This window comes from Castanea sativa, chromosome 4 (genome assembly GCF_040712315.1).
Source record: "Castanea sativa cultivar Marrone di Chiusa Pesio chromosome 4, ASM4071231v1".
Taxonomy (NCBI): Eukaryota; Viridiplantae; Streptophyta; class Magnoliopsida; order Fagales; family Fagaceae; genus Castanea; species Castanea sativa.
The window spans coordinates 9,811,329-9,883,417 of NC_134016.1; the positions used below are offsets into that span (position 1 = coordinate 9,811,329).

Sequence of the window (72,089 nt, forward strand, 5' to 3'; positions counted from 1 at the left end):
TCTCCTCGGTCCTTGTCCTCGGCTCTCACTATAAGCATTCTCCCTCTTAAAGTTTAATCTTTCGTTCCTCTGTAATGGGAAGATTCAAGTGTCTAGTTGATACCGCCGCTAGGATGGAAGGCTTTAGGGCTAAGTACCGTATTCCCAGCGACGTAGGTCTAGAATATTGTCCGGCGGAAGCCGTGGCCAATTCTAGGAAAGAGGGAGAGGTTATCATCCCAATAATAGCCTTTATAGAGGGTAGGATGACCCTCCCAATGAAACCTGTAACTAGGGAGTACCTTCGCAACCACCGGTTGTGTCCCGATCAGTGCCTCCCAAACGTTTTTAGAGTTTTGGGTAGCGTCGATGCTCTAAACGAGCAAATGGGTCTAAACCTCTCCTGGCATGATGTCGTTTTTCTGTACGAGTCCCATAAACTCTCCAATGTAGGTTACTACATTAAATCCCGTTCTAGTGTTATTAGGTTAATCTCCTGTCTGCCCAAATCCAACAAAGGCATGAAGGACGACCACCTGATCGTCTCTGGGAACTGGCACGACGGCCTCCACTGCCCAGTTGAGTGGGGGGACCCAGGTGCGATGCCATAGGATTAATCTCCCCACAACACAACTTCCTCTAACACACACAAAAATGAGTATTCATAATTACTTAAACTTATTACATATCTGTGTGAATCTGACCAGGCTTGTTTGTTTTGACGTCTTTTTTGCAGATAAGCAACACGTGCGCCCTTGTTTGAGTCACTGTAACATCGCAGACCTAAACCGAGTACTTCGCTCCGAGGTGTTCGTTAACGAAGACTTACAACTCAGGGCTGCTCATCTCATTCTGGGGTACACTCCCATATCCTCGGACTTCCAGGAGATAGAGAATGCCATAATTGCGGGTGACCGAAGACGAAGGAGAATAAACGTAGCCCGGCCCCACTTTTTGGACGACCGCGAGCTCCCTGACGCCCCCCACACCGTTTTGTACAACCAACCCATAGCGGCAATTCCCCTCGCCGTGCACTCTCAGGCAACTATTATTCCAGAAGAGCAAGTGTCTTCTTTGCATACACTAGACGAGGAGATTGATCAATTCCATTTTGAAGACACCGAGAGACCTCGAGGGAATCAGTTCATCGTACTTTCCGACGAGGAGGAAGAAGCCACCGAGGCCTCTGGAATTGCAGGGTTTGTAGTTGCCCTACCCGAGGACGAATCCGAGGAAGATATAGGCAGGATGAAGGGTCTCCTAACCAATAGAGCTGCGAAGGTTATGGAGAAAAAGACGGGGACGTCCCAAGTTCCCCCATCTTTGCCACCTCCCCCTCCTCCAGCTGAGCCAAAACTTCCAACCAAGGATCCCAAGAAGAAGAGAAAGGGGGATATTGAGGGGACGATCAGTAAGGACCCCAAGAAACCACGACAACAACTCCCACCGGTTCAGCAGCAGAAGCTGGACAAAGGCAAGGGTAGGGCCCGCTCAGTCGAAAGTGGGGAAATCAGGGACGAGGCCGAAGTGCGCCGAGCACCAACCATCTGGTCCCCCGACTTAAGACTGGACGGCGCACCCATCTCCTGCCAATCCAGTATAAGGGCGGTTCAACAAGGCCATGCTCACCACTTGGCCGAAGTGTTGGAGCGCCCTCTTCTGTTGCCCAAGGACATGGAGACCTTGGAAAAAATGAGCCAGCCACAACTATTCCTCTCTTTAAAAAGGGATTTAACGCTGGTAAGTTTACCCCTTTTTAGGAAAATTCCACTTTTAACGATATTCATAAGTTTGTTTACTATTCCTGATTCCATCACACTTTGTTACAGGCCATTCAGGAGGTCTTTGTAGCCGAGAAATTTATAGAAGATACTCGGAAGAAGGCCAGGACTGAGCTGGAGATTAGGCTGGAGACAGAGAAGACCTTGGGCACAGCTCTTGCTGAGAATGAAAAGCTTACCTCGGAGGTGGCTGAGCTGAGGAGAGAGAAAAATGGGGTCGAGTCAAACTTGAAGATTATGAAGACCCAGATAGATGATGAGCTGATGAGCTCGCCCGAGTCCAACGGGAACGCTCGGATTTGGAAAAAGAACTTGCGCTGATGAAGGAAGAAGCCAGCTCATTCCAACTCTCTTTACAAGCTGCCAAGCAGGCGAGTTTCGAGGAAGGGGTAGCAACCACCGAGGAGCAGCTGATAGAGGACTTCGCGACTTTGTGTCGAGAGTACTGTTAGAAAGTCTGGGGGGAAGCTTTAAACGTAGCAGGAGTTCCTCTATCCTCGGATCTGAGGAAGTCCGAGAACGTTTGGCTTCCCCTGGAGATACAGGAGATTGAAGAGGCTCCTGCTGCTACTCCTACCCCTGAGACAACTCTTCCTGCTCTTCCTCCCATGGTCCCGAAGCCAATTCCAGATCCTACAGAACCTTCGGGTTCCAATAAAGACAAGGAAGGAGGCGGAGGTGCCGAAAAGGGCCTTAGCCAAGCCATGGAATCCAATGTCCCTCCAACGAAAGTAGCAGACAAAGGACAAAAGGTTCTGTCTCCTTTTGAGTTGGAGCTGAAAGAGACAGAGGGAACCAGCAGTTCTCAGCAAAATCCTCCTCCAAAAGCTCAGGACCTAGCTTAGGGCTTCTCTTTCTCCATGTTCAGCCTTTATATGTAATGCATGTCCAAATGATTAATGAAGAACAACTTTATTTGACGTTCACCCGTGTTGCATCTGTTTTTACTTTATTCTTTTTATACTTGTCGCAAAAGTTTCCCATTAATACATAGCCAAAGTTTCTCAGAGTAAACAAATCTAACTTCAAGGATTGCACAAACATAACTTCCACATAATCACGCGCATGTTATTAAAGATTTAACAGAAGGTGACATGGTTGAGATATTTAAACAATGCCTTGATTAAAAAGAAGAAAAGACCTCATATAACGATCAAACCCTTGTAATGTATAGCACCGTTTCTAGTAGGATGTAAGGTCCGAGGACCATTCCTTACACAAATTTGCTTATCACTTAAAGATATAAAACTTAAGATCCGAGTTAATAAACAGTAACGCATTAACACCCAGACATAATAAGGAGTTAACTTTGATCAAAGTCGTGGTCCGAAGATAAGACTTAACCAATTTTCCGTTTGATTCTTAAAAATTGTAACTTCAAATGTTAAATTTCCCAAAGCAGGAGGTCCGAAGACCTGGCATAAATAAGATTCTGTTTAACAAATGACAAGACATCAATTTCCACAAGGGTTGTGATCCGAGGACCGCACTTAACCAAGTTTCTGTTTGATTCTTAAAAATGATAACCTCAAATGTTAATTTTCTCAAAGCAGGAGGTCCGAGGACCCGGCCTAACTAAGGTTCTGTTTAACAAATGACAAGACATCAATTTCCACAAGGTTTGTGGTCCGAGGACTGCACTTAACCAAGTTTCTGTTTGATTCTTAAAAATGATAACCTCAAATGTTAATTTTTCCAAAGCAGGAGGCCCGAGGACCCGGCCTAACTAAGGTTCTGTTTAACAAATGACAAGACATCAATTTCCACAAGGTTTGTGGTCCGAGGACTGCACTTAACCAAGTTTCTGTTTGATTCTTAAATATGATAACCTCAAATGTTAATTTTTTCAAAGCAAGAGGTCCGAGGACCTGGCCTAACTAAGGTTCTGTTTAACAAATGACAAGACATCAATTTCCACAAGGTTTGTGGTCCGAGGACTGCACTTAACCAAGTTTCTGTTTGATTCTTAAAAATGATAACCTCAAATGTTAATTTTCCCAAAGCAGGAGGTCCGAGGACCCGGCCTAACTAAGGTTCTGTTTAACAAATGACAAGACATCAATTTTCACAAGGTTTGTGGTCCGAGGACTGCACTTAACCAAGTTTCTGTTTGATTCTTTTAGAATAATAGCTTCAAGCGTTAGAGATACTCATAACTTTGAAATGTTAGCTGACAAAAGTGAATTTCATTAATAATAATACCTTCTAAGATTATTTACATTCCATGGGCGTGGTACAATTTTCTCATCTAGATCAGCTAGCTGATATGACCCTATGCCTGCCACTGAAACAATGTGATAGGGGCCCTCCCAGTCGGGTCCTAACTTACCCCAAGCTAGGTTTTTAGAGGTGCCCACAACCTTTCTTAATACAAGATCACCAGGTGCAAGTGGCCTTAGCTTCACGTGAGCATCATATCCTCGTTTTAGCTTCTGTTGATAATAAGTCATTTGGACCATAGCTGTCTCACGCCGTTCCTCAAGTAAATCAAGATCTTTCTCCAGGAGTCCCTTGTTATTCTCTGGGCTAAAAGAACTCGTCTTTAGAGTAGGAAAACCAGATTCCAGAGGTATCACCGCCTCGGCTCCATAAGTCATAGAGAATGGCGTTTCTCCAGTGGACCTGCGCAGTGTGGTCCTATATGTCCACAGAACATGAGGGAGCTCTTCTACCCATCTACCTTTCGCATCGTCTAACCTCTTCTTGAGCCCGTTGACTATGACCTTGTTAACGGCCTCGGCTTGTCCATTTCCCTGAGGATAAGCTGGGGTAGAGTAGCTATTTATGATACCCATGTCACCACAATATTGCCTCAAGGCCTTGCTGTCAAATTGAACGCCATTGTTTGAGACAAGTGTATGTGGTATACCGAATCTAGTGACAATATTTTTCCAGATAAATTTCTTGGAATCAATATCGCGGATGTTGGCTAAGGGCTCAGCTTCAACCCATTTAGTGAAGTAATCTGTTCCCACAAGAAGTCATCTTTTGTTTCCTGCAGCTCTCGGAAACGGCCCCACTATGTCCAATCCCCATTGGGCAAAGGGCCAGGGACTGGAGAGAGGGTTAAGAACCCCTCCAGGTTGATGAATATTAGGGGCGAATCTCTGGCATTGATCGCATTTTCTGGCATAGTCCTAAGCCTCCCTCTGCATATTGGGCCACCAATAACCCTGAGTCAGGGCTCTATGGGCTAAAGACCTTCCCCCAGTGTGGCTCCCACAAATTCCCTCATGCAGTTCCTCCAGTAATGCTTCTGTTAACTCAGGGTGCACACACAACAAGTACGGTCCTGAAAAGGATCGTTTGTATAGCTTCTGGTCCTCGGACAACCAGAAACGTGGCGTCTTTCGACGTATCTTTCCTGCTTCAACCTTATCCTCGGGAAGAATGTCATTCTTAAGAAAAGACACGATCGAGTCCATCCAGCTAGGACCAGGCCTTATTAGATGGATGCGAGGCGCGTTAGCAATTACAAGAGAAGGTTCTACCAAATCCTCAACGAGGATAACCCTAGGTAAACCTTGAGCCGAGGACGTTGCCAGCGTAGCCAAAGAATCTGCATGAGTGTTTCCACTCCTAGAGATGTGAGCTAAGGCAAAAGAGTCGAATTCAGCCTGCTGACGTTTGACCTGGGCCAAATATTCCTGTATTCTGGGGTCTCTAGCCTCCATGGTCCCCATGACTTGGCCGACCACTAACTGAGAGTCCGAGAACACATGGATTTCCTTGCCACCCATCTTACGTACCATCTGCATGCCTACCAAGACTGCTTCATACTCGACCTCATTGTTAGTAGCCGAGAAGGCCAATCTTAAAGATTTTTCGAAGACAATTCCTTCAGGGGACATCAGAACAAGTCCAATACCAGACCCTCTCTGATTAGCAGCCCCATCCACATATACTTTCCAAGCCGAGGGCACTGCGGCCGTGATCATTCCAATTGATTTTTCATCCATGTGTGCTTCTTTTAGAGTTTCTTCTAACAATGGTTCAGTAAACTCCGCCACCAAGTCAGCGAGGACCTGACCCTTCACCGAGGTGCGAGGCTTATATTTAACATCAAAGGCTCCCAAAATGGTTCCCCATTTTGCCACCCTGCCAAAATAATCAGCACTGCGTAACACCGCCTTGAGAGGCAATTGGGTCAAAACAACCACAGTATGAGATTGGAAATAATGAGGAAGTTTGCGCGTGGCGTGGACTACGGCCAGAAGTGCTTTTTCCAAGGGCAGATAGCGCACATCGGCCTCATTCAAGGACTTACTAACGTAGTAGATCGGTCTTTGCACCCCGCTTTCATTCCTTATAAGGACTAGGCTCACCGCGTGGACAGCCACTGCCAGATAAGCGAACAAACCTCGTCCACCTCGGGGCGAGACAAAATGGGTGGCCGAGAAAGATAGTGCTTAAGCTGCTGGAAAGCTAACACGCAGTCCTCGGTCCATTGAAACCCTTTCCACTTATTCAACAATTGAAAGAAAGGGCGGCATCGGTCAGCTGACCGAGAGATAAACCTATTCAATGCAGCAATCATTCCAGTCAGTTTTTGGATCTCTTTTGGGTTCCGAGGCGGCTGCAAATCCTGAATAGCCTTGACCTGCACTAGGTTCACCTCTATGCCTCTGTGAGTAATCATGTACCCCAAAAACTTCCCAGACCCCACGCCAAAAGAGCACTTTGAGGCGTTAAGGCGCAGCCTATACTTTATTAGCATCTGGAAGGTGTCGGCCAGATCTTTCATGTGTGAAGGTACTGTTTTACTCTTCACCACCATATCATCCACGTATACTTCAATGGTTTTCTCCAGTTGCTGTTCAAACATTCGGGTCATCATTCTTTGGTAAGTAGCCCCAGCATTCTTTAACCCAAATGGCATGACCTTATAATGATAGTTCCCAGTCGGAGTAATGAAAGCAGTCTTCTCCTGATCCTCTAACGCCAAGGGAATTTGGTGGTAACCCTGGAAGGCGTCCAAGAAACTCATCCGAGGATGTCCGACAGTAGCATCTACCAGTTGATCAATACGTGGCATTGGGAACGAATCTTTAGGACAGGCCTTATTCAGATCAGTAAAGTCCACACATACTCTCCATTTGCCATTCTTCTTTTTAACAACAACAGTATGAGCCAACCATTCAGGGTAGAAAACTTCTTTGATAGCCCCCGCCCTTTTGAGCTTAAGAACCTCTTCCTTCACAGCCTCAGAATGTTCTCTGGAGGATCGCCGAGGTGGCTGCCTCCTCGGAACAATGGCAGGATTGACATTTAAACGATGACAAATGAAGCTCGGATCTAGGCCTGGAGCCTCATAGGGGTCCCACGCAAAGACATCTATATTATTCTTCAGAAATTCCAACAACTCCATCTTCTCTTGGTGTGGCAAACGTATACCAACTTGGAAGAACCTCTCTGGATCATCTGCTATTACAAACTTCTCTAATTCCTCACAAACAACCTCATCTCCTGTCATCGCTCCAGGTGCCTCCGGAGCTGTTAATTGCTATGACTCCTGGATGGGCAAAGTTGATGACTCAATTTCTGACTAACGAAGCACCGCGGCCGATATGCATTGCCAGGCCACTACCTGGCTGCCGAGGATTTCCTCAACATGCTCCCCCGAGGGGAATTTAACCTTAACGTGCAAGGTAGAGGAGACAGCTTCCAGAGCGTGCAGCCATGGCCTGGCGAGGATGGTTGTATATGGAGAGTACGCGTCAACCACAATGAAATCCACCTCAACCGTTTCTGTGCCGGATTGAACGGGTAAACGTATCTGTCCCTTCGGCACAACGGCTCTCCCTTCGAAGCTTATAAGTGGGGAGTCATAAGGAGTTAGATCTTCCAACTCCAACCTTAGCCCCTTAAATAAATCAGGGTACATGATATCTGCACCGCTGCCCTGATCTATCATCACCCTCCTCACATCATAGTTCCCTATCCTGAGGGTGACCACAAGAGCATCGTCATGGGGCTGGATAGTTCCTACCTTATCCTCCTCGAAGAAACCTAAGACGGGCAAAGTGCCCCTCAACCTCTTCGGCCTGCAGCCCACATCCTCGGCCTGAGGATGGGAAACCGTCATCACTCTAGTGGGACCTAAGCCGGTCCTACCAGGTGCAGCGAAGATAACATTAATTGTTCCCAATGATGGCCGAGATGAATTGTTCCTCTGGTTGTTTGAGCCAACCTGACTGACCTGCCCAGTGGGCTGACACAAGTGCTACTTCAACTTTCCCTCACTGACGAGTTGTTCCAGATGGTTCCATAGGATCCGACAGTTCTCGGTAGTGTGGCCCACATCCTGATGGTACTGACAAAAGAGGTTTTGGTTTCTTTTCGCAGGGTCCCCTGCCATCTTACTGGGCCATCTGAAGAAGGGCTCTTTACGAACTTTCTCCAGTAACTGATGCACTGGTTCTTGGAACACAGTATTTACAGCCTGAGGTGCTGCCGAGCCGGATTGCCCGAAGTAATCCCTCCTCGGCTTGTTTTTGTGATATCTGTCCGACTTGAAATCCCTTCTCTCCTGCGGGATAACCTTCTCATTTCCCTTCCCCTGCTACTGGTCTTCCTCTACCCTTTTGTACTCATCAATACGATCCATAAGGCGACGTACGCTGCGGACGGGCTTTTTCGTCAAAGACTTTCTTAGGTCGTGGTCAGTAGGAAGACCTACTTTAAAGGTATTAAGCGCCACCTCATCAAAATCACCATCTATTTCGTTAAACATTTCCCAGTATCGGTCGGAGTATGCTTTCAGCGTCTCCCCTTCCTTCATGGCCATGGATAGCAGCGAGTCCAATGGCCGAGGGACTCTACTACACGTAATGAACCGCGAAGCGAATGCCCTAGTTAGCTCCCCGAATGAGCCTACAGACCCCGATTTGAGACCGTTAAACCATCTCATAGCCACAGGTCCCAAACTGGAAGGGAAAACTTTACACATCAGAGTCTCATTGTGAGAGTGCACTGCCATCCTCTGGTTGAAGTGACTCACGTGCTCCACCAGATCAGTCCGGCCATTATAGATGGTAAAGGTGGGCTGGGTGAACCTCCTAGGAAGCCTCCCCCTCTCAATCCTCCGTGAAAACGGAGACTTAGAGAGTTGGTGCAACGCCCTACTCATAGTATCGTTGCCTAAGCCCCTAGAACGAAGCTTCTTATGTCTGCGGGTTGGCTGGTCGTCCTCCTCACCGGAGGACGTTGCACTGGTGGGGGAGCGCGACCTCGAGCTGTAGCCACCTCCCCTATCCTTCTCCGAGGAAGAATTAGACGAGGACGGTGAAAACTTACGTTTAGCGCGACGCAACTTTCTCTTCAAACGATTGATTTCCTTCTGCATGGATTTAGAACCCTCCTCGTGGGTGGTGCTACCCCCGCCATGAGTATGGCTAGCGTCGGGGTATTCTGTATGGACACTCCCTTCACGATCCCTTCGACGTTCAAGACGTTCAAAATGATCTTCCGGTTGTGATCCCTGTGACTCTGCATGGTGAGAGCCTAAGTCTGCCATAATATTCCTACCTCTTCTAGACTAGATTCCCACAGACGGCGCCAATTGTAAGTGCACAATTACACCTGGCCCCAAGAACAGTTACGGGCTCAGGCCCAATGAGCCTTAAACAATATGAATTTGTAGAGTGTGGGCTTGAAACCCAGGTTAGAAGTGTGTGAGGATTAAATGACAAGCCAAAGATTGCAAACACTCAAAAACAACTGGGAATATTGTAAATCAACCTCCTCGGATGTAAGCCAAGAGTTGTTCTTATATTATATCTTCCTCTTTTTTCTTTTCTTTTTAGATTACAAAGTAGTCCGTCCCCATTTTCAGTTCTAGGTTGCTCCTTAAATACTCTTCTTTTTGATACTTTGTACACGTGTTGCCCCGACTCCCCCTTAGCCTAGATATTTCTTTTCTCAGTGCCTTTGAATAGTAACCAGAAGTTTCCCTTCCACTGTTCAGGTGTCACTTCCCCATTAATGCGGCCAGGGTGGTAGGTGCAGGGTCTTTAATGCGGATGTGGCAGCCTTTATCCTTGGTATTTCTCTAGCATCGATGTTTCTAGGACATTCAAGGGTTCACCCCCTTTTACCATTGGTCTTCACCGTGTCATTCCCTAACCTTTACAATGAAGTCCCGGAATCTCCGATTTCCGTCCGAGGGGAAAAATCATCCCCGGCTGTACTCTCGGATCCTCGGCGTATAGGCCGACCCATAGTACTAACAAGTTCTAAACCCAGGAGCAAGTCGGCCTTCCTTAGCATGGCCCAAATGCCCATATACCCATCAGGGTCTTTTTACTCCCCACAAACCTAATAAACGAATTTTATTAAAAAAACTAAAAAGAAATGTTGGAATTATTTTTGAAAAATATTAAAGATATATATTACAAATTTTATCACAAAAAGTTTATAAACTAATATGACAAAAATATAATTGGTGACACTTAAACAACATAATAAATTAATGTTAGATTTACTTTTTTGTGATCAATGACGCATAGAAAATTTTGTAATATTTCTAGCATTACTTTTTTTTGTGATTTTTTTTGCTGAATATTTCTTCTTCTTCCTTTGTGATTGTGTCATTCCATTTGTAAGATTTATACATTTATATAGCAAAATTTATAGAATCCATAATATCACTCCCCTCTTTTCCATGAACTGGTTGTTTTACTTATACATGAATATATTGGTCCATACATGTCTTTTCGTTGCCTCTCTCTCCTTATATTCTTCTTTTTCAATTATAAGGATTTGAAAGTCACATTGCGCAGAACAGGTACGACCAAAATTGGAGTAAAAAAGGGGCTGAGAGTCCACGTGTCATGATTGGCTCCCTGTTTCCTCTTTCCATTTCTCAATTATTAGAGCAATCAGGATTATCACTCGCAAATAATGCACGAAAAGTTGATTCCACTTATAATTGTGTTGTCTATTTTTTGTTGTGTTGCTCCCCCAATTTAAAGTTCTTATACAACAATAGTTCAATGTCTACGTCTACGTACAGAAAAACAGAAAAATTTTACAACTATTAGAATGGTAGGTTGTGAATGATAGACAAGAAAATAGTGTCAATAGTGAACTTGTATAAAAATCAATAATAACTTATTGCATTAATATTTGATTTAATGAAATTTGTTACGTGTGTAACATTGTTTCTTATAATTTAGAGGATGTTTGGTAGAGTAGTTTGAGGTAGAATTTTTGTAGTTTGAGATGAGATTTTTGTAATTTTTTGAAATACGGGTAAAAAAGTGTGTAAAAATGTATGTAATATTGTTTAAAATGTAAACATATGAGTTTGAACTTAGAAACCAAATAGGTTAGTGTTGCATTTTTTTATTATCACAATCATTGAAAATTGTGTGATACTTTTGATTGTAGTTGTTGCTTTCTTACAATAATAAAACCAAATATATTCTAAAACCACCATGCTTACCCCCAAGAAGTACTATGCCATTTCCCGTTCTCCAACTTTTACCTTTCAGAGTGCTATATCATGGTTTTTAAGTTAAGGCATGATTACCCACGTGAGACATGTCTAGAAAAGAGAGTTGAGCGTTGTGTCACCTAGCTCTCCATCCAAAGTTCAAGATGGTGCATAGAGTTATTGAACATTAGAATCTCTCTATGCATTACGAAGTCACTTATTAGATGATTAGCAAAACTATAAACTAACACATAATTATGCTCTCCTTTGCAAGCTAAGGCATTGGCCTTTCTATGGGGCTTACAAGTTGTTGAGGAGAACTAGATGTAGGTTGTCATAGAAGGTGATGCTAAAGTCTATGTTGACGGTCTAAATAGAGTGAGAGAGTCAGTTGGCTGGTTCATTAACACTATTATTTATAATTCACTTGAACTTTGTTGATGCCACTTTTTTGACAAATGGCCCAATAACAAAAGAAGCCAACAATAGAGAAGATGAGAAGGGGAATGAGGGGCAAAACAGTAAAGAGACAAGGAAACAAGCCCAGCAGGTCAAAGCAGCAAGATTGATGGCTAGCAGACCCATGAAAATAAAAAGAGGCAAAGAAAGAATAAATGAGCCGAGGAAGGCCAAGAAATAAAGTAGTAAGCCCATAGAAATAATGAGAAATAAAAAAAAATAAAAAATAAAAGTAAATGGGTCAAGGAAGCCTAGGGAATGAATTAGTAAACTCAATGGGCTGGCTTAAGGGCCAATAAGCCCAAGAGGGTAATAAGAGATAAAAATGTAGTAAATGAGCCAAGGAAGTCCAAAGAATTTAGCAGAAAAACCATGGGAGTAAAAGAGGTGAATAATAAGTGTTAAGGAAGTCCAAGGAATGAAGTGGTAAAATGGGCTGGCATGACAGGAATGTTAGCCAACAAGCCCAAAAAAGGTAAAAATGTGGAAAGTGGGCCGAGGAAGCCCTGAGCAAAAGATTGATGGAGGAACGGGCTAACGCAACAGAAGCATCAACCCATAAGCCTACAAGGTAATAAGAAATAAAAAAGAAAGGTAAAACTGTGGCAAACACAATGAATTGACATGGTAGGATCAGCGGCCAAAGGGCCCATGATCAAAGAGGAGGAAAGCATGGGCTCGCCAAAAAGATGAAGGCTTTGCCCAAGCAATACCTAGTTCAAGAAGGGATAAAAAGAAGAGATATGAGCCCAAAATCCTATGCATCCTTCACGCCACAAAAGATAAACATCAACTAGCATGTATAGCAGAATCAAACAAAACATAAAGGCAATAGAAATGGTGTGAAAGCCAAAAAGAAACAAATTCAGATAGAGTGGAGCATGCATAAAAGGTCAAGGCACCACCTACTTGTACCCAGCCAATACATGGGAGGTGGGTCACGAGTCAAGGCATTCAGAGGGTGTGATTTGGTGGTAGAGAGAAAATGGGGTCTATTCTAGAGTTCCCACTCAAGCTTCTTTGGGGGAAATGTTCTGCTGAAATGACATTTCACCCAAAAAAGGTAAGTATAGGTTGGGACCACTTGATACATGCCATAGAGATAGGTGAAGAGATAGTTTAATCCTTATCCATGGGGGTGAAACAAGAACGGAAAGAAGTAAGAAACAAGACACTCTAAGCAGAGGCAATGACTAGACAATCAACAAGCTAATGGGTAGTTAGAGGAATGCCCATAAGGAGCCAAAAACAATTGAAGGACAAAAGAGGTAAATCACACAATGACAGATGGTATATAAGGGGGTAGCCATGAATAGTAGAAATGGGAGGAAAGCAGAAAAGAGAACAAAGGGAAGATAGAAAGAAAAGAGAAAAACAGAAAACAAAAGTATACGCAGAAAAATTAGAGAGAAAAGAAAAAAAGACTGAAAAGAAAACCAAAGAGGGAAAATGAATGGTAAAAATAAAGGCATGCATCAATAGGCCACATTTTCTCTCCCTCTTGACAGACCCACTCTTTGAGGATGGAGAATCAAAACTCAATTAGGTGATTCGTCTATTGTAAGTTATTTGACTTTCCCGTTGTAGCGTTATTTCTATCTATTGTATTACTCTGTTGTAATTCTGTTAACTATTTTTTTTGGGCGTTATTTTTATTTATTCCCTTTAGTATTGTAGTTATCCTATTGTATTGTATTTCTGTCATAACATTTATAACAGTTGTTCCTACCGTAGTCATGCCATACACTCAATCCATAGCATTCATGCCAGGGCGCGTCTCCCCTGGGTTGGCTTAACTTGTGCACAAGCTAGCCTGAAGCATAGTCCTAGTAAGGCCAATCCCAACTCTCTTACCTCAAACTAACAGGTCGTAGCACAGTAGGAGGGATCGAGGCCCAGCACTGCAAAAGGGCCACCACAAACTTAAACTTTTTTTTTTTTCTCTAGTTGTAAGTTTAGTTGAGTTAGAAGAAAGCTAAATTTTGTAGCCCACGCTATTACCAAGCTTGTTGTTATGCTTAAAAGTCATTTTGTTGTAATAAGCATGAAGTTCCTTAAAGTCATCAAGGATGCTTGCAAGGTTGATCGCATTATTGTAAGAGCTTCTATTTGATTTAATGAATTGCAGGTTATAAAAAAATAATAATAAAAAAAAACACATCATCATTTTATATAGACCAAAATCCATCAATTTAAATAAATTTATTTGTTAGAGAGTAAAATCAATCACTTTATATTTTATAGAAACTGGTAGTGATCACATTAAATTTATTAGAAACTAAAAAAAAATGATTATTTTTTTAGGGCGTTTAACTTTTACTTATTTGCTAAAAGATTTTTTTTTTTAATTTTGTCTCAATTGGCAAATAATCTAAATTTTAGTGTTTTTAAGAAATAAACTAGCCTTTAGTCATACATTTTTAGTGTGCATTTGAGATTAGATTATATGTCAACTTTTTTTTTTTTTTTTTCACGGTGGGCCCTATAAAAAGGAGTTGTTTTCTTGGTAACTTATTTTCCATCTAGTTTTGTTTGTGGTTCCACTATTATGTTTTCGATAATAAAAAAAAAAAGTGTCAATACAATAAAGTGAATGCAGATCTCACAATTCTCTCAAATTACTTATTGGAGTCCCAGTCATTTTTTTTTTTGTTAAGAAGATTCCTAAATAAACATTTAATATTACTAAAAATTATATCTTTTACTAAAGACCGTACAAATAAGTTATTGAAAATTAACTACGGCCAAAAACGATAATTATATAATATATATATATATATATATATATATATAGGATGAATTTTATAACTAAAATTTTACTGCTGAGGTGAAGTGTGAATTTTTTTTGGGAGAAAAGAAAATGAAAAAAAAAAAAAAAAAAAAGGCCACGTGGCATTCCTGAGGAACAGCGTTGCAGTCCTTATTTATTTTACAGTCTTTTTAACTGGAAAGCAAAAGTTGATACTCTTTGAAGCCAAATCACATTCACACCCAAAAACATACAAAGCAAAGCAAAAACCTCAAAATTTCCAGTAAGTCTAATTTCTCCACTACTTTTTAAAACACATCTTTTACTCTCTTAAAATTCTACTATTTACAAAACTGTTCCTTCCTATTTATTTTTTTTAATTGAAGTGATTTAGAATTCTGAGATTTAATGTTAGCCGTTGATCACAACTCACTTCATAGGCTGTGTTTCTCTGCGGTTTGTAATTCTGATTTGGGTACTTAGCCAAAATGATGAATAGGGTTTTTCTCACTTTTTTTTGGGTAGTGTCTGAGAAGTACTAAATTCAACAATGGCAGAAAAATGAAATTTGTTAGCAGAAAACAAATGGGTTTTGTCAAATTATGAATATGGATCTAATGAGACTTTATTTTTTGTATATATTTTGTTTGAGATTTTTGGGTCTTACTTGAATTTTTTTATTGTAATTTTTCTAATTTAGTTGGAAGTTTGTCAATGGTCTATTTGATTGTTAAGAAAATGAAGGGACAGTGAACAAAAGTGAAACGAAAAGCATGACCTTAATGGGTGTGTTTGGTTCCATATTCAGATGTGAAAATAGGTTTGGAGGAGAATTTATTTGTCTAAAGGCAAAGGGTGTAGGCTTACCTGTGAATTGGACTATTGGAGGATAGTTTTTTCTCCAATCCAACAAGGAGTTTTGGGAGTGTGGCAATTGTTGTCGTTTAACTAAGCTTTATGAGGTAAATGGATATGGTGATTTGTTACATAGAGGGATGCTTTTTTGAGGGATGTAGTGGCATGTAAGTACGGTATTGATTGGGGGGATGGGTGTTCAAAGGTGGTCTGAGGATGATATGGAGTCTGTTTATGTTCGTTCGGGTTGGAATTATTTTGCTAGGTTTGTGTCTTTTTCAGCCAATGCTTGTTTTTGGCTTGATTGTGGTGTAGGGATGGGGTTCTAAAGGATGTGTTTCTCAACTCTGTTTAGCATTGCTCAGGATAAGGGGATTACTAATGCGGAATATTTGAGTTGGAGAGATAGTTCCGTGGTTTGGGATGTTACTTTTATGAGATTCTCATATGATTTGGGAATTGAAAGGGATGCTCACTTTTATGGAACTTCTCTACTCAATAAGAATGAAGAGGAATGTGGAAGATAAGTTGTATAAGCGGCCTACTAAGAGTAGTTTGTTTGAGGTTAAGTCTTTTATAGAGTTCTTACCGATGGAGGTTTCTAGACTTTTCCCTGGAAGAGTACATGGAGCGTCAAAATTCCACTCAAGGCTGCCTTTTTTACTTGGCTGCTGTTGTGGGTAGGATCCTCACCATGGATGATCTTTGCCGTCATAAGGTTTGTGTGATTGAGTGGTGTTATATGCGTAAGAAGGTTTGGGAGATTGTCTAACATTTGTTTATCCACTGTGATTACGCTAGTGAGCTGTGGTCCCTTGTTTCCTATCTCTTCAGGGTATAGTTTCAATGGGTTATGCCTCAAGGATCCTTGATGTGTTGGCCTTCTAGAAGGGATGGTTCACTAGAAGGGGTTTTGGTGATGCATGGTGTGTGGTACCTTTGTGCCTGATGTGGTTGATTAGGAAGAAGTGTAACTGTAAAGCATTTGAAGGTGTTGAGAGGCCTTTGACGTAGTTGAAATTGTTTTTTTAAGGACTTTGTATTAGTGGATTGCTGTGTTACCAACCCATTCCTTATTTACTTTCTTTGCATTCATTGATAGCTGTCCTTTTTCTTGATTTTGTTGCTCTCTTAGACTACATTTCTTGTGTGCTGAGGATCTTGTTAAATAAAATTTTCTTATTCATCAAAAAAAGGTTGGAAGCTCGTTGTGGAAAACATTTTGTAAAAAAAGAAGTGAAAAGAATTATTATTTTTTCATTCAAGAGAGATCATAAAATTGACATATGCTATAATATGTTTGTTGTTTTTCATGGCATTTGAAAAGATCATAACATGCTGGGCCAAAATTCCAAACTAGAAAGGATGAAAAGAACTACATAAAACATAAAACTCATCTTATATGTATGCTACTTTGGACTTAACAAACACTCAATATCTGCATTGACTATACGTCTCTGTGTATTAATTTTTTCTTTGGATCAATTTCTACAAACTTATTGCTAGATTAATTGAGATTTATGAGTTCCATCATTTGATCTGGTTCATCATTTTCTCAAGCTATTGTATAGTTGTATGTCATAGGTTCTTTGCATAAGTAGAAAAGTTTGTTAGGGTTGAGGGCATGGTTGGCAGGTGCCTTAATTTATGGTGTTAACCTGCTTTGTGGTGCAACAGTGGATGATGGAAATGGGAGATTAGAAACTTCTGCTGCAGGAGAACAATGCACATGTGATGTTGACACAAATCAAGAACCATATGTGGGTATGGATTTTGAATCAGAAGAAGCTGCCAGAGCATTCTATAATATGTATGCCAAACGAGAAGGATTTTTAACACGAGTATTATCATCCCGGAAGTCTGAGCGTGATAGGTCAATCATCTCCCGTGGACTTGGATGTAGAGGGGAGTCTGTTAACCGAAAGAAAGATGGGCAACGAGAGGTTTGCACGGCAATGATTCTGTTGAAGAGAGAGAAGTCAGGGAGATGGGTGGTTAGGAAATTTGTGAGGGATCACAATCATCCATTGGTGGTTCAATTGCAAAAGAGTCGTCGAATAATTGTAAGCTTGTCTTGCTTTAAAATAATTGCACCTGTTTACCCTTTGTATTGGATTTTACTAGGCAGAAAATATTGCTCCTGTCATTTTTCTTGGATAATTCCGAAATTGTATTTAGCATAAGATTATTTAGTCCTTGTAAAGCTTATTTGAACTTACAAATCTAATTTTGATCCGTACATGACATGGAAACTTGTCATTAATTTCATTCTTGAGAATGTTATGGCTCTATCTTTTAACCTGCAAGTAAATCCCAAATTGTGGACTTGTAACACAATTGGCTAGGGATTATGACTTACGAAGTGGAGGTTATTGGTTCAATCTCCCCTTCCCCTCCTCCTCCGCTGAGACCAAAACTTACTTAAATTATATTTATTATAAATCAAAAACCTGTTCCTCTAATTTTTCTTACGTAATTCCAAAATTGTATTAAGCATATGATTATTTAGTCCTTTTAATGCTTTTTTTTGGATAAGTTAGTCCTTTTAAAGCTTATTTGAACTTATAAATCTGATTTTGATCTGTAGCATGACATGGAAACTCTTGTCATTAATTTCATTCTTGAAAATGTTATGGCTCTATCTTTAACCCGCAAACAAATCGAAAGTTGTAGACTTGTGGCACAATTAGCTAGGGATTATGACTTATGAAGCGGAGGTTATTGGTTCAATATTCCCTTCCCCTCCTCCTCCCCTAAGGCTAAAACTTAAATATTAATAATTAAAAATGATTGACTAGCAGGGAATCATGTTTTTATCATAGGAACAATAGTATATGAGAGAGAATTTGGGATCTTAATTGGGGTTTCATACTGTTTTTGTTAGAGACTAATTTCTTAAAATGAAAGAAGTTGCGATCCTTATTTTTATTCAGGAGAACTATTAGTCCACAGTTATTTCTTTGATTTCTGGTGCCCTTTAAGGTCATATGACTCAAAAAGATGTTGCCTGCTGTTGCCACTGTTTTGCATGAGGGAATATAATATTTTCACCTTCTTGGTAAACACCAAATGTCCTACAAAATTTTGAGAAGCCCATAGTTGTATCATGACTTGCAATAGAGGTTGAACCTTGGTGCAATGGCAAGTGCCTTCCACCAAAAGTGACACATCACGGGTTTGAGTGTTAAGAATCAACTTCTGCAAAAAAACAAAAGAGGGGTGGGGAGGGTGTCTAAGGCAGCCTACTAGCCACCTCTCCCAGACCCTACAAAAAATGGGAGCTTTGTGCATTAGGTATGACTTTTATGATTGACAACATCTTTTATAATATGTGTTATTGGTCAAAAATTGAATCTAGGAAACATGTTGCCTTGAATGTCTATGGTAACTGCCATAAAGCAAATCTCATAGTCCAATGGCTCTTCAATAGGGTTTCCTTAGAGTTATCAAGAATTGTCATTTTTGGCTATTCCAAACCCCCCCCCCCCCTCCCCACCCTTCCCCCTCTGCCTTTCTCTTCTTCCTCCCCTTCTTTTCAGCAACACAAAAAGGCAAATACACCATTTATGTGAGGTTGATTTGAAGTGTTCGCAACTGAATTTTATGTTTTTTTTTAAAAGAAAGATACACTTTTATATGCAGCAATGTGATGCAATATGCAAAATTTAATTTAACCTATATTTATCCTGACCACTTATGGGTCTGTTCCATTTACATTCTTTTCATTATGTAGGAATGTATTTTCTGTCCCATTTGGGGGCATTTGATCATCTTTACCTTCTATGGCAACCTTTTTTTCAGATACATGCTGATGTCAATGAAAACTGTTATGTTCTTAATTATATTCATTAATAATTTTCAACCATATCTTCATGAAATAGGTAAGTTTCACATTTTTTTTAATATTATACATGCTGACGTCAATGAAAACATGCACAACTGAAAGTCTGAAGAGATACGTGGCCCTTCCACAAAAGACCCAGCTCATTGCTTTTGTCTTATCTTTGCTTTTCTTTTCTTTTCTCAAAATATTTCAAGTATCTATGATCAACCTTGCTTAAAACCAATGACTGTGATGTATTTATCAAAAAAAAAAAAAAAAAACCAATGACTTTGATGTGTGATTTTTCATTTAATTTAGGAGAATATCTTCTACTTGCATGGTTAATATGATATGTCCTGTACCTTTTTTTTTCCTTGTACCATCTCATCTCACTAATATGTTTTTATTATTATTTTCTATTTTCTAGGATGAGAAGGATAGGAAAATTCAGGAATTAACCGCAGAACTGCGAGTTAAGAAGCGATTAAGTGCAGCATATCGAGAACAGCTACTTAAACTAATGAAAGATGTTGAAGACCATAATGAGCACCTAAGAACAAAAGTAGAATTAGTTTTTGACAATTTAAGGGAGTTTGAAGCTAAAAGGAAAGAAGTTTCTGACCATAAATAACTTCAGCATATAGTGTGAGTACCATCTCTCAGATTGTTTGTTGTATTTTCACTTATGTGGCGTCAGTTTGGTTTGCATCAAGATTATTATGTTTCCCAAATTATAAAAATGGTTGTATGTATTGGTAAAGAATCCATTTATAAAGAGTTACTAGATTTTGTGTTGGTCATCAACCTACTGCTACTCCCTTCTTTTCCCACAGGCTTGGAACAGGATGTGTAGAAAATATAGGACACAAAGCACTAACACAGGTGAAATTTCGTCCATTATGCTCTACAGTTGAAAATGTTGAACTATTAAGAAGTTTCATAAAATGAGCGTAGCTTGAGAAAATCCAGATGGATGTGTGAAACAGTAGGAAGGATAAGTCAAGGAATCATTTCTATAAAGGTAGGGATGACTTCTACTGAGGAAAGGGAGAGCTGTTTAAGATGGTTTGAGCATGTACATTGCAGACCAAACTAATAAATTAGTAGAATAGAAAATTTTAATTCAAGTTGATGGAGTTAAAAGTGGTAGAGAGATGTATGAAGTGACATGGGCAGAAGTAATGAAGAATGATATGTTAAATAGGGAAGTGAAAGAGTATGACTTTGGATAGAATAAAATGATGAAAAAGAATGGCTGTTTGGTTGATGAGAATCGATAATGTCAACTCCAATCTAATTTGGATTGAGGCTTGATTGTAATTGAGCATTGAAAAATAGGAGTCATCACCAAAAGTGATGGCTTTGGATCAGTTCTAGACATTTGATATGTCACTGCATCATTCAATCACCATCTTTCACAATGATGGCTGCTTTTTCCTATCATGGTTCCTTTCATATGATGGAATTTGACCAAATAAATTGCTAAATTTAAAGGGAGGTAGAGGGATTTTTTTTTCTTCTGCATTTTAGAAGGGGCTTGGTCTGAGCCATACATTGTCCATGAAATATTACCATTATATATCACCTGGCATGTAATTAGAAAATGGAGTAGTTTACACTTTACCCCCCTAAACTATGATCCCTTTTACTTTTACCACCCTAAACTATACTCCTTTTTACAATTATCCCCTAAACTATGAGAATGCACGTTATACCCCCTTAAATTATGACCCATTTTACACTTACCTCATAAACTATAAGAATGCATACTTACTTCCCTAAACTATAACCCATGGGATAGTATGTAAAGTGTTACGCAAGTAGTAGTTTAGGGGGATAAAGTGTGCATTCTCTTAGTTTAAGGGGTTATGTGTAAAGGGGCTATAATTTAAGGGGGATAAAGTGTAAGTTCCCCTAGAAATGATCTAGTTTATATGATATTTGCAGTTAAGATGTATTTTCCTAAATGTTTAGTTGACTTCTCTCAAAGAGTTGGGAATAAATTGCCTTCATTTATTTTAGGTAACGGAAAAGTATTACGCTTGTTAGTTTACTTCACTTTGTTATGTCTTTCCCTTTTTTCTCCTTTGCTCTTTTGGTTATTTTTTCCTACTTTCACTGAAAAAACTTGGCAATTGGTCTTCTGTGTGCCATACAACTTATCTGTTCCTTTTTAGGACTGGTATGAGTAGAACATCATGACCTTAGTGTCATGAAAGTAACCTTGAGTCAGTCATCATGTGTCTTCATTTCTCTATCTGATCAAATTTCTAACTTGTCATATGGATGTGCAGGAGTCACCAGCATAGAGCTGCATAGCTAATTGTATTTATGTACTAAGCAAGCATCTACAGGGCTCCTATGGAGATAGTGGCAGAATTTTTGTTGACATAAGAGCTCACAGTGGTGTTTCTAGATTGTTTATTTTAAAGTAGTAAAAGGTAGCTAATTGTAAGCCTTTGTAGTTATGCATAGGCGTATTTGTAAAGAGACCTATACAGCGGCAAATTTCATCAATCTTGTTAACATGTAGAAATGGAATTGATTATTACAGTAATATACATATATAAATGTATGGTGATAGAAGTAAAAGGCCTTGACAGGATATGGTAGTCGTGGTTGGAAAAGAATATATCTCTTTTGACTTTGCTGCTTTTATGGTTAAAGTTACTCTCTGCTTGGTTCACTTGTGCTTTGTTAAGTGGTGGATTGCATTATCAGTTATCTCAGAATTTTTTTTTGTGGTTAAAAGGAAACTTCTTTAAACTTGGCCAAAATGGCTAAATTAGTCACAATAAGCCCACAAAAGCTCTCCCCATTTACATCAGAATACACAAAGGATGAAATCTAATCAGATGGGGAGATATCAAAAACAACAAAATCCTCTTGCATTACACATCGTTGCTTAGCCAGTGCATCCGCGACTCTGTTGGCTTCGCGAAACACATACTGCACTTTGCAGTGAGGAAATCAGCCCATAAGGGACCTGCAATCAGCTAGCAAAGAGAAATAGAAAGCATTAGAGCAGGTTTTGGATTGAATTAGCTCTACAACTACCTTTGCATCTAACTCAATTTCTAGGTTTTGCACCCCAATTTGATTTGCTAGCAATAGCCCATCCCTTAGCGCCCAAAACTCAGCTATGATGCTGGTTGTGAACCTGATTGATCTAGCAAAACCTCTTATCAACTTGGTGATAAGAGGGACTGTGGGAAAGGCTCATTGACATTTTTTATTTGATTGTTGGCTTTTCATTTAGGACCCTAATATCAATCAATAATGATGATTGTGGGGGAGATGGACCTAGGAGTGCATATTTATATACATATTGGGCATGAGGCCCAGGCCGAGGACATTAAGCAGTTCGAGGATGGGTAAACATCTTACTAAGGGTTTGCGTAAGTTTATAGAGAAGCAAAGTTTGATTGTGATCATCCAAGAAGCTGGTCCAGAAAGGAATATCTCCTCGGATCAGCTAGGTAGAGGTCGAAATGAATTATTTGTTATCCAGAGGCAATGTCCCATAAGACTCTATTAATAAGGATGTGCAACACAAGCGTATAGGACAAAGGAAAATCATGAAATATCTAAAGAAAAAGCTGATGTCACTGCATTAAATGCTCTGCAGCTAATTCTCTAGCCGCATTAATGAGAAAGTGATGTCTGAGTAGCAGTGTTCAGCCTTATAGCTATCTTTAAAAGTTTCAGGAATGTGCTGATGGGACAAGTATCCTGACCAGCAATCTAATGGAGGATAAAGAGAGGAAAAAGGGAAGTATAAAAGGAAGAGAAAAGCCCCAAGAGAGAGGGATCGAGAGAGAAAGAGAGAAAACACTGTAGACTAAATATTTTTGTAATCCGTCTTTAAGAAGAAAGAAATATAAGAACCAGTTCCTTGGCTTGAGTCTGAGGACAATTTTTCATCATACAAACTAGTCCATCAATATCGTATTGTGATCTCGGGTCACTATCATTGTTAGCTAAGCTAATAAGAAACTAGATTTCGAATCCACTCTCTACAAATTTATTGTAATGGGCTCTTTGGGCTTATACCCTTCCTATTATTAGGCTTAGGTACAAATTGTGACCTCATAATGATCATATGACCACCATGCACCCTTGGTGCAAGATCACGCTACAAGTATAAGTGCTTGTAGGGTGTGAGGGGGTAAAAGTCGTAGTTCAAGTCTCTAAAAGGGAGCTTCATACATATATACACTTAAATTAGATTAAAGTAAAATTCTATCTCAAAAAAAAAAAATGATGATCAACATATGAAGATAATCCAATTATCCGAACTTTTAATTTGGGATTAATTGTTAATATCTTGGATTGAATTCAAAGCTTGCCGCGAGACTGGCTTGTGGGTCACCTTCCCATGCTCAGGTGATGGTGGTGACGTAGAGGGAAGAGAAAAATAGGCAAAGAAGAGTTAGAATGTTACAAAGATTGACGTAACTCTTTTTTTTTTTTTTTTTTTTTTTTAACCTTTAGATGATTTTTTAGATGACACGCACCTTTAGATAAAAGATTGAAATCCAAATAAAGAAATTAATCAGATTTGCCTCATGTCATCACCGGGAGATCTTATTTATTTCTTTATTTGGATGAAGATTTGCCGCATGTCATCCAAATAAAGATTGAATCAAAGCTTGCAATGAGACTTGCAGCATGTAATTTTTTAACAAGTCTGGCCCTCTCCCATTGACATAAATCTTAGGTATAGATCTTTAGGTGTATTACATTAGATTTTTTGGTTTAATTCAAACACATAATTACACTAATTAATAAAGCAAAAACAATTTTTTTTAAGGATAATTAAATTCAATATGATTGAATTTAAGAAATTTTTTTCTTTTTTTTTTTTCAAAAATAGAAAAGAAATATATTTAAGTTTTACCCTTATCCTAAATATAAGTATACTTTATTTAGTTTATTTTTCAAACAAAATAAATAATGAAAATAATTATCCCATGATCCTATAAGGATATGGTGATAAATGAACTAAACCATTTATGAAGTTAGAATTAGGCGTAAGTTTGGTCATGTTATTCAGGATAGCCTAGTCTTAGCTGGGCGTCTAGGCAACTCGATTGCCCATTTTCTTGCTAGACGGTCTAAGTCTAGTAATGAATTACAGGTTTGAATTGAGTCCATACCTAATGATTTAGACCCCTTTGTAACAAGGGACGCTTTGTAACTCCTTTTCTTGAATAAATTTTGGTCGTACGGTTTGGATTCTCAACAAAAAAAAAAAAAGGTTTGGGAGAAATGTTTGTTTATGGTTGTTTAATTAGCAGAGGAGTCAAACTCAAGCTCAAGCTCAAGTTTAAGCTCAATTAGTAAGTCAGCTAAGCTCAAATATTATGACGTGTTCATGAAGAAACTCATGAGTATAAAATTGAATCTAAATATATATAATATTACTTAGATATAATATCGTGAATATGAAATTGGATCTAAATATATATAATATTTAATATTGGATCGTGTAAATTGATAAATAAGTTCCTAAGATATTAAATTAGAATTGGTAATTTATTTATCATATAAATAGTTTATTTTGTAGTAAATTTTTTTTTTCATATTACAAGGTTAATAAATCTAGTTTTATAGGTTCGTAAAAAAAACTATTATATTTAAGTAATTCAAATAATACAATTTCAATTGTAATTTTTTTAATAATTATAAAAATAGATTTGTGAGGAGATAGAAAATTTTAGTAGTGGTGTTTACTAGCTATGGAATAAAATAAATTTATCAACTAGCTCATCAACAAATTTGAGTTGTTTTGACAATCAAATAAATTAATAAATTTGAACATATAAACTCCACTCATATTAAGAATAAAATTAAGGGTAAAATATGTCAGTTAGGTTCAAAACTGATTAATTTTGTCTTTAAACCTAAGTGGTCCCGAAACTATTACTCATTTTCTCTTTTTTCTCATATTGATTAGGGGCCAAGTTGGTCAATTTTGAAAAACTCAAACCTGTATTATATTTTCGAAAAATTATTAGGTACTCTCAGAGTACCATAAATGCGTACTCCCTCCTCTCACATAAATAGTGGGTTCCGCCATGAATTTAATTAGTGAGACCCACTATTTATGTGAGATGAGCGAGCATGCATTTAGGGTACTCCGAGAGTACACAATAATTTTCCTATATTTTCCTATAAATTAAACAAAAAATGTTAAATATTTAATAATCTACTAGCCTCATCACATGCGCAAAGTGCGTGCGATGAGGCTTTTTTTTTGGATAAACTACATATTTAGTCCCTAGCCTTTACACCATATTTCAATTTGGTCCTTAACCTTTCAATTGTGTCAATTTGGTCCTTAACCTTTTAATGTCGTGTCAATTTAGTCTTTGCCATTATATATTAGATGAAAATTGTTTACATAGCAAATAGCCAAAGTAAAATTTTAGTTTATTATCACATCAATAGAAGCTAATTTTTTATTTTGGCCATTAAACATATCATTAATTTTCATCCAAAAGATAACTGTAAGGATTAAATTGACACGGTAAAGAAAGGTTAGGGACCAAATTGACACAATTAAAAGGTTAGGGATCAAATTGAAATATGGTGTATATGATAGGGACCAAATACGTAGTTTACCATTTTTTTTAGCGGTTCTATTTTGTAGAAAAAAAAATTGTGTTTTTTATTTATTATATATATATATAATTTTTATTTTGAGAATCTAATTTATAAGTGGATAAAGTAAGTTGAAAATTAACGGGAAAGTGGTCCTATTTTGTAGGCAATGTTTTAGTAGGAGTTAGAGTTGCATTTTCACCAAATTGTCCTTTAGTTTTATCTCTACTTAAACATAGGGATATAATGACATTTTTGAACTAAAAAATGAGGGATCCAAACAGGGGAAGCCCCTTAAATAATAGTATAGATACTGCTATTTAAGGAGCTTCTCCCTGTTTGGACCAGATTTTTTTTGGTCTAAAATACCCTTATTTCCCTAAGTTTAAGTAGGGACAGAACTAAAAGATAGTCTGGTAAAAATTTATATCTAACTTGCACTAAAACGTTGTCTACAAAATAGGAACACTCTTCCACTAACCCACTTCTTCAAAATAACTATACGTTTATTGTTTTTTTTTAAATAGAAAAATAAGTTAAACAACCCACGACTATTTTTTCTATAAAAAAACACCCCATGTTTATTCAAAAACAAAACTAAATATCAAAAAAAAAAAACTAAACTAAATAGATATAAACACTTTTTTTTATTATAAGTAGATACATCTTTTATTTTCACTAAAATGTTGTTTACAAAACAGGACCACTTTTTATGATTCTGAAAATAAAAATTATATATATATATATATAATAAATTTTTTTTTTTTTTGCTACTAAAAAAAGAAAAAGAAAATCTCATTACACAAGTGAAACGCGTATGACTAGGCTGGTATTATATTAATGGCGTAAATGCACTTTTAGTCCTTACATTTTGACCTGATTTCTATTTTAGTCCCCACATTTTATTTTTACCACTTTTAGTCCCTAAACCAATTAACGCGTAACGTTTAAGTCCTTACCGTCACTCAACTAACAGAAAATGCTGACGTGGCAAACAGAGGGTACTGTTTACACAGTAAATGTTGACGTGGCAAATAAAATAATAATAATAAATTATATTTATTATTTAATAAATGCCCAGTCAGCATAAATAATAATTAAAAAAGACATTTTCATTTTTTTTTAAATTCTTTTAAAATAAAATAAGATAATTAAATTAAAAAAAAATTATTTCTTTCATTATTTTCTGAAGAATATGATTCATGTTCTGGGATGTTCATGCTCCTGGGTTCATCCCCAGAACATGAATCATATTCTTAGATCAATAAGAGTTAAACTTTATTACAAACCCAGAAAAAATTCACACAATAAGAATAAAAACTTCCCCAAATCATAAGAACGTAAGAAAACAAACCCATACAACAAGAACACAAACCCAGATAACAAGAACAGTACTCAAAGAATTTCTATTCCAAAATTTATATACATTCTTCCACCAAAAATCAATTGTAAATTAAATTAAAAATGGGTGCTTTGTTCTTCCACAAAAATCAAAACCTAAACCATCAAACCTAATGACCACCATCACAATCCGCCACATTAACCCATATCCACCAACACCAAACTTGAATCTCCATCACCACCACTACCAGATCCATCACCACCAAATCCTACAATCAAATTTCAACCACAACTCAAACATATTTTGAACCATTGAACAATCCAAACCTCCTACACCATCACGGAACAAAGAAAGAGGCACCTGTGGTTTTCTGCAACGCTTCGCGTCGAATTGAGGCGGCTCGTTTACAATCACCGAGCTGTGATTCTAGCGAGTGCGAAGCGATTTTGCCGACGAGGACCGATTTGACGATCTCCTCGTCTTTTTCAGTGGAGAGAGTTGAAATCAACGGTTCAGGAGCTGGTTGTGGTTGCTGCGGTGGCGTACGGCGGAGATCTTGTACGTCGTCGATGAGGAAGTTGTGGCGGTTGTCGAGGTCCTACGCGTCATGAGAGGCGCGTGAGATGAAGGACTGCACGAAGTCGATGCCGAAGAAATCGAGGAGGTAGATGCAGGAAGCCATGAGGGAAACAATGGCGGCGATCTCCGGGAGCGAGACCAAGTGGAGGGGCTTGGAGTTTCGGATCTTGTCGCGCCACCAGTGGAGCAAGTAGTACGCCACCGAGAAGAACAACGTGAAGAACACGACGTTCACCATATCCAGATCACTCTTTCTCTCTCTACACCCATATGAGTGAAGTGAAGAACACTCTTTCTCTCTCTAAATTTTTTAAATTTAATTATCTTATTTTATTTTAAAAGAATTTAGAAAAAAAACATGAAATGTCTTTTTTAATTATTATTTTTGCTGATTGGGCATTTATTAAATAATAAATATATATATATATTTTATTCACCACGTCAGCATTTACTATGTAAACAGTACCCTCTGTATGTCACATCAGCATTTTCTGTTAGTTGAGTGACGGTAAAGACTCAAAACGTTACGCGTTAATTGGTTTAGGGACTAAAAGTTGTAAAAATAAAATGTAAGGACTAAAATAAAAATCAAGTCAAAATATAAGAACTAAAATATAAGGACTAAAAGTACATTTACGCCTTAATTAATAGCTTACATTCGGACCACAACAACGATAAATATTCCTTTTTATAGGCAAACATATACCGTTCAACTTCAACCACTTGTCTTGTCTCCCTTATGTTTTTTTGAAAAAATAATAAAATGTTTGTTACTTCCTTTACCAGAGCAACTAGACTGTCTCTCTACGAAGTACTAACTAGGACTCCTAGGAGTTTGGTCGAGGAGGAGGAGAAGCTAAAGTGACTTCAAGTTAGTACTTTTCTTTCTTTATTTTCTTATTACAATATTCTTCTTTCCCTTCCTGATTTTTTTTTCTTCCTTTCTATATATGATTTCTATACAAAAACTATTTAGTTTCCATTGTTTTTCCTTCATTCAAATAACTAATTCCTTATTTAAAAATCCAAAATTTTCATGATTTCTTTGTTTCAATTACATTCCCAATTGAGTAAAGTTTTTAACTTTATGTCTTGGTTGTGGTGGTTTGTTTTGTTGTTCTATTTCCTCAACCCCTCTGTTTGGTTTCTGTGAAAGGTGAGGAAGAGAAGAAGAAGTGAGCTTTTGAAGCTTGGGATTTGTTTTCTTCTGGTTAAAGCGATTTTTAAGTGACCCAGTTGATAAAAATGTAATAAGATTTGACAAATAACAGTGGAATGTAAAATAAGGCCCTGTTTGGTCACAAAGAAAAAATCGAGGAAACGTTGAAGGTGTGAAAGTTTGGATTTGTATTGGTAATTTGGTATGTTGGAACATAAAAGCTCAACTGAATTCAGTCAAATATAGTTGTTTGAGGCTTAGATTTTTCTAATCCTCACAAACTGTTAGATTTTTATCCTGTTTCTTGGTATTGAGAGACAGTGGGAAAGGGAAAGGTTTTATTTTTCTTTCCCCTTTTCTTTTCTCTCTTGGTGTCCAAATGGGAATTTGATGTTGAAATTATTGCAAATTTGTTACTTTTTGATAGATTTTTCTAATTTATTAGGACTGGACATGTACCATTGTGTATGCTGGTTGGTTTATCTTCACTAAGTAATTTAATATCTATACTGAATGTTTGATTAGCTAAACATTTTTTGGGATCCTTTTATTTAGGGTAAAGTACACTTCTTGCCTGAATACTTGTGCTCACAGGCAGCTACTTGCAGAGTTGCTCCCTTGGAAGTGTGAGTGAGAGCTCTAGCTCAATTAGTAGCTCCTCCCCCTGTAAAAATGGAAAATTATTAGGAATTCCCAAAATACAGTAACGTGGCCCTCTCTTTTCTCACATTCAAAGTAAACCCCAACATCAATTTGAGAGGAAGAAGCACCATGTCACCATACTCTGGGAGTGCCTAATAATTACTATGTAAAAGTAAGGTGGAGTGCGAGGTTGTAGGTTCAAGATCCACTGGTTTGTGTGCAATCACCAATCGAATAATAATAATAATGAAAACCGTTTGGCCGTATGCTGCATTATGTGTGAATTGCTAATGCCTATTAGACTCAGTTGAAATGGGAACAACAATATGTCAATATCCTTCATGTTAGTAGGATATTAGTGCTGACTACTCAGTGTTATGTAAAGTACCATTGAAACATGTGCAAATAATGTATATATTTATGTAAATATGTATGTGTGTGTCTAATCAAAGGCTAATTACGTTCTAGGTCTGTCTAGATGCCTCAACTATAACTACTTCTGCCTTTGGATGTTCACCAAATGATAAACTTATCCTATTATCTTGCAGTGGATACAGAACCCCTTGCAGAAGACAAAAATGTAATAGCAGACAGTTCTATAGGAGGTGATTCGGGTATATATGAAGTAGATGCTAATCAAGAACCATATGAGGGTATGCTGTTTGAATCTGAAGAAGCTGCCAAAGCATTTTATGATGAATATGCTAAGCGGCAAGGATTTTTAACACGAATTGTATCATCCCGAAAGTCAGAGCGTGATGGATCTATCATTTCTCGACGCCTTGCATGCAATAAAGAGGGATTTAATGTCAACAGTCAAAGGAGAGGACAGGTCCGGATTAGAAAGCGAGAGAGCAAAAGGGAAGGTTGCATGGCAATGTTTTTGGTGAAGAGGGAGAAGCATGGGAGATGGGTTGTCACAAAATTTGTGAGGGATCATAATCATCCTCTAGTTATTTCCTCAGAAAAGGGTCGACCAACTCCAGTAAGTTTCCTTAAAGTTGGTTATATAATTGCTTTTAGCCTTTTATTTACATGCTCGCTCATTCCTCGTCTCATTTTTTAAGTATAAGTAGTGTGTGTGTGTGTGTATTGCTATGATCTTTCAAACTTGAAGACAGTAACCCACAAAATTGAACAGAAAGATCTTTTGGGATTTTTGTTTGTTATCTGAAAAATGCAATTTTTTTTTTTAAAACTATATTCATTCATAAGCATCCCAGTATTGGGAAAGAAATGAAGGAAAAAGAAACCAGGGCCTTTGACCATAATTTATAATTGCTTGTTAGTTTTGATAATTTTTCATTGAGCCTAACTTCATAAAAAGTTTTTGTGATCTTTATAAGTAATAGTTGTTAGGTATGCTAGCTTTTTACTCTTTTAACCTCTTTTGATTTTCAATGAAGAATGGAAAGAACAATATTTGGTCTTTGGTCTTCTTGTGTTTTGTGGTGAAACATTCCCTTATGATTGTGTGTACAGAATATGGCAGTTCAATGGCTCCAATTTGTTTAATTCAAGTTTTAAGTGTAATATGATGTAAAATAAAGGTGCATTATTTGATGGAACATCCTATTTAAAATTTAAATAAAAATAAATAAATATTAATAAATAAAGAAAGAAGAAGGAAAGAAAAGATTTTATAAGGTAACCTATTTGGTATTTGTCCATTGTGTTACATCTTGGTCAATATTGAAATCATTGGCTGGAATGATGTAAAATCTGCATTTCACTACTCTGTATTTAATACTTCCTTCACTGAATAATTGGAAGCAATCTCAATTTTCCTGATCCTTCTAGTGTGTTCTTTTAGCCCATCATGAGTTGTGACTGTTATAGCAATTGCATAAGATTTAGTTTTCGCTCCCTTTTTTTTTGCAATGAAATTAATATTATTTTGATGAGAAATTTGTTTGGATCATTGTGGAGGGGTGAGATGTTCCAAACTCCTAAAATGAGAGAATTTTTCATTTGGATAATATTTTATCTGAGGTGGTTTTTAAATTGGATTAGAGGTCATTAGTTGAAGTTAGCATAATAATATCAACTTTAATTGGCTTCAATAAAAAAAAATAAAGAAAATAAAATCAGCTGCCACAGTCTCTTGCATGTCCTTAAGATGCTTTAGGGTCTTGTTTCTTTGCCAGGCATTTAAAAAGGAACCTGAATTTGCAGCTGATAGAGGTGCTTTGTAAGATTAAGCTTTGATTATGAACCAGACAATACATATTGTTGATTGTGCTTTTACTTTCTGCTCTATATTTTTGCTTGTCCTGTGTCTTGGTGATTGCATCTAATTCTTCTGCTCATTTCCTTATATTTGTACTTGCTTGACTTTAGACCTTAATTGATTTAACTTATATATGAAACATTTCTTTCTTTCATCAATCTTTTGTCGTAGAGTATAACTTCGCAGTAGAAATGGTAAGAACAATATTTGGTCTGATTTTGGATGTGACTCTTGATAAGAAAGTTATAGCCAGCACAGCACTGTTTGAGCTTTTTGATTGATGTTTGTGTGTAGTCTTATAATGTATATGATTCATTACATACTGGGTTACATGTTCTGGAGGCCAATTCTTGGCATTCATCTACTGTCTTGGTTCTGAATGATCCGAATGATATATGAATTTTGACGTCATGTCATAGGATACTTACAAAAAAAATGTCACGTCATAGGATGAGAAAGATAGGAGAATTCGAGAGCTATCTTCTGAGCTGCATCGTGCAAATCAGCATTTGGCAGCCTGTCGAGAACAGCTACGTACATTTATGACATATGTTGAAGAACACACTGAATGCCTTTCAAGAACAGTTGAAGATGTAGTTCACAGGATCAGGGAAGTTGAATCTAAAGACCAAAAGCCTAGTCAATACTCTTAGGATCTGACTCTTATTATAAAACCTCTGTATATAATCTGCTCATATTATTGCAAAAATAATAAAAAAATTGCTGTTGTCAAACAATAGAGGCAAGAATCAACTAACTTCTTACAACTGTATAACCGATTTCATTGCAGCACGTTAACCACTGATTTGCTATGACCATGCTGCTGTGGTCTAGTTTATGTAGATAATTTATAGGCTTCTACAATAGTTTTTAGAAGATGCATTTTTGTATTTTGTTTTGACCTTTACATTACAATCTCTAATTACAGATCAATTAAGTACTACTTATTTACACTATTTCAAACCGAATTATTACATTTTTGTTGGTGTACAGCTACACCAAAGGCTTCTTCATGACAAAGTAGTCACGATATTTTTCTGCATAAATGATGCATATCGGAATAAGCCACTGGGATGAGGTACTTGTTGGCAATGCTCATAACCTATAAGTAGCATTCTTACTATGAGGATCATCTTGGGCTAGGGGTAGGCAAAATGCAAAGTAACATTTGCTCATGGCAATGAGGAGAAAAGGCTATACCCACAAAGAGAGAGAGAGAGAGAGAGAGAGAGAGAGAGATGTCTCAATGAATTTACCAATTGTAAATATACCCAGAGATGAGCGTGAGAGCTGCAAGCCCGTTATCAATTTGAGGCCCAACCAACATGTAACTATGCAAGTGAGGTTCAGTGACCATTCTTGAATTATTCTTCTGAAAGCAATATTATAAGAAATTGATTGTCATCATTCTAACCATCAAGTATATGCTATCAAGTGGGATTCAGTAAAATCAATTCAACAGAAGAAATTTATTATAGTAAAAAAAAGGGGGATCTTGTCTCCACCACTAAACTTAATGATAAAAATAATCATCATCAAATAGATGCCGTATATTCAAACATATATAATAATAATAATAATAATAATAAGTATAAGCTACCAACTCATCGACTAACTCCCAAAAAAAAAAAGATATATAAATTATTAGTTATTCTAAGATAACATAATTTGTCATCACTTTTGTCACAATTTGTTGAAATTGTTAATTATGAGTGATAGAGAATCATTTTCACCAATAAAAAAAAAAAATCACTTTTCTTTTATCACTTGCAAAAATGACAAAAATTGTGACATAAAAGTTGTATACCAACCTTAGAATTTCCTTTTATTATTTAGGATGATAAATTGATAACCTTTTAAGTATGTGTTTTCCAATATTACTTCTTTACTCTTTTCAAATCTATTCTTGTTAGATATTAAAATCTTAAAAAAATTTCAATCCTTCTAAAACATCATTTACCACAATTTGTTGAACTCATCACCATTAAATAATAGATAATTACTTATTTGATAGATGTGCCATTTTTTTCTACATCCTCCACAATGGATAACATCGAAATTGTGGCAACACTTCCGACGCAAAAATTGTGTCCCTAGATTTTCTCAAATCACTTTGAGTGACTGAACTGAAGTCTGAAACCTAAAAATTAAACGTACATAGGATTCTGATTATTTGTGCAGGTTCCCATTTATTCATTATTAACCATACCTATGTTGTTTTTAGAGGTTGTGCAAGTACTTTACCGACCGTACAAATAGTCATCGCAGAAGGACCAAAATATGTCAACCCCTTTTCTGTGATGCTTCCACTTGCACTCTGCTTCAACTTGGAGCTCAACACTGAAAAGTACCTTGTCAAATTCAAACCCCCACTGAGTTAGCTCACCAAATCTATCTACTCCTGTGGTTTCCAATATTTTCATTTTCATTCTCATTTTCTACTTCTTACTGTTACTGAAAGTGTTTGCTACACTTGGAAGATGGATTTAGAAGTTGGAACCTCACATTCTTGATCTTTTACATCGAAATGTGGCGCCTTTTGCCTTGAAGACATCAAACTCTGTGGTATGGTTTTGTCACTTTTTGGTATATAGTAAACATATAATTCCTTGTAGAAATTTGTAATGGAAGGTTTGTTTGTGAACCCAATTTTAATATTTAGAGTGAGATACATAAAAGTAAAGATGGAAAGATTGGAGAAGAACCCACTTCGTGGATCCGCGTGAATCTTACTTGAGTTGAAAATTTTTGGGAAAATATTGATATCTTCATTGTTTAGAATGGGAAAGCTGGTCTGTAGTTTAAGAAATTCTGAATTTTGATTGAAATTGGGTCATGTGAGTAATATTAGATAATGTAAATAGATTATGGATTTTGTACTTGATTGAGTCATCGTGTGGAGTGAGCTGAATGTACTGGTATTTGTTAACACGGATATAAGTGTTGTTTTGGCACATACGTTGCGAATATAGGTACAAAAAAATCCCCAAAAGTTTGCACATTTATTATAATGTAAATACGCTGTCTGTAGACATATGTGAACAAGGCATATAAAGTAAGAACACGATAATAGTTCAAAAAACTACTTGTTGATACATTGTTTAACAAAAAGGATAATACCTTTATTTATTTATTTGGATTGATATGATAGGATTGGAAACCTGTGGCATTCACTGTATGATGATCACTCTTGGCCATTAGACCAAAGCATCAATTAGTTTCTTTTTGGTGTAGGTGAGATTTGAACTCAAACCCCTTTCTTGATGACAAATGACTCTGCCAGTTGAGCTAGCTAGAACTGACAATAATAACTTTGTTAGTCAAAGGCCATTGTTACTTAATCAAAGTGAACACTTAAATAAGTGTCAGAATAGACATCATTAACCATAATTGTGATGACACATGTCTGACATGGCAAGTCTTGTGAGGGAGGAATGTCCAATATATCTTAGTAACATGAATTAAGCATGAAGACAACAAAGACCTTGAGCCCATCAGCTTTCATTGTCTGCATGCATAAAGACATCGATTAGGCACCCTTCATCTAATGAGAAATGACTCCCATTTAGCTCAGCTAGTGTGACAGAAAGTATCTCGAATATACTTACATTAATACACACTTGATTTCCATATTCTATATTAAACATGTCAAAAGGTTGGATAGTTTTCTAAGAAGGTGTATAATTAGAAATCATCTGATAAGGTTTTTCCTTGCATTTGATCACCCATTTAAGAGAAGGTAGCTGTCTTGTTACCATTGATTTATTTCTATGTGTATCTGGTTTCATAAAATTTGAGGGCTGTCAATAATTTTACTTGAATCTTTAATTTGTCTCATATTCTGGAGGGTGCAGTGGAAGTATTAACTACTGCATCTTCTTTTCTGCTGCATATGTTTTAGGATTTTTCTCATGTTGCTTAATTCCATAAATTTTTCAATTTCTGGTAGGTTGATAATGGCAAGTCCCTCTGGTCATGGATATAAATCAAACAGAAATTACAGGCAGTGGCTAACTGAAACTTTTGATGGTCATGAAACAGCAGATGATGAGTTATCAGATAATCTGGATGGAACTGACAACGTAATTCAACCATCTCTTCAGGCTTTTTCTTTAACTTCAGAACCTTTAGAACCATTTATTGGCATGGAGTTTGAATCAGCTGAGGATGCTAGAGAATTTTATGAGATGTATGGTAGGCGTATGGGATTTACCATACGAAATAATCGTACACGCCGTTCACTTAAAGATAACTCAATAATTGGTCGAGAATTTGTTTGCTCGAAAGAAGGTTTTCGTATAAAAAAGTATGAAAATAGAGAAAAAAGAGTTCTTCCATCACGTCCAGCCACTAGAGAAGGATGCAATGCAATGATGAGGATAGCTGCAAAGGATGGGGGAAAGTGGGCTGTATACGGTTTTGTGCAAGAACATAATCATGAGCTGAATCCTAGCAAAATTCCACCTCGAAGATCACATAGATTAGCATTCAGTGAGGTATGCTTGTGGGTTATGTCTATAGAAGAGTTTGCTTATTGTTTTTGTCTATCTTGTTTCCCATGAGTTCTTGAGAAATGAAATGCTAATTTCATCACTATATCACATATTTGATATCTAAAACTGGGTAGAATGGAATTAAATGGACCGGAAAATGTTCATGTATTGAAAATTTTAAATGCAAAGAATGTTTAGGTCATGGGAATGACTGGGGATGAGTGGTAATGCAAAATGAAAACGAAGGAATCTCTACATTATGATATCTAGGAGCAGCATGAAGGATATGTTCAAAAAGCAAGTAATAATGGCTTGGCCATATGCATGAAGAGTAGTGGCTGCTCAAGTGAGATGATATATGTATGCTATCACAAATGGGTAGACGTTTGCACATTTGTCTAGCACCATTACAGGCATATATTAGAGTCTCCCATCCAACAGAGGCTTCTTTAAGTGCAAATAATTGGTCTTGAGTACCCATAGTCTCCTTGGGAGTTAGAAATACTCCTTTTAAGGTGGACTTGGGGCTTACACCTAAAAGGCTTTTATCTACTCCTCTCCTTCTCCTTAGCAAACAACAGCAACAACAAAAATAAAAATAAAAAGTACTTATAATCTCCATCCCACCCTTCCAATGGTATGCATGCACCTTTCCTATGGTCATATATTGCATGTTGCCACCTTTGCTTCATGATGGTGGGAGGTTTTGTTTGCCTGCATGTTGTTATCCCCTTATTCAGCAATTCATATGATTCTTAAGGTCATTTTATGTTTATTGGGCATGGAATTTTATCCATCCAGATGATATTTTATGGTGCCCGTGGTTCAAAGCTGATTTGATCTTAGATTCTAGTTGCCTAAAAAATTGATTGCTTAAAAGTTATGACATGAACAATAAAAGGGATGAAAATGATTTGGGGAAATTGCTATTTTTGGTATAAACTGGTGACTATCTTCTCCCTTCATGTGTGCTTCTGGTTGGATACTCAGGAACCATTTACTACCCATTTTCTTCTTTGTTCATAAGTTGGTTGGATTTGGTCACCAGATTAGACCAAGTTCAAGATGTGCTTGGTTGGACTAATCAAGTTGTGAGCTCAAACCCCAATAAATATTTTGTCATGCACCTTTTTGTTCATGTCTCCTGTCTTGAATTAGTAATTCCTGTAGTTTTCTATAAGCTTGAGTTCCACAGGGTCTACTATATCTAATTTCTCTCTTTGCAGGATGAGAAAGATTTAAAAATCCGGGAACTAACCACAGAGCTTCATCGTGAGAAAAAGAAATCTGCAGCTTATCAGCAGCAACTACAGTTGGTTTTGAAATATGTTGAGGAGTATACTCAGAGGCTGTCATTAAAAGTTGAAGTGGTTGAAAACAATATGACAGAACTTGAATCTGAGGAGCAAGACAGTGCACAATCTGACTAGAGTGATATTTGAACCATATCTATTGTTAAACATGACCTGCATATACTTTCTCTTATTAAAGGGATAAGTTCCTTTGACAACTTCGGATTCTCTTTAAATAGATCTTTCTGCCTCTATGGCTGGCTGGCTAGCGGCTACATTCTAGTAAGGTCTGTGGAAGTTATTTTATTATGCTTTCCAGGCAAGCTTATGATTCACCTAGGAACCTTTTTCTTTATAGTAAACTTTATAGAGCAGTTATTGTATGTTCTTGTAAGCATTCTAATAGTAGATGTGCTTCCATTACTGAATGCATTTTTTGTGCAAGATATTGGTGCCACCCTAATGTTGCAGATTGTTTTTGTTCTTGAGGTTCAGGCATCAATAACATTTAAAAAATATAAAGCGAAAGAAGACTTCCCCTTGGTCCCCCTATCAAATGCTCCAGAAAAGTACATGCTCAAGTGTTATGTTTTTACAATAGCTTCAATGGTTCGGATAAGGCTGTGTTGAGTTTTAAGCTGAAAAGAGATCCTGTATTTAATCTGAATTCTGAGATTGAAATTATCAGATTGAGTAATTTTTTGAGATTTGTATTGTCCCATTTTTCTTTTAATAATTTGTGTAGAGTGATGGACACACGTCTTCTTAAGTTTCAGAGTTCTAAACATTGAATTTCTGGAATGACCAGTAGCAATCATTTTGGCGACTGGCACCAGTTGTTTTCTTGAAGTTGCTTGTATGAATCACACGGTTGCTTTCTATATATTCCTTCTTGCTGTCATCTGCGTGATTCATATATATGCATATTTTAATTTCAGGTAGATTCTTGTTTCCTGTTCAGTATGTTTTCATTTGGGTATTGGATCATTTTTACACCAGATATATTTCAGGCAAGTACTTATCTGTGCAGACTGTGCTAAATTGCTGATGCATGCTATGGCGAGCATGATTAGATAATTTAGATTTTTATACTAATGGGATCCCAGTTCTATGAATATATGTTAAATGCATGTTGATGCACTCCTTCACATCCTTTCTAGCTTCCACAGGTAGTAGCTTCTCAGTTATGGATGCATTGTCATTGAGATACCAGCTGATGGCTCTAATCCAAGACTCTTGAGATGACTTAGGTGTGATGTGCCAGAACAGAACAAGGGAAGGCATTTTGTACATTTTCATCCATGCAGGTGCATGACATTCGCTTTCTCTTTTCTTTTTCTTTTTCTTTTTCCATTGTTTGCTTTCTCCACACCTGCAATAGAAGAACAAAAACTCAATGACCAACAGAGTCTGCTGGTTGTTGATCCTCTGAGCATTTGCGTCGAGAAACTTGTGTTTCTGTTATTCTCAAGTTGTATACTTCATTTTACCTCATTGTTTAGTGCCAAATAAATACAACTCTTAAGTGGAGGAGAGTTCTTAGATGGCCAAAAAAGGGGGGGTTTACCTTGATAGCTTTTCTATTTGATTAATTTGCATTTGAATTAGGTGCCCTGATTAGATCTTTTAAAATAAATTTGGCTGCAAATGCATGGTCAACAACATTTTTAGAAATGGTTCTTTCGTAAATTTATAGCTGCAAAATTGATTGAAACTGATCTAGAAAATGTGAGAAGAGAGGAATTCATTCAAATGATATATTTTTATTTGTATAATAATAGTTAAATAATTAAATTAATCATTTCTTAACATTTAAAGTTTTTAATACAATTGGTATTTTATTATGGTATTAGAACAAGTAGTTATCAATGGTCAGTCATAACAAAACATTTGAAAGAGAGTGACATGATAGTTTTTTTCGATGGAACAAACATCAGAATGGCGGACTCGCCTTGTTACTTTCTTATTTATTCCCCTGTCGATTCTTTCTACAGTCTAATGTCTAGCCCTCCTAATTCCTAACAAAGATTTCTTTCATCTAAGAACTGCAGAGGTCCAAAAAGTCCAAACCGACCATTACGAAGCATATTTGAGCATAAAAAATTCAAAAGGCTAGCTTTCGTTTGCTCTACCTAATATTTTTCCACGACTGACTTGAAATTCAAGAAACTACTTATCCAATCAGTGGATGAGATGCAACATAAAATCAATAAAAGTGACAGCCACACGGCTTAGTAGAGAATCATATTAAAATAGTCATTAAAAAATTAATATTTTTGAAATAGACTCAATGCTTTTTAACCGAACTGAAGAAAAAAATCAATGAAAGTGACGCCACACAGATTAGAAAAAAATAATCATATTGAAATAATATACAAAAAAAAGAAAGTAATAATCATATTGAAATGTATCTAATTTCTTTAAACTCAATTGAAGATCTTCAATGATATGTTAGGTGGAGCATTATTTTAATAATTATAAATCATGTAAGTTGAAAATATACATATATGTTTGAGCAAAAGGGGAAAAACATTTTCCCCTCTTATCTTTGAGGTAGTTCACAATTCTCCTTCTAAACTTTAAAACAGAGCAATTTCTTCCTTAGGTTTTGAAAATGAGCAAATACCTCCTTACTATTGCTCTCTCAGTGAAATCCTAACGAAATATTTTGATTCCTAATTTATTTTGTTGTGCAATGTCTAAAATACCCCCAATTAATATATTAAAATCCTAAAATTACCCCTTTTTTCTTTTCACCACTACCACCACCACAAATGGACCACAACCGCATTTACAACCACAATTCCTCACCCTCCTATGCCTCTTTCAAACAAAAATCCAAGTCTTCCCTATGTTGCTTCCACAATCATCACCATTGTGTTGTTGCTCTCTCAGATAAATCCTAATGAAATATTTTGATTCCTAATCTATTTCGTTGTGCAATGTCTAAAATACCCCCAATTAAAATATTAAAATCCTAAAATTACCCCTTTCTTCTTTTCACCACTACCACCACCACAAATGGACCACGACCGCAATTACAACCACAATTCCTCTCCATCCTAGGCCTTTTTCAAACAGAAACTCAAGTCTTCCCTAGGTTGCTTCCACAATCACCACCATCATGAATCCTTCAATCTCGACACAAACAATAAGCGGTCGAGATTGTTCCATGGCACACTCTCACATTGGTAATTGAATTTAAGTTAACTTTAAGGACTTTATTTAGATTGGGTAAGACTCAAACCAAAACGGTGCATTATGGGGTGGTGAAGAGTAACAAAAACAAGATAGAAAGCAAAACAAACAAGACCGCCTATCATTGATGTTCAGTTGTTTACTACTACTCCTAGACTACTAATCTAATACAAAGTCAAAAGAAATCATGGGAACATTTTCAATTTTCAAACTTATAAATCACTCACAAAACAGTCATAATTAAGGATACATGGAAATTGGGTCATTTTGAATCCTTGAAAGTTGAGGAATTGTGGTTGTAAGTGCAATGATGATGATGGTGGTGGTGGTAGTGAAAAGATGAAAAGCATATTTTCGAGATTTTAATATTAGAGTATTTTAAACATTACACAGTAAAATATTTTAAAAATCAAAAAATTTTGTTAAGGTTTAACTGAATTAGGGTGTTTGCTTATTTCCAAAATTTAAAAGAAAAATTGTTTGATTTTAAAGTTTAGAGAGGGGGGGGGGGGGGGATTATGAACTACACCAATTATATAGGTTTCCAAATTTTATTTTTGTTAAAAATGTTAGTTGATATTTTTATTTTACCTTATTTTTTACAATATCTTGCAAACTACGTATATTTGAATTTTATTTCCTGAAGTTTCAAGATTTGAAGTTAACCTCTAAAATTCTATTCTATATGTATTAGCAACCCCTCTTTAACTTTATTCATATTTTTTGTAGTTCCAAGTAAACTTGCCATGAGAGTTTAATTTATTCATTAAAATGATGCCAAATTATTTTGTAGTCTAAATTTTTTTTTAAATAAATAAAAAGTAGCATGACATAATAAAAATAGCTCAATATCATTTTATTAAATGAATTAAACGTGATAACAAATTTATGCGGCATTTAAAAGTAACTGAATAGAATTTCATGGCGTAAATTCAAACAACCTCAAAACGTCGTCAGCAATTTAACCTATTTTTAATTTTCCTTTTCTCTTGCTTGCTTGGCCAAAGACACACACGCACACAGGAATTTTAATAACGTCAACGCACTTTGTTGGCGATTGGACCACACACACAATAAAACGACGGATCACATCGACTAGCCCATCACCATCACACGCGCACAAAAACACAAACACAAAACAAACAACCTTCGTGTCCGTACACTCACTTTCTCCACTGTGGGCCCCACCACTTCTCTCTCTCTCTCTCTCTCTTCCTCTGGAAAAACAAACGAAACCAAACTCCCCAACATAGAAGAAGAAGAAGAAGAAGAAGAACAGAACAGAACACAAAAAGACAGAAGAAGTCAGAAGAACAACCTCAAAACTCCTCTGCTTCTTTCCACCATGCACACTTCAATCTCGATCTAGGACTTGTCTTTCCACTCGGTGAGTTCATCAACTCAAAAACCAATTTTTGTTTTCTTCTTCTTCTTTGAATGGCATACTCTTTTTTCTTTTCCTTAATGAACTGACTTTCTAATCTTGCCCAAGATACGTGTTAGTTATTTCTTATACCCAAAAGAAAATCACTATTTTTTTTTGTTGCTAAATTTCCCTATCCATTGGAAAATTTAGGCAAAACATAATTTGAGTTGAAAAAAGGCACTTTTTGGTACCAGGGTTAATTGTAACTATCCACCATAAACTATAAGGGTTATTTGTAATGTCCATCCTAAGCTATAAATTTTTGTGATCAATATATATTCAATACCCAGATTGGAGATCAGTTTACCAGTCAAAATTAGTGTTGAAATTACCAAATTAGTGGGCTGGTTTATGTGGTAGTGTGCACTAATGTACACCCAAGTGGACCTTACTAAATTTTTCATTTTAATACTGATATTAGATTTTGGGGTGGGCATTGCAAATTAATCTTGAATTAAGATGTTGATATTGCAAAAAACATTTGTGGGTTAGGGTGGAAATTGTAAATGAGTCAATGACCATGTAGGTTAGTGTCGCTACTCAATAGCTACATTGAACCCTTAATACCAGAAATTAGCCCTGAAATTACCCCCTTTAAGTCTTATAAGATTTTGAGACGATTTTAGTAGTTCTGTTTTTCCCACTAGTACAGGTCTACTCATGATTGAAACCTTATTTTTTCATATTATTCAGGTAATTGAAAAATGGATACTTGTTTAAGTTTTAATAAGGTTTGCATATTTTCAGTAATAACTAAATCAAAATCTTATCATTTATGACTTTATTCTCTATCAATGATCAATGAATAGAAATTGTCCTCAATATCTTTCTTGATGTCTTTTACATTCTAATTTGAGGTTTCACTTGTGAATTGTCAATGTGTTTTTCATTGTTTCCTTATCCTATATAAGTTTCTGTCCTTTGGTTCTCTTCAAGCATGCTTGATATGTTACCATGACCTTTTTTTCTGTTATTCTAATTATCTTATGGTTCTTCCTTTTTATTATAATTTGTGTGCAATGAAACATCATTGAGACATTGCATTGTCAAAAAATTACCCCGACCCCTTTGTCATCACCCAACTTTATTATTATTATAGATGCTGTTGGAGCAGAAAGAACTGGCACTAATTTAAAGGTTTTTTTTTTTTAATTTCAGAAAAAATGAGGATCAAGAAATTAATAGTAGTAAAAGTGTAGCTAGGTTTACATGTTGAATGCAATTTTTCTCTAGATTTTTCTTGTGTGGGCGGCTTGATGTTACATTTAGAATGACCCTTTTGATTTCTACTGTAGGAGGATGATGGATAATGAACCTCATCAGGGATTTGACTTAGATGACAGTGACCTAGATATGCAAGCTGAAACATATGAGAAGCATGGAAGGATAGCAGATGGGCTTCCAAACAACTTAAAATTGTGTGTAGGTGAAGATGACAGGGTGTCAGATCAATCCGTTGGAGATTTACCTATGAATGCAGAAGCTTTAGAACCATACATAGGCATGGAGTTCAATTCAAGAGATGAAGCTAGAGAATTTTATGTTACCTATGGTAGGCGCACTGGTTTCACTGTACGTATACACCATAACCGTCGTTCACGAGTGAACAATCAGGTTATTGGTCAAGATTTTGTTTGTTCAAAAGAAGGCTTTCGTGCAAAAAAGTATGTTTATAGAAAAGACAGAGTTCTTCCTCCACCCCCCGTTACCCGAGAGGGCTGTCAGGCAATGATAAGGCTAGCTTTAAGGGATGGAGTGAAGTGGGTTGTCACCAAATTTGTGAAAGAGCATAATCATAAACTAATGAGTCCCAGTAAAGTCCCATGGCGGGGATCAGGAAAGCACTTAGTTAGTGAGGTATGTTTGAGATTGATATTTATAATATTTATAATATTATCACTACTTGAACTTGAAACTATTGAGTCCTAGTAAATTTCCCCAGAAGGGATCCCAAAAGCACTCAGTGAGGAGTTTGAGATTGATTTCTTAGTATCTGACTATTCTTGATACAATATTATTGTAGTTGATTTGCTGATCCATGTTTTTGAATGAGTTACAGTGGTAAGATTATTAATTCATTACCATGCACAGGAAGCGTCAAGCCTGACCTTGCTGTGTGTTGGTCATTACAACCAATTACAGCCAAGACCTATATGAAGGCCATAGTTATGGTTTTGACTAATTTTATTATGTTTACATTTGAAGCTCCATCATAGGAAAATTCAATGATTGAATTTGGGTTTTGGAAGTGGGCCTGCCATTGTCTGTTCTACACTCAATAATTTAATCTAAATCTTGATGCTAAAATGGCTTGCCTGGTTTGTTTTACATATCTTCTGACAAAAATTTAACACCCCCCCCCCCCCCCCAAAAAAAAAAAAAGATGAAAAAGTCACATGCTTAAGTTGGATTCCTCTATTAAATTGAGGCTAACAATTGGGTGGTATTGACGTTATTTTAAATTTACAAGGTTCATTGGTCAAGTAGAAACTCAAGAGAGTTAACTGAAATTTTGTCCAATCAGAGGGTATTGAAATACAATTAAACCCTCTGAACTCCACACAAAGACTCAAACCCCCAATGTGAATTAATATGTCACAACTATCAGGAATCACTGAAAATAGATTGAATCTTGTACATGCTCAGTGTGAATTCTATCTTCAACTGGACTGGATATTTCTGCTATTTCTTATGTCCAGGGTTTTAAATTTGTTGTTTCTTTCTTGATTTATCAGCAATGCTTTAGCCATTGCAATGTTATATGTAGCAAACCCAATTATTCACCTTTTTTGCAGGATGAGAAAGATAAGAGAATCCGTGAGCTGTCCCTTGAGTTGTATAATGAGAAGCAAAAGTGTAAGCGACGGTGTGCTGCATATGAAGAACAATTAAACATGATTTTGAAAGATTTGGAACAACACACAGAACACATATCCAAAAAAGTCGCTGATATAGTTCAAAGCATTAAAGATATTGAGGAGGAACAATCGGAAGCTGATAGTGGATAGAGTTAATGCAGCTTGAACTGTATCTTCCCTCAATCCTGGTTTTTCCTTGGATTATTTGATTAAGCCCAATAATCCTATTCATGAGCCATAGGCCAATTAGCATACCTGCTTCACCTGTTATTCATCATGGAGGAGGATAAAGATCAAGGACCTAAAAGTCAATTATATCGTTATGAGAAAATCAGTTTGAGTGTTGACGTCCTGGCTCAAAATGCTTGATCTCATTAAAGTTTTGCAGTATAGCATGAGTAATTTATTCTTCTTGGAGAATTACTGAATCATTATTTGCAGAATTGGGGTATATTGTCTTGGCCAAAGAGCTGAGAAAGGTACAAGCATACTGTCATTCTTATGTAAAACTTTTTTTTTTTTTTTTTTAAATTTGATTAAGTTATACAATTGTTTGCTCATTGATGTAACTGTATGTTTTCATGTTAAATATGTTGATAAGAATTTTGTGTAATTTTCCCTATGGATTGCACTTGCAGTGAGGTTGAGCTAGCAATGGAGAAAGTATTATTTGCCTGTACTAAGAGTCATTTTCCTTTATGGTGAATGATTGAATTTTGGGTACTTAAAGCACTTTTAGATGCATGAGATCTGGGGCTTGTGGGCTCAGAATATGGGGTTCAGTACTTGCTAGTTAGTTTACACCTTTGGTTATCCAGCCAAAAAAGAAAAAATATACACCTTTGAGTTATAATTTGTCGTGAAAGTGTGATATAATAATTGTAGTATCAATTTCTACTCTTGAATAGTGGTTTTAATCTGTATGAAACAAGGAATATAGGTTCATGCTAATACTATAATTTTCTGTGAAGCCAGCAACCTATTCATGCCACTGTGCCAGTCACTAAGGGATCAGGGGAGTCTCAAAAGAAGTCATGGAAATGGATTCTCTCCTCTACAACATCCTCATAGGAAGAACGCGAGAACTTGGAAGATTACACCAATTGTGAAAGATATTAAGGTTTAAGTTTGTTACTTTCAGATGTTTAGTTAAGTTTAATTGGTAGAACTGCAAATGGTGCAGTGGAAGAGTCAGCAACCAATCCTTTCAAGAGAATGTTTCCATCTACTTCTTTATCATCACCGGCTCACCACATCCCTCTCTATCTCGTATCTTATCTCTTCTAATCTAATGCCAAAAATAAGAAACTATGGGACAAAATTTTCATTTTGGTGGTGAAAACTGGGGAAGATTTGCATCTTTTTCGTGCTTAAAGCACATGACATTCAGCCCAGGGTCAAGCGGGTGGTAAACATGGCATCAACTTATTTGGCTTTTCATTGATTGCTTTTTATTCAATTTATTTATCTAATGATGTTATGCATGCTTAGGAGGGGTCCTGTTTAGGGGGACCCTTTATTAAAACATATCTAGGAGATACAAGTGGAAGCCTATTCGTTGATTAAATTGATTGATTGCTTAATACCTCCGTACCTTACCCTAGATTCACGGTCTAGTTAAGTTATACCTCTATGTGGGGGTCAATTAGTTGGTCTAGTTAAGGGTTTGCTACATGGACCATGCCTTGGGGGCGCTCACAATAGATTGCTTTCCATGATGATGAAGAACAAAGGGAAGACTACTTTCTTTTACATTTGGTCTGAGCTTTGTTGATAACGCATTGTACAAATGATAGAAATGACAAGATAAGATTAAAAAAAAATGTGAAAGGGAGAGAAATTAAACCAATCATTAATATTGTCTACTCAAGAAGGGTTTTACATAAATAAAGGGAAAATCCAAGAGGTGGATGCTCAAGTGGTGGCAAGTCAAGTGATACCTTTTGTTTTTTTTTTTGGGCTAAAAGTAAGTTAAGTGATGAATTAAAATCCTCTTAACTTCTTAGGATAATTCTACCATAGAGTTTCTAAAATCCTATCCATCTATTTTGAGATAAGTATATTGAATTTTGCCATACCATCAATAGTTTAAATAGATGTCAAAATGATCATTGTCAACATTTTTACACAATTTGATTATGTCATAAAATCTAATCCACTCATTTCAAAATGAATGGATGAGATTTTAGGAACTCCATTATACTAAGAACTCAAGAGGATCTTAATCCATATAAACTTAAGTAGTCATCCGCTAATGCGTGAACACATTTATAACATTTATTCCATTTTAATTTATATATATATATATATATATTCCAAAATAAAGGTATAATCATCTTCCATGATAGCTTTAGATTATTGGAGTGTTTCGAAAGTTTCATTGAATGGCATCTAAAGTCTTTTATTTATTTATTTAAAGAATCGAATGGTATTTAAAATTGAGATAACCAATTAACTAACATCAAATAACTTTGAAATCATCACTGTACTACAATATTATTACTCGATACACCATGCTTTAATTTATATATATATATATATATATATATATATATATATATATATATATATATATATATATATATATATATTCCAAAATAAAGGCATAATCATCTTCCAGGATATCTTTAGATTATTGGAGTGTTTCGAAAGTTTCATTGAATGGCATCTAAAGTCTTTTTTTATTTAAAGAATCGAATGGTATTTAAAATTGAGATAACCAATTACCTAACATCAAATAACTTTGAAATCATCACTGTACTACAATATTATAAGTCGATACACCATGCTTTTTCCAATTTACCTTTGGAATTGTACCCAAATAATTTGGGTATACTCTATCTTTGCTGTGAGTCATAAATTGCCATCATCCTTTGTTGTTCGCCTGGTTGTTTATTACTCAGTTTTCTAACTACAAAGAACAAAAGTTTGAGAGAGAGAGGGAGAGTGAAGCATAATCTTCCTCTTACTTATTGTAAGCTTTTGTTGCTAACTGCATTAAACTTAACGCAGTAGCACTTCCCATAAAGCACGTTCCAATTAGTGCTTGATCCAATTTGATGCAAATATGCAAACAGCTTAGACAATCCCTTGGCACTTGCCAATGACAGTTCCCCACGAACTTTGGGCTATTTGAAATTATTATTTCTTCTGCAATATTCACAAAAAACGACAGAGAGAAAGAGAGAGCATTAAAAGAAACAACCTAGATTTAAAAAAAAAATTAAATAATAAATCTTGCATATGCATCATCTTTTGCACAATATTTTAGATTGGACAAAACTTAGGTACAATCCTTAAGTTCCCCTCTTAAGATTCAGCCATGTGGCAGAATCTTAAAAAGGGAGCCTAAAAAATAGCACTTAAGTACTATATCTAAGTCTTAACTCTTTTAGATTCTGAATTTTGTAGCGCACATATGCTATTGTCAGAGATATGATACATTTACTTGATGCATAAGATAATTATTATGTGTCAAGCATAAGAGATAGTCAGAGATATGATACATTTACTTGATGCATAAGATAATTATTATGTGTCAAGCATAAGAGATAGTCTGCCATCTAGTTCAACACTAAAACTTTGCTTTCTTTGGAAAAGTATTGATGATGTCAAAAATCGTCAGTAAGTCATATAGTCCTCATATGCTTTAGACAAATCCTGCGCAACAAAGAAGAGGAAGACCTCACAAAGAGTACTAATGTGATACCAGTCAAATACCCTCCAAATGTTAAGTTAGAGAACTTTCACAACTCTAGAGTGCCAGAGCTAAGGTAAATTATGCGTACCTTGATTTGTGAGGGTTTTGGGGTTTTTATAGTAGAGTAGAGATGACTTTCGTTTCTTGGCGAGGATGGTCTTTCCTTGTAGGGAAGTGTTGGTTAAATACATATTTGTATCGCATACAAAACATACGCATTGGAAAATTAATGGATCTACTTCATTCGCAATTGTTAACATGTACTATGCAAATTTCAGAATTCAAGAACAAGAGAGCGTACCTTGGTGCGATGAAATTCAAAACAAAAGATCAAAAGTACTTGGGAACACTTTTAATCTTCACTCTAATTCCACTTTACGCACAAGAAGTGTGGTCTCTCAATCAGTTTTTTAAAAAAAAATAAGAGAGTGTCTCACCCTCACATACACACCATTTTACAATGATGTCACACACACTTACATAAAATTATGTATGTTTCTCCCTTTGTATCTAACTGATTATTTAATTGGGCTAACTTTTTGGGCATTTCTAATTGGGTTTTAGTATGTGGCTTGAAGTGGGACTAAAAGGAACCAATAAGATACTAGCTCTAATGGGCCTTGGGCTTTTTTGTCAACTCTTGACAAATCTAAAATTATCATTAACTATATTTAATACCACTATATAAATATAGTTGCACTTTAGGTCTTATTTATAAATTATATCCCAAGACTTTATTATACATGCAACCCCTTCATAAATATTCGTAATAATACAAAGTCATTAATGTAGATTGTCACTTTGTAGATTACTACATCTTAATCCTTGAGTACCAGGTTTAATCCTTTAAAGTTATTCATCATATATTTATGAAATCCAATTTCATAAATATATACTTTAGTAACCCCTTACTAAAGTGGTTAGGCCTAAGACTCTGAATAACAAAACCCATAAAACGTATTTTAAGGGAATATTTTGTATCTCCATTAAGAGACTATGAATTCCATCTTGAGAATATAGGTTCCAACAGCACTAAATATGGCTGCCCAATATACTGAGGTTTTGACCGTTACTTTAGATCTCACTACTGATATATCAAAGTAACATACACTTCATGATTAGGTCCATTATCCTCTCAGAATTAAGAGTTCATGTAAATAGAAGTCATGAGATTTATTATTCATTTGACAGTCATTAGGAGAATAATAAATCTCACAGTAGTCTAGTTCAATATGTTTTAACTCTTAAAACATATCAACACATCAACTAGAAGTCTCTACTTCCATGATCAAGACAAATCATCTTAGTTGATATGTTATAGTCTTCACTGATGAAACGCCCAATTTCATCACTAATTACGAACTAAAATTTTGAGTTTATAAAGAACTTGTGATTTATATTTTCTATGACTTTTCACATAAATCACATACTATGCATCTCATAGATTATATGATAATGTCTGAATATTCATGTTACTATTATTTTAGATAATAATAAAGCAATTTTATTAATCACAATATTAAGTCATACATAATGTCATACAGAATATCATACACAGCATCACACAATAGGATTTAAGGACACTAATCCTAACAGGAAGATCCTCATTAATTTACGTATTTTGTGGGATCCTTTCCTTATAAGGTTTCCCTTTATTAGGGTTAATCGTGAGGTACAAGATATTTCCTTGTATAGATATCCGTGGAGGTAAAGGTAAACTATGTTGGACCCATCAGCTTTATGGAGATGCTCATCAGATGTTATGGGTCTGTTTGCCGTGAGGAACTGTCGCCTTGACCCCATCTATTAATATGAAATTGTCGAGTCTTGAGAGGCCGTCAGCTTCTTCGTTATGCCAAAATACCCTTATCAGCTTCCCCTACTCCATGGCTCCGTCGGCTTTAGGTGACGGGTCATGGAGTGTAATTTGTTACCTTTTTTTATATATTTATTTGCTGGAAAAAGGGGTGTCATTAATGGCTCTTGAGCATCTTTCATTAAATGTTAGGATACGTGGCACGGGCTGGTTGACCTCGTTTTTGAACAAAAACTTTGCTTCGTTTCCCGCGCTCCTTCGTCTTATAAATAGTTCATCACCTCCTCCCATTTTTCCTTATTTTACCTTTGCGAGCCATAAGAGAGAGAGAGAGAGAGAACTGTCGTCCTATCACCTGCGTCAACATCACCTTACTGTCATCAATTTTCCAAGGGATTGTCACTTTCAATCTGTCCACCTATTGTAAATATTCTTTTGCTTGTTTTAATTTATACCTTTGCATCCTGCCCCCCCCCCCTTTTATGTTTTGAGACCTCGTCAAGATAGGTTCTTAGACAATACCTCCATCGCTTATAGGTGGATAGATGTCAGATAGGGAAGTGACGAGTGAGCTATCATCGTCATTCCGTGAAGGTACAAGCTACGATAAAGTCTTTCTGTCAGTGCGTCATCCTGAGGAAGATTCCCCTAGGTCCCCAAAAAGGGAGCTGTCTACCCAATCCCCATGTGATGAGAATGAGGAAGAGAATAAGGGAGATGTGGAGGATGAGTATGACGAGGGAGAAGTGGACAGAGTGGAAGGATAGGACGAAGAGGAGGGTGCGAAAGAGGATAATGAGAAAGAGGGTGAGGATAACGAGGGAACATCCTCTAAGGGAAGAGGTCCAAGAAATCAAGAGGGCGATGGATTATCAATGACTTTTACTCGACGATAACGACCAACATTTTCAAGAACCTTCGGGATCATTATCAAATCCCCGAGAATGTCCCCATTCGTCTGCCCAGGAAGTTTGAGATATGCTATTCTTGGAAGACCGCAGACGTTGGCATGTATGACACCATGTTCACTGCTGGATTAGGACTGCCACTGACGGAACTACACCGTGAGTTGGCCAATTATCTAGGTTTGTCCTTCAGCCAAATAGTTCCTAATGCTTGGAGGATATTTATAGGGGCTGAAGTAATTTAGGGTTGTCTTAGAGGTGGGAACCGTCGGCTCACTCTCGACGAGTTCTTTTATTGCTATAGACCCCAACACATCTCCTTGTCCCAAAGGATCTACCACTTTGCAGCGAGGAAGACGTCGCTCAGGCTGGTGTCGGACATGCCCGACTCAAATAGGAATTGGAAGAATAGCTCCTTTTTCGTCCAAGGGACGAACTGGGTGTGTGGACGGGAGGAGTGGGATGCTATGCCCCATGGCTTTAACAATACTTGGGGTACTGTAAAGGATTCAGGTTCAATATCGTCTGCGTTGTTATCTTGATTTATTTGCCAAGTATTTAACGTTGCCTTGTTTCTTTCTTTTTTTAGCTAGCATCCATCCACAAATAACTAACGAGCAGGAGGCCTTCATCCGTCGTGTGCTTGAGATCCCCTTTAGTGAAAGGAAGTGGAAGGATCTTGTCACTCTTGACACATTACACGCCTACTATGGTGGCCCTGTTCTGACCCCTGCAGCTCATAGACTGAACGCTTACTCCCGTCGACGTAAGTATTACTTCCTGCAGTCCGTTTTTTACTTATACTAACATCTGCTTTTCTAACCTCTGTCCTTTGTCCTTTGCAGAAATGGAAGTAAAGAGGCAGAGGGCTTTAGTAAGGGCGTCAGCTATAGCATGCAAGTAGCAACAGAAGGAGAGGGCCTCAACGTTGGCCTCTAAGGTTGTCACCAAAGGGACAACCAAGCGAAAGAATGAAGGGAAGGATGATTGCCCACACAAGAAAGGACCAGGCACCCCTGCTAGTGACAAGTAGCCAAAGCAGCTGTCGCCTCCCAAACCTAGTCATGGAATTGGCAAAAGGTTAATGACGGGGAAGGGTCCCAATGCTCAGGGAACTGTTCATCATTTGCTTACGCATGAGGAGCATGCCGTTGAGGTGGTTGAATCAATCATTAAGGAGATGGATTTAGATCCTTGTGCCGAGCAAACAACTGAAGATTTAGGGTCGTTAGGTCTCTTCGACCTATCAAGGGTATGTTTTCTTTTCTTAGACTATGTTCTTGCGTTATTTCGTCCATTCTTTTGCTGACGGTTGTTTTGATCTCAGGCGTTGGTGCATATGAAGGCGTTTCAAGACAAGTGAGTAGCTACCAAGGGGGTGATCCGACGGTTTCGCAAGCACCAGGAGATTGAAAATAAGGAGTGAGCTCAGTACACAGAGGCCATCCGTACTCTTAACTAGGAGCTAACAACTAAAACTAAAGCACTTGTAGAAGAGACCCGTCTACTCGAGGAAGCGGAGAAGGCGAAGACCAATTTGGCGACGAAATTGGCCTCTCTTCATGAACAAATGGAGAAGGCAAAGGCCGGCACCTTGGCGAAGTTCAGGGCTTCCTAATCCTTCATCAATGCATGAGCCGTTTATTACGATGACGGGTTTGAGGATTGCCTGAAGCAAGTTGGGTCCATCTACCCAAACCTTGACTTGTCCAAGGTTTCTCTTGACGACCCGTTGCCGACGACTCCTACGGCTGGTGACACTGTCGATGAGGAGTCTGATGACTCTACTCATACAAAGGAGCAAATTCCTATAGACGATGATGTGGTCATTGCCCAACCTATTCCTGAAGGCCACATTGCCACTTCAATCCCATCTGTTGAAGACCCTTCTGCTCAAGACGCCCAGAACCCTACTGCCTAGGACTCCTAGAACCCTTCAGCTTAGTTTTTATTCTTAATTTTTTATGTATCCCATCTTATTTCCAGAAAATATTAAGTTCCCTTGTTTTTGGGCTTTGCTATAAACACTTTCCCTTTTTTATAGGCCTTTGTTTAATATTTTATTACATCCGTTGCTTTTAGCCTTGTTACTTTGAGTGTGCTTTTGGTTCCTAATTTGTTTATCTGTCTACCTTAGCATACGTGTTAGGATGCACCCATCCCCTTGAAGACTTGGGGAACCCGTCTACTTGGATGTACCCGTCTACTTGGGTGCACCGGTCCCCTTTAAGGATTTTATGTTTTTTAAACCTCCCTTAGGCTGAACTCGTCCACTTGTGGACTTAATATTTAACCCGTCCACTTAAGGACTTTAATAATAAACCCGTTCACTTAAGGATTTAAAAAGGAGCCCGTCCTCTTAAGGACTTAATATTTTGAAGGCATCCTTTGGGGTGAATCCATCCACTTATGGACTTGTTAATTTGGAGGCATCCCTTGGGATGGACCCGTCCACTTATGGACTGTAATTTAATTGCACCCTTTGGGGCGAATCCGTCCACTTATGGACTTAGTAATTTGATGACACCCTTCCTCTTAAGTACTTGATCATAGATGTAGTTTAGTAGAGATGTATACATACACAAGTCATATCTAAATAACTCATCTTATTGTGATAAATGCGTGCATAAGTAAAAAAAATTGTTCTTGAAAGAATAAAAAAGTGCCCTTTGTGCTTAAAAAGTATTATAGATAGTAAAAATTAACTAAAAGGAAGTAAATTAGAAATAAGGAGTGTTGTTGTTCATGCCATCGTCTACGGGTAGTATCTTTTCAAGTGCTCCATGTTCCATGGGTGGTGCAACTTCTACCCATCTAGCGTCTCCAAGTGGTAGGTGTCTTTCCCATGAAGTAATTCTGTAAGGTCCTTTCCAATTAGGTCCCAACTTTCCCTGGGAGGGATCTCTCGTGGCGCCCATGACCTTCCTTAAGACGAGGTCTCCGACTTGGAAATCTCTGCATCTGACTTTGGAGTTGTAATTCTTAGCCATGAGATCCTGGTATCGTGCTAACCTTTGTTCAGCTGTTACTCTTACTTCATCTACTAGGTCAAGCTATAGGCGCATGGTTTTGTCGTTCCTATTCTCATCATGGTTCTCCATTCTGTAGCTTGTCAGTCCGACCTTAACTAGGATGACGGCCTCGCTTCTGTACGCTAGTCGAAACAGCATCTTTCCTGTAATTGTCCTAGCTGTCGATCTGTACACCCATAGTACACTTGGCAACTCTTTTGGCCATATACCCTTTGCCCTTTCGAGCCAAGTCTTGATGATCTTGAGCAAGGATTGGTTCATGACCTCAACTTGTTCGTTGGCCTGAGGGTGGGCGGGTGAGGAGTAGTGATTCTTGGTTCCTAGTTGTGAGCAAAAATCTTTGAACAAGTCGTTGTCAAACTGCTTTCCGTTACCTAAGACCAAGAGTCTAGGGATCTAATGCCTACAGATGATGTTCCTCCATACAAAGCTTCGTACATTTTTCTCTATGATGGTGGCTAGGACTTCAACTTCCACCCATTTGGTAAAGTAGTCTATGCCGATCACTAGAAACTTCAGTTGTCTTATCACTATTGGGAATGGGCCTATGATGTCTAACCCTTATTAAGCAAAAGGCCATGGAGCCATCATTGGAGTGAGCTCTTCTGTTGGCTATCTAATGACGTTGATGAACCTTTGACATTTGTTGTAGGCTTTGACATAGGCTTGGGCATTATTCTGCATGGTAAGCTAATAGTATACAGCCCGAATTAGCTTATGCACCAGCGATCGTGACCCTGAATGGTTCCCACAAATCCCTTCATGGACTTTTCTCATGACATAATCTGCTTCCTGAGGGCTTAAACATCTTAGATACGGGCGGGAGAAGCCTCTTTTGTACAAGACATCTTTTATCAGGACGAATCGTGGCACCTGATCCTTCAGCTTTCTTGCGACCTCATTATCATCAAGTAGTAGTCTAAGAAACTATCGGTGTGGTCTAGTTGCTTCTTGAGTCTATTTCCTGCACACCGACGCCATTTATCGAAGGTGAAAGCTGAACAAAAGAAAGTACCTTACTGGGGATAAGCATGTGTTCTGCTGATGTGGCTTTGGCAAGATGGTCGACTTGCTCTTTCTCTTCCCTGGGGATTTAAACAAACTTAGCCTGAAACTTACCCATCTGTTTCCTTACTTGCTCCTGGTATTTCTTCATTCCTTCCCCTTTGCATTCGTAGTCACCGTTCACCTAACTCGTGACCACCTGAGAGTTGTAATACACAACCACACTTGTAGCCCCTACAGCTTTGGTGAAATCCAGTCTTGCCACTAAATCCTCGTACTTAGCTTCTTTGTTGGTCGTAAGGAAGTCAAGACGAACCATACACTCGATCTCGTTCCCTTTTGGAGAATGAAGCACTATACCTGCTCCACCAGCCTGCCTGTTAGACGATCCGTCCGTATGAATACTCAATTGAGAACTTTTCTGCCCCCTGTCCTTCCATGTTAGTGAATTTCACAATGAAGTCAGTGACCACTTGTCCCTTTATGGCAGTACATGGGCGGTATTATACGTCGAATCGCTCAATTCTATTGCCTATAGTGTCATCCATCCAGCCACTTTAGGGTTACTCATTTCCCGCCGTAGAGGCTTGTCTATCAAAACGACCACAATGTGGGCCTAGAAGTATGGCTTAAGCTTACGAGCTGCGGTAACTAGAGCGAAGGCGAACTTCTCCACCGGTGGGTACCTTTCCTCTGCGCCACGGAGTGCTCGACTAGTGTAGTACACGGGCTTCGCACCCTGTCTTCTTTTCTGACTTAGGTTGCATTGATAACAATCGGGGAGATGACTAGATAGAGAAATAGTTTTTCCCCTGGTTGGAAGGGACTTAGCAATGGTGAGGAAGAGAGGTATGCTATTATATCATCAAAAGCTTGTTGACATTCGGCCATTTACTCGAAGGACTTCTTCAGTGTGCGAAAGAAAGGTAGGCACTTGTTTGTTGCCCTTGACACGAACCTGTTTAGCGCAGCTACCTTACCGTTGAGGCTTTGTACTTCATTTATGTTTTTTGGTGGCACCATCTCCATTATGACCTAGATCTTGGCTAGGTTGACTTCAATACCTCTCTGAGACACCATGAACCCCAGGAATTTTCTAGCCATCACCCCAAATGCACATTTGCTCAGATTAAATTTCATGTTGTAAGAGCGAAGGGTATCAAAGGTCTCTTTGAGGTTGTCTAAGTGGTCGCCTTCCCTTCGGCTTTGTACTAGCATGTCGTTCACGTAAACCTAGACATTTCTTCCAATCTGATGTGCAAACATCTTGTTTATAAGCCTCTGATACGTTCTTGAGACCGAACAACATTACTTTGTAGCAGAAGAGGCCTTAGCTGGTGACGAATGAAGTTTTCTCTTGATCAGCTTCGTCCAATTTGATCTGGTTGTAACCAGAAAACACGTCAATGAAGCTCAATAACTGGTGTCTTACTGTCGAATCTACCAGGACGTCAAAGGGGTAGCTATCCTTGGAGCATGCCTTATTCAAGTCCGTGAAGTCTACACACATCCTCCATTTCCCGTTAGCTTTTTTTACCATCACTACATTGGCCAACCAGTTAGAGTAGTACACCTCCTTGATGAATTCTGCATCTTGCAGTTTTCGTACTTCTTCTGCTATAGCCCAGTCTCGTTCTTGGGCAAACGCTCACTTCTTTTGACGGATAGGGGAAAAGAGGGTGACACATTCAACCTGTGCACCATGGCTAAAAGGTCGATCCTGGGCATGTCTTTATGACTCCAAGCAAAGATGTCTTGGTTTTCTTTTAGGAATATCGTGAGTGCTTGACAGACTGGCAAGTGGGCTAGGGTGCCGATCCTAGTCGTTTGCTCAGGCCTAGAGTTATCAAGAAGTATCTCCTCCAATCCTTCAACGGGCTCTGCGACCGTCCTTTGTTCTTCTATGCTTATGGTTTGCAAGTGGTCGTCTATCTCCAACATTGCTATATGGCACTTGTGTGCTGCCACTTGGTCCTTACGTACCTCTCCTACTCCATACTCAGTGGGGAATTTAATCATCAGGTGATAGGTTAAAGTCACGACCTTCCATGAGTTGAGGGTAGGTCAGCCCAATATGGCATTGTAGGTAGATGAGCAGTCGACAACAAGGAATGTAACATCCTTAGTAATTTGCTAAGGTTAATCATCGACCGTCATAAGCAATGTGACCGCGCCAAGGGGGTATACTCTCGTTCCTCCAAACCCAACAAGCGACGCGTTGGCTGGTACGAGTTACTCTCTCTCGATCCTCATCTGCTGGAACATCGGGTAGTAGAGGATATTAGTAGAGCTTCTATTATCAACTAGGACCTAATGAGTGTTGTAGTCCCCTACCTGGATACTAACAATGAGTGCATCGTCATATGAGTGGTGGAAACGTCGAGTGTCTTCTTCCATGCCATCTTCAGGACGAAACTTGTCAACTAGACATTCTGAACCATCCTAAGGTAAGTCTTACGGGCCTTCTGAACCAGAAGTCGTGTTGCCCCCTACAATCATCCTTATGTCCCCTATGGGTGGCCTGGGGCGCTCGTTATCCCTTCTAGCAACTTGCTCCTGTGATGGGTCTGCCCTTTCTTTGCGAACGAATCTTGTAGTTTCCCTTGTCTGATAATGGCTTCAATCTGTTGCTTCAAGTCATAGCATTCAAACGTGTCGTGATCGTGTTCCCGATAAAAACGAAAATACTTGTCTTTAGACCTCTTATTAGGATCTCCCTTTAACTTGCCAAGCCACATCAAGGCCGTGTCGTCCTTGATCTGCATCAGGACTTGATCAATCAAAGCAATCAGCAGGGTAAAGTTTGCAAACCTTCCAATGGGGGGTTTGGAGCGCCTATCCTCCCGTCGATCGCTGGTTCTGGTTGTCTTTCGTCCCCTGTCTTGTCGTGCATCTTCTTGCCTTTCCCTTTTCTTGGGCTTCTCATCTCGAACTAGTAACGCGTATTCTGCATTCATGTACTTAGTAGCTCAATAAAGCACATCTAACATGGTCTTCGAGTCATTTTTGTATAAAGAGAATAGAAAATTTCCCTTTCGTAATCCATTAGTGAATGCAGCAACAAGTATCTTGTCATCAGCTTTGTCTATTGAGAGGGCTTCCTTATTGAAGCAAGTTATGCAAGATCTCAATGTCTCGTCCTTTCGTTGCTTGATGCTCATCAGGCACATAGTGGACTTCTTATACCTATGCCCCAATAAAGTGTGAGGAAAACTGCACACCCAGTTCCTTGAAGGTACCAATGGAGTTGGGCGTCAACTTGCTGAACCACACCCTTGCGGGACCCTTCAGCGTAGTTGGGAAGGCTCGGCACATGATCTTGTCTACCACACCCTGTAAGTGTATGAGGGTCTTGAACGACTCCAGGTGGTCTAAGGGATCCTTTGACCTATCATAGACTTCTATCTGCTGCATACAGAACTTTATAGGAAGGGGGAATGAAGTGACGAGTGCCGTGAATGGTGAATCCGTCTAGTGGACCAGTTCGTCCAGGTCGTTTAACACCTGCCCCTTAAGGGCGTTCATCATGAAGTTCATCCTCTCCTTCATCATTTGCATCCCCGCCACCATATGTGGTGGTACTGTATCTATGACAAATGGATGATTGGTATCTTGTCGTTCTTGTCTGCTCAAGGCATTGCTGCCTTCTGGTCCTTCTTGGTACCTTCTTTCGGCGCTAATGCCCTCTTGCTCCTCTCCGTGGCTATTGGGCCCAGCATCTTTTCGGCGCAACTGTTCCTTTAGGTCGTGGTTTTGCTTCGTAAAGTGTTCTACAGCCGCGGCTAATGTCTGTACCTATCTTTCAAGGGCAGTAGTGCGAGGTTCATCTCTGTTATTGTTGTTGGTTGCCATCAAACGAGTGAGTGACATACAACTCTTTGTTTGGGAAGTGTTTAATATGGCTGATAGTGCTTTCTTTCTCGTTCCCACAGACGACGCCAACTAATGATGCCAAAAATCGTCAATAAGTCACGTAGTTCTCACGTGCTCTAGACAAAACCTACACAACAAAGAAGAGGAAGACCTCACAGAGAGTACCAGTGTGATACTGGCCAAATACCCTCCGAAGGTTAAGTTAGAGAACTTTCACAATTCTAGAGTGCCAAAGCTGGGATAAATTATACATACCTTGATTTGTGAGGGCTTTGGGGTTTTTATAGTAGAGTAGAGATGACTTTCGTTTCTTGGCGAGGAGGGTCTATCCTTGTAGGGAAGATCCTCATTAATTTACGTATTTTGCGGGATCCTTTCCTCATAAGGTTTTGTGGGGCACAAGATATTTCCTTGTATAGATATCCGTGGAGGTCAAGGTAGACCATGCTGGAGCCATCGGCTTCTTCATTCCCATCAGCCTCTTTCCTCATCTGACAATCCCCCATCGGCTTCATGGAGATGCTCATCAGATGTCGTGGGTCCGTCCGCCGTAAGGAACTGTCGCCTTGACCCTGTCTGTTAATATGAAATCGTCGAGTCCTATGATTCCGTCGGCTTCTTTGTTATGCCAAAATACCCTTATCAAGTGTTAACTAAATGGAATACATCTTCAATCCCTAACTTCTCAACTTTGTGCAAACGTTGATTGATTTATGCTAATTATAATGTCAACCCAAACTATCCTTCAATATAATTGTTTAACTAGACATAGGAGGTGGGAGTGGGGAAGGGGAATGGCCCCCATGGGCCATGGCTTTTTTAAAAAATCCTCAATCCCTATATTTAAACAAAATTTAAAATTTTGTGTAAATTTTACCTATCGGTATATCTTTAAAATTTTGTACAAACACATCTAAATTTTTCCTTCTAATATTCACTTTAAAATTTTGTGTAAAATTTACCTATCGGTATATCTTTAAAATTTTGTACAAACATATCTAATTTTTTCCTTCTAATATTCACTTTTTTAGCCATGCATAACTCATAAATTTTAGGAGTATTTTTTATATAAAAAATATTCAGAGCATTTAAAGCATATGTTCATAATAATGTGAGAGAAATATGGCGAATCGGTGATTGTTTAGTTCAATGGTAAAGTCTCATATCAAATAATAATGGAAATGAGTATTTAAATATAGCATTTTGTGCTAAGAGCCTCGTAAGCATTTTGTGCTAAGAGCCTTACCTCCCCTCAATGTGTTGAGAGCCTTGTAAGCATAATTGACACTTTTCCATGCACAAAGTGCTTGAGGGTCTATAGGAGAAATGATTCAAGTTGCGGGATTGGCAGCATATTGTAACTATCTAAAAAAACAACAACAACAACAACAACATGACTCCCACACAAACCATAATCCTCTCTCTCTTTCTCTCTCTCTCTCTCTCTCTCTCTCTCTCTCTCCACACACACACACACATATAAATGTTTGGATCATTTTAACAAGTAACGGAGAATTCTTTTATTTACATTTACATTTATCCAAATTGAGTAAACTTTTTTACATCTCCAAAAAAAGAAAAGAAAAAAGAACCCTTTATATTATTTAAAATATGTGAACTTGAAAAGAAAATGTAAACAAGCTTGAAATTTTTATATTACTTAGAAATACTAATAAGTGCCAATTGGTTGAGTTACAAGACTCTTGGCCTAATAATTATTATTGGGTTAAAACGTGGAATACATTTTCTAACCTTTGATTAATCTTTGTAGACACTATTTTATCCAAATAGTGGCCAATTTGTGAAAGACGCTTCTAAGTGAATAGTTGGCTTAAATTAATGATTTCAGGACATCCCTAAGAACTAGATTTTTTTTTTTTTGAAACGTAAGTACTAGAATAATAAATTTTATTCTTTTGTCAAGTTGTTGAAATATTGTTATAGTAAGGAGAACAGTGTTGAATTTCAGTTGTAAATATATTAAAGGTCAATCATTGAATAAAAACTATAAAATTCACACTGTTGAAATAGGAATTATTTTTTGTTATGTGAACTTATAAAATTCAAATCACATACAAAAGTTTCCTAAGGGATAATTAAAAAAACTATTAAGAATGTAATAAGCCCAATAATGATACGAGCTACTTTTTGTTGGCAGATTTGAAGTTAAATATTATGTTAGAGGTCTAAAATTGCTTGGATACAATAGTAAAATTTAAAATTAGGTACCTCCCGCGACAAAGAAGGCAGAGATGAAAAGTATAACAAAGATAAGAGGAAGTTTAATAATTTTAGCCATAATTCTCCTTACTTATGCCAAATAGGATTGCAAAAATAGGTATTTATAGCGTACTTTGCTAATTTCTGTAGTATCTCAAAACGTTCAGACAGACTTTTTCATCTAAACCTTTGGAATATATAGCGATAAATGAATTTAATAACCATTCAATTATCTTACGGTTGATGACTCCACAACTGGATGCATTATCAAAATTTGAAGAAGACGGAGATAAAAAGAAATTTAGTAATTTAAGTCATAATTCTCCCTAAATGCAAGATATTTGTTTTTGAGAAACTCCTTATGCAAAATAGGATTGCAAAAATAAAATAAAAGTACCTATGACTTTTTTTATGGCGAAAATGGGCAAATGCCCATTTCACGCAAAAAAAAAAGAAGAAGGGCAAATGCCCCATTTTCCAAACTAATTAAGGAAATGGCCTTCTTTTGAAATTCGATTTTCTTAAAATCGAGCTTAAAAAAAAATTCTAGAGCCCTACAGCGACGTTTTAAGGACTTATAGTGGCGTTTTGTAACTCGAGCTCCATGAACTCGAGTTCCATGCAAGTTTTTCTTTTTCTTTTTTACATATAACTTGATTTCATGAAGCTCGAGTTACAAAACGCCGCTATAGACTCCTTAAAACATTGTTATAGGCTCCTTAAAAAGTTGCTATAGGGCTTAACTCGATTTTGAGAAAATCGAGTTTCAAAAGAGGGGTTTTTCCCTAATTAGTTTGGAAAATGGGGTATCATGCTTTTTTTTTTTGCGCGAAAAGGGCATTTGCCCATTTTGGCCCCTTTTTTTGCTTATTTTCTATGGTAGCTCGTAAGATTAATAAAGTGTCTTTTTATTATTGACTGTTGAAATTTACCCTTTGGAATATATATATATATATATATATATATATATATATATGTATGTATGTATGTATATGTTAGGGAATATTTTCACCAAGTATAAAATTTTTCTAACAACCTAGAGCCTTCGGTCACCAAAAACATCATGAGCTTATCAAAAGAGTCTTTGATCACCAAAAACATCGTCGGTCTCAAAGGGAGTGTGGCACAATGCGCCACACTCCTCCTTGACAATCGTCACATATCAAAGTTTCGTCAGGTACCTTCCCTGACACCACGCGACACACTCTACCCTGACGTTCGTCACGTATCAATGGATCTTCAGGTACCCAAGGATCATCAGGTACCTTCCTTGACACTAGATGACACATTCTATCATAACGGTTGTCACGTATCAATGGGTCGTCACGTATCTAGGGTCGTCAAGGACCTAGTGGTCATCAAGTACCTTTCTTGACACCAGGCGACACACCCCACCCTGACGGTCATCACGTATCAATGGGTCATCAGGTACCTAGGGGCCATCAGGAACCTAGGAGTCGTCAGGTATCTTCCTTGACACTAGGCGACACACTCCACCTTGACAATCATCATGTATCAATGGGTCGTTAGGTACCCAGGAGTCGTCAGGTACCTTCCTTAACACCACGTGACACATTCCACCCTGACAGTCATCACGTATAAAAGGGTTGTCAGGGACCAAGGGGTCATCAGGTACCTTCCCTGACACCATGCGACACACTCTACCCTAACGGTCATCACGTATCAATGGGTCGTTAGGTATCTTCCCTGACACCACGTGACACATTCTGCCCTGACGGTTGTTACGTATCAAGGGATTGTCAGGGACCTATAAGTCGTCAGGTGCCTTCCCTAACACCATGCAACACACTCTGCCCTGATGGTCGTCACGTATCAATGAGTCGTCAGGGACCAAGGGGTCATTAGGGACTTAGTGGTCGTAAGGTACCTTCCCTGACACCACGTGACACATTCTGCCCTGATGGTTGTCATGTATCAAGGGGTCTTCAAGTACCTTACTTATAGCCCAGAACATGCAGACATTCACTCGTCTAAACCGATGAGACACTTTTTACAGATGACCCACTATACTCGTCCAATCAACAGACCAACTTGCACAATAATAAGGGTATTTTTGTTCAATAAAGTCCTTCAAGCACACTTTGACCCATCAGGGTATGTGCCTCTTCTGGTGGGACCCACAAACTACAGACCCATCAGGATGAACTCCTCATTTAACTTCCTTGAAGTCTTTGCGAATCAGTGCTCTACGTATGGTTGCTTATGTACCACAGATGGTTATGTCTTATACTCCATATTCATACCAACGGACGGAAGGTTATACCAACGGTTGAGTAATTGGGTCCCACAAACCTTTACGTATTCTTCACTCATGCATTCCTATCTGGAGAGAACTTGCCCGCCACGCCCAAAGACCTTACTCCATGCTCGTGCCTTCCCCATATAGGAAGAAAAGCCCAAGATCTCAGGGCCTTAACTCCAAATCTTCTCTACAAGGAAAAACCCTACATTTAAGAGATCTTGGTCAGCTCTACACCACTATATAAGCATTGGGCTTCCACTAACTTAAGGTACATGCAATTTCCTATTGCCATGCCTCCCTCATTATATCTCTATTGTATTCCACAATATTATGGACATTTCATTTTGTTTTGGTCTTACCTAAGAGCCCTAATTCCAATGAAAAAGAGCTCTAATCGGTACCAAAAAAATCAGCATAGTGTGTTAAGCCTAGCAGCCCCAAGATGCAAGAACCAAAGCACCCCAACTTTGAGCCCATTTCCTATCAGGTGCTTCAAAATAGTGTACACGACTGGATTCCGTGCACCATATAATTACCTCATTTCCTTCATAAATTTTTTTACATTTTTAATTTTAACTTTTTTTTTAATTATTTTTTTGAAAGAGTTTTTTTTTTAAAGTTTCAACCTATAGCGTTCACTGTTATTATCAGACCAAGACACCAATCAATTTTTGGTATAGGCTGGGATTGAACCCCAGATCTTTTATACAATCAAGAGACTTTACCAGTTGAGCTAATGATTGAGATTGAAATTTGTTTTTTCTAACTTTCAATCTCAACTATTCATTGCTATTGTTGCCACTCACTTACCGAAATATACCTATGTGAGAGTGGTGTATGCCACTTTAGGATATCACCTTTAAATCATTCCTTTGTGGGAGGCATCGTAGCAAAATATCATCTAAAGGAATGGAAATAAAGGCAATGTAGCTTCTTTTTTCTTTCTTTTTTTTGGGTGGGGATGTTTTTTCTCCTAAATGAGTTTGGGCCCGTTTGGTAGAGGAGTTTGAGTAACGTTGTTTAAAATGATGTGGGTAATGTGGTTTAAAAAGTGTTGTGAAAAAAACGTATTTATAGTATTCATAAAAGAAAAAAATGCGTTTGGTACTGTGTTTCAAATAACATATTTTAGTGTTTGAAATATAAGTTTTGTGTTTGGTATGTGTGTGTGTGTGTGTGTGTGTTTTTGTTTAAAAAGCTGACAACGGTACAATTTTAAATTTATCACATCAAAAGAGAAGACAAGTGCCTGAAGCGTCTAACCACTTCTTTTTCTTTGTGTCCCATTGAAACTTCTTCTCTTTCCTAAATTCAGTAGGAACTGAGGCACCAAACGATCCATAACTTTTTCCTTTGCTTTTCTTTCCTCATCTCCATCGACACGGACGATGATTGAAGGCTGGGCTTCAGTTTTAGTCGGATCTCATCCATTCCTGTAAGTATTCCATTCCTAAATTCAGTAGGAACTGAGGCACCAAACAACCTGCAACGTTTTCCTTTGCTTCTCTTTCCTTATCTCCATCGAAGCAAACGACGATTGAAGGTTGGGCTTCAGTTTCGGTCGAATCTCGTCCATTCCTATCAGTAATCCACCCTACCCCAGCAATAGCCAGGGGTTTCGTCGCCGCCAAACCTAGGGGAATAAGGTTCCACTTCACCACCGAAAACCCATGGGCTTACTGCAAATCCAGGTTTGAAGAACACTTTGACCTTGGTTCTTAATGAGTTTTTGTAACAAGATTGTTGTTTTCCTTATCTATACTTTTAATTAAAAAACTTTGTCAATTTATATATATAAGGGGTTTTGTGAGATACCCAGATGGTTTAAACCACTCCATGGGGAGAAACCACCGACCCTTAGCGGAGGAACCCTTGTGAAAAGATACCACTTTTATATAATACATATTACAATTGTTTTTATGTTAAACTTGATGCTGAACTCGTGGCTGTGTGCAATCCTTTATACTTTGATAGCACAATGAATTCAATACTCTTTGGTTTCTTTTGCAGATGTCGGAAGCAATGCGTAATGATATTGATGATGGGCTTCGGTTTCAAAATGTGAACTATTTTTATGGCTTAAGAGCAAGCCTGAGGATTTCGGATAAGCGAAATGACAAGCAATACAAGTTTTACCAATGTTGCCCAAGGGATCAATGTGGTTTTTTTTAATGATGTATTCCATTAAATATGCCATTGTCATATGCGGAGGATTTCCAGCAACTACAAATAGAGTTGTGTGTATTGCGAGAGGAAATGAAGGTCGTGCATGAAACGGTCCAAATTATTGTTGAGACTAAAAGAATGGTGAAGATTATGTTCGTTGGATGGTGCTTGCTATGCGTAGCTGTTGCACTACTGCTCACTATGTTAATGGTGTAAAAGAAAGTGATATCTGCCCACTTTGTGTTTCCTTGATACACATAGTTGTGTAGGGTTTTTTGATATAGCAGCCTCTTGTATTTTGCTACTACTACCCATATGTATGTTTTAAAATTGTTCGCATAAACCTATTTAGCAACTTCTTCTGTATATATTAAACATATTAGCATCTTACTAATTCCACATATCATTTGGTGGAATTAGCACCATCGATACAACATTTGTTATTTGTGTTGCTAAAAATAGCTTTTTGCATTTTCATCTATGAATGCTCTAAGTGGCTTATATTGATTTAAATGTGATTAAAGTGAAAGATTGTTGTCAATTTTATTATGAAATTAATATATGTGTGTATGAAAACTTTAGTGAAGGACTCAATAAGGGAAAAATACAAAGTTATCAATGAGATTGATCGAAACTTGGCATTAAAAACAAATTATAGTTAATGCAAACTCAATAGAAAACAAAAAATGACTTAACGGTTACAAACAATATACACACCATATACTGATAGGACTCAAAATTGGCATTTTCAGTTCGACATTATGACTTGAATCAAATACCATTTTGCTTTCAATATCCTCTTTCACAAGAATGAATTTTTTTCAATCCATATGCAAGTTTTATGATTGTTTATCTATTTTTTTCCCCAAAGAAAAGCTGTGAACCAAAGTCATGTGACTAGTGAAAGACAAAAGTCACAGGATCTGCCAAAAATATTTGTTAACCCAATTGGAATGCAAGTGCAAAACAAAGCAAAAATTTCCTCAATAACATAATCCAATTACAGAATCGCCAACCCCTTTATAACATAATCCAATTACAAACAGGGTGAGTTCATTTTGCAAGATAAGAAGAAACAGGGTGAGTTCCCCTTATCTAATTACAGGATAGAGAAAAGACAAGAAGAGTGGAAAAGAAACAAGATGAATTTGAAATACAATGAATTTCCCCTTATCAAACAAGGTGAGGGGAAATTCAGAAATGTTATTCCATAGCAGCACACAACACAGCAGCACCTGATGCACACAGCATACCCCAGCAGCACCTGATGCCAGCACAAAGTAGACAATTACACAAAAGCCAACACCAATATGGCAACATCATATTCAAATATTGCTTAATATTTCTAAACATCAATCTACAAAGGGAATCCAATAACTTGCCAAATACCTCAAATGCTAAAGAGCTTTATAGTAAAAACTATCTTTCAATAGGACATTACGGCAACAATACTAGTAATTTTGTTCTTTCACTAGGACATTAGGGAAGAAGATTTCAAATGAAGCTATGTGAGACTGCTAGGGCTGCTACAATCCACCATATGTATCTACAAAGAAACACAAGCATTCATAGTTGTAATGTCAAAATAGAAGGAATTTTCGAGCCATGAACATGTTATGCTAATTTACTCAGTTTTAGATTCTATGCATCAAATGCAGAACACAAGATAAATAGATCATATTAAATTCAATTCACTGCATCACTACCATTAATATTGTTAAAAATATATATAAGATTGTATATCACAAAAGTTCTACAGTTCAAATTTTTACTTTCTACGACAATGTTAAACAGACACATAGTACAGCTTTTGTAATATTCATTACAATTCTGGAGTTATAAAGCTTGAAATTGTTTTCAGCTTTAAAGACTATAATATTGATTACAGTTGTGGATTTACAGTTCTAGATTTATAGAGCTATTGTAATATTGATACACAATTTCTCCCTAAAAGCACTAAATTTCAACTTCAAGCTTAAAATTGAGTAGTCCCACATTGGTAAGGTGTGATATTGAGAAGGAGTTTATCACTTGCTCCGCGGCACTAACTGCCGCATGCAGTTTTGGTATTGGTGTGTAAGTATATTCCCTTATCCCATCCCCCTTCCCTATATATATGTGTGTGTGTGTGTTTCTAAAAAAAAAAAAAAAAGCTTTAAAGACACCTTAAAACTCTAATTAAGGTCAAAACCCTCCCCCTTTTTTTTTTGTCTTTTTTCTCTTTCTAAAAGAAACTATAAATAATATTTGATATAACACACTTGGCATTGAATTATACAACCTCTTATATATAGAAAACCACAAGGAGGAGTCCAAAAAATGTCTAATCTCCCTGTTAATTTGCCTTGTCCTAATTAAAATACACTAATTAATAAATGAAATTTTGGTCACTGTTAGTACTGTCTGCAACCAATATTCGAAGATCATGAACAAATATGAATGCAAAAAAGATCGATCTTTCTTTATAGTAATTGCCCAACAAACAATACGTATGTCACAAAGAACAATATAGTAATTGCCCAACAATCATGACTTACTTATGTCTAGCTTGAAGCCTTAAAATGTTGTGTATATTATTTTTTATTTTTAGAAAGCATAACACATTAATTAAAAATTTTGAAATGCAATGCAAGAAAAGGAAAGAAAAATAGAAAGAAAATGAAATGCAAGAGAGAAAACAAAACAGACTTGTTTCAATAGAACTCAAGAACGGTTGCCTTTGTACTCTGACCACATAGCTGTTGTGATGTCATCCCGAAACTGGGACATGGCTCGTTGTGCCTGAGGACTAAAGGCTTCCTCATTCCCTCCACCTACAACTCCACGTCTTGTCCTTTCCATGCATGAAACATTTCATCGGAGTGGCTATACATGCGAATGAAGTTGTGCAACACACAGCACGCAATGACGATCAGTTGTTGTTTAGACTGTGAATAGGAGTGCATGTCATTGAGAATCAGGAACCTCCCCTTCAGCACTCCAAAACACCACTCAATGACCATGCAGAGAGAGGAATGCCTGTAGTTAAATAGCTCTTGTGGAGTTTTAGCTTGTCTGCCAAAACCTTTGTATTCTTATGCATGATATCTGACGGACTTATGCGGTGGGAGGAATGTAGAGCCAATGGCATACCCCGAATCAACAAGATAGTACGAGTCTACAACAACATAGAAAAGAGGCTTAACTCGAATATAGTAAGTGAAACTATAACAACATAAATAACTGCATGAAACAGGGTATATTTAGTGTTCACCTTTAGGCGGCCAAGGGAATTGAAATCCTGGATTGCCAAAGGCCTCTTGCATCACCCGCGAATCATGTGCACTACCCTCCCAGCTAGCATGCACGTATGTGAACCTCATATCAAAATTTCACACACACATAACAGTCTGGGAGATGTCACTAGATCTATCCCTGTTGGCAGTAGTTTTACAGGCTGGTGCAGAAGCACTGATGTGTGTACCATCAATAGCTCCTACACATTTTTGTTGACAGAACATACATTTCAATTGATTGGTCATAAGGTAACAAGAGAATAAATTAACAATTTCCATTGACTGCCACACTATAAAATGAACCCCTTACTAACATTATCATCCTATGTAAATATTAGTCTCAATTTAAATTTTGCCATATCATCAAATATATTTATAATAGAGATGTATTCATACCTCAAACCATGGGTAATACTTCGTATTTCCAAGAAAATGATAAGGGAGCTCAACTGCATCCTGATCAGGCCTTATTATGAGGCACCCCAATGAGGGAATTGCTCGTAACCCTCATGTCTACATTATGCCCAAGAATTGTTTCTAGTGAATGCTGGAACCAATTTCCAGTCACCCTCATGTCTGCATTATGCCCAAGAATATATAAAAGTGTGCCAATGGACTCCTCAACAGAGACAATTCCAGTGTCCTCTTCTAACAAGTGCAGCCTCTTCAACTCACTGCACAAATGCAAGAAAATGTGCTTGTACATGCGAAACATATTATAACATGTCTGTGGATGTCCTTCAAGTGTCTCTTGCACGTACGACTTCCCTAACAGAATACTAGTGCACATCGGAGTCTTCAAATAGTGTTTTTGGACGTAATCAATACAGATGGAAACATAGGCTGACATTATTTCGTGTTTTACATCATTGAGTTCGTCATCTATGTTGCAGTCAGCCATAGTGGAATCACAACTGTATGGTGATAGACATTGTCAACAATAGAAAAGGGATAATTATGATAATGTAAATGAAATATAAGCTTACAAATGAATAATAATATACTTTACTTTTCGAATTAAGTATTGCAGTAGCCCTAACTGCTTGAATGGCTGCTGGAATGTCTGAAATAGATTGTGATTATGTCATTATTATAATATTATAATTAACTAAACTACAAATAAATATAATACTTGTGTCAAATCAAAAGTTAGCAACGTTAAATCAAATATTACTAGGGTTTTACTAATGCTACCAATGAAGATTTATTACAATAACAATAGTTATACAACAGAACAGAGTGTATTGAATTCAGAAATGAATGCTTAAAGGCATGTTTGAATTTATTATGCACTTGTTGTACTATATGGGCTAGTTAAAATAATAGAAAAAAAGAAAAGAAAAATCTCACTTCAAATAAGGTTGCAACAAAATGTATTAATAACAATAGTGATAATGTAATAAGTTTAATAACTAAAGTGAAAACATTTGGGTCAATAAGGCCTTTTTTTGGAGAGAATAAGGCTGTTTTTTTTTGGAGACAATAAAATCAAAAGAAAGAAGAAATCTATATACCTTTGTCAATTTGGAGCCCCATCGTGTCAAAGTTTAGGATTACTCTCTCAGTTACCTAATATTGCCACCATATAGTCCAAAAAATTCGTTGTCCTTTTAGCTTTTAACTTGGCTCTTCTTGCCCAAAAACACTTGACTAAAGAGGAAATTCATACAATGCCTCGTTACTTTTTGCATTGATAGAAACTCTATATAAATTTTATCATAAATGTTATCATCAATACTGCCCAATATAAAGTGGAATTTAGAAGAAAGTATGGGCAGATAAATAACTTCACATATAGATATTGACAGTAGTTACTTGCACACATATATAGAGAAATGATATAAATATAAGCTCCTCATTTACATTAAATATGCCCTATTTTCTTATTTAATGATCTAATGGAAATATTTGATATTGCAACCTTGCATAGATTAGGGGCATATAAGCAATTAAATTAGGTCTTCAACCCCTTTTCATTTCACTGAAGAAGATAAAGGGATCCAATCAATTACATTTAATAATATGTAAAAGTCATAGTATGAACATCAAACTACCTTTCTCAGTAAAGAAAAAAAAAATCAAACTACCATTGTTACGGTAAAGGAGACCTGTATGATTCTGATCTTTTTTATCTTTGATGATCGATGAAAGGATGAGTTCAACTACATGCTAGATATCCTCATATAAATATTATTATTGAAAGTGTATGCTTAAAATTGATTTTCATTTTCTTTTCTTTTTCCATGATTTTTTTTTAAAATTATTTATATCCCAACTAACTTTAATTGAGAAAGAAGATAATATTTCTTATTTTTCAATGTCTTTTAAAGGTTTTTCAAACCTGTACAAAGAACATAAGAGTCAACAATAGCGAAATTCACATAAGTTGTACTTGAAATTTGATAGGCCAAGAATATATTGATCCCTTGTGATGAATTAACCAATTAATTAGCTAAGTTGATTAATTAATCAAATTAACATACAATGCGTGGCAGCACAAACAAATCACCAAATAACTAAATGTAGCGGAAATTAAATTTGACACGGTGATTTGTTTACGAATGGAGAAAACCTCCGAGACAAAAACCCCACCGGGTGATTTTAAGGTCACTACTCCCGAAAATCCACTATTATCAAAACAAGCGGATACAAGTAAAAGAATTTTAATACCTTATATCAACCTGCAGTTGAACCCTTACCCCAATATCTAATTGGACTTGTTTTGTAGTGACAATCTCTTTTTCTATTGCATGGCTCCCAGTACGTGACTAACTAATAGTTGCGCGGATCCTAGTACATGACTTGATCACCAACTTGAGAAGGATGTTGGCTACAAAGTTCTTCTGTTCTGCAACACATGAAGATCACGAAATTTCTTGGTCACAAAACCCTACGGTGTACAAACACAGCAGCTTCTTCAAGAACTA

The 72,089-nt window shown here is 37.4% G+C and overlaps 3 protein-coding genes across 8 annotated transcripts; all 3 read left to right on the plus strand.

The window, feature by feature from the left end:
- Nucleotides 1-14,625: 14,625 nt before the first annotated feature.
- On the plus strand, nucleotides 14,626-21,768 carry LOC142630613 (protein FAR1-RELATED SEQUENCE 5-like). The gene is made up of 4 exons (XM_075804636.1): nucleotides 14,626-14,687; nucleotides 16,937-17,322; nucleotides 19,510-19,727; nucleotides 21,377-21,768. Coding segments are annotated over exons 1-3 (591 nt in total). The 5' UTR covers nucleotides 14,626-14,686; the 3' UTR covers nucleotides 19,714-19,727; nucleotides 21,377-21,768.
- A 6,548-nt stretch (nucleotides 21,769-28,316) lies between these two features.
- LOC142633093 (protein FAR1-RELATED SEQUENCE 5-like) lies at nucleotides 28,317-38,385 on the plus strand. 4 transcript variants are annotated; one of them, XM_075807368.1, is made up of 5 exons: nucleotides 28,333-28,480; nucleotides 28,766-28,970; nucleotides 29,959-30,395; nucleotides 35,590-36,136; nucleotides 37,360-38,385. In XM_075807368.1, exons 4-5 carry the CDS (start codon nucleotides 35,597-35,599, stop codon nucleotides 37,561-37,563), a joined length of 744 nt encoding a protein of 247 aa, XP_075663483.1. In that variant the 5' UTR covers nucleotides 28,333-28,480; nucleotides 28,766-28,970; nucleotides 29,959-30,395; nucleotides 35,590-35,596; the 3' UTR covers nucleotides 37,564-38,385. The 4 variants fall into 4 exon arrangements, with proteins under 4 accessions (XP_075663484.1, XP_075663483.1, XP_075663481.1 ...); XM_075807366.1 differs by lacking the exon at nucleotides 28,766-28,970; XM_075807369.1 differs by lacking the exons at nucleotides 28,766-28,970; nucleotides 35,590-36,136; nucleotides 37,360-38,385 and adding an exon at nucleotides 32,090-32,596 and having other exon boundaries at nucleotides 28,317-28,480.
- A 3,406-nt stretch (nucleotides 38,386-41,791) lies between these two features.
- Nucleotides 41,792-46,171, plus strand: LOC142630634 (protein FAR-RED ELONGATED HYPOCOTYL 3-like). 3 transcript variants are annotated; one of them, XR_012843364.1, is made up of 4 exons: nucleotides 41,831-42,010; nucleotides 43,345-43,906; nucleotides 44,845-45,386; nucleotides 45,879-46,171. XR_012843364.1 is itself a non-coding variant. In XM_075804661.1 (3 exons), exons 2-3 carry the CDS (start codon nucleotides 43,349-43,351, stop codon nucleotides 45,055-45,057), a joined length of 771 nt encoding a protein of 256 aa, XP_075660776.1. In that variant the 5' UTR covers nucleotides 41,792-42,010; nucleotides 43,345-43,348; the 3' UTR covers nucleotides 45,058-45,590. The 3 variants fall into 3 exon arrangements, 1 of the variants encoding a protein (XP_075660776.1); XR_012843363.1 differs by having other exon boundaries at nucleotides 45,883-46,171; XM_075804661.1 differs by lacking the exon at nucleotides 45,879-46,171 and having other exon boundaries at nucleotides 41,792-42,010; nucleotides 44,845-45,590.
- Nucleotides 46,172-72,089: the final 25,918 nt, after the last annotated feature.

What these genes read in the sequence shown, in the direction of transcription:
- LOC142630613 (XM_075804636.1), top strand. An exon ending in AAAAGAGTCGTCGAATAATT is followed by an intron (nt 17,323 to 19,509) that starts GTAAGCTTGTCT and finishes TCTATTTTCTAG; the next exon opens with GATGAGAAGGATAGGAAAAT.
- LOC142633093 (XM_075807368.1), top strand. Translation starts at nt 35,597, where the DNA reads ATGGCAAGTCCCTCTGGTCATGGATATAAATCAAACAGAAATTACAGG. An exon ending in ATAGATTAGCATTCAGTGAG is followed by an intron (nt 36,137 to 37,359) that starts GTATGCTTGTGG and finishes CTCTCTTTGCAG; the next exon opens with GATGAGAAAGATTTAAAAAT.
- LOC142630634 (XM_075804661.1), top strand. Translation starts at nt 43,349, where the DNA reads ATGATGGATAATGAACCTCATCAGGGATTTGACTTAGATGACAGTGAC. An exon ending in GAAAGCACTTAGTTAGTGAG is followed by an intron (nt 43,907 to 44,844) that starts GTATGTTTGAGA and finishes CCTTTTTTGCAG; the next exon opens with GATGAGAAAGATAAGAGAAT.